Source organism: Oreochromis aureus, linkage group 6 (assembly GCF_013358895.1).
Source record: "Oreochromis aureus strain Israel breed Guangdong linkage group 6, ZZ_aureus, whole genome shotgun sequence".
Lineage (NCBI taxonomy): Eukaryota > Metazoa > Chordata > Actinopteri > Cichliformes > Cichlidae > Oreochromis > Oreochromis aureus.
In genome coordinates this window covers 28,155,494-28,226,820 of record NC_052947.1, presented here as the reverse complement: position 1 = coordinate 28,226,820, position 71,327 = coordinate 28,155,494, and the positions used below count along the sequence as shown (strand labels likewise).

The 71,327-nt window shown below is 38.3% G+C and overlaps 5 protein-coding genes and 1 long non-coding RNA gene across 9 annotated transcripts in view; all 6 read right to left on the bottom strand.

Moving 5' to 3' along the window:
- Positions 1-2,121, bottom strand: part of LOC120440723 (CD209 antigen-like protein A) — a 5,985-nt gene extending 3,864 nt beyond the window's left edge. For 2 of the 3 annotated variants that reach the window (XM_039613880.1, XM_039613882.1), the window contains exons 1-2: positions 2,079-2,121; positions 1,029-1,098 (exon numbers count right to left, since the gene is read on the bottom strand). In XM_039613880.1, the coding sequence (XP_039469814.1) occupies positions 1,029-1,065 (37 nt within the window). In that variant the 5' untranslated portion in view covers positions 1,066-1,098; positions 2,079-2,121. Of the gene's footprint in view, positions 1-1,028; positions 1,099-1,175; positions 1,384-2,078 lie in introns of those variants that run through there. The other variant, XM_039613881.1, reaches the window with a different exon arrangement.
- Positions 2,122-10,811: 8,690 nt separating this feature from the next.
- LOC116328094 (C-type lectin domain family 4 member F-like) lies at positions 10,812-15,160 on the bottom strand. Its single transcript, XM_039613159.1, has 8 exons — positions 14,958-15,160; positions 14,726-14,815; positions 14,428-14,490; positions 13,128-13,190; positions 12,988-13,050; positions 11,672-11,814; positions 11,466-11,566; positions 10,812-11,325 (listed from the first exon to the last, which is right to left on the bottom strand). The coding sequence occupies exons 1-8, from the start codon at positions 15,088-15,090 to the stop codon at positions 11,181-11,183; spliced, it is 801 nt and encodes a 266-aa protein (XP_039469093.1). The 5' UTR covers positions 15,091-15,160; the 3' UTR covers positions 10,812-11,180.
- Positions 15,161-29,740: 14,580 nt separating this feature from the next.
- On the bottom strand, positions 29,741-33,893 carry LOC116334082 (CD209 antigen-like protein E). Its single transcript, XM_031757411.2, has 6 exons — positions 33,741-33,893; positions 32,221-32,310; positions 31,641-31,697; positions 30,639-30,781; positions 30,446-30,546; positions 29,741-30,247 (listed from the first exon to the last, which is right to left on the bottom strand). Exons 1-6 carry the CDS (start codon positions 33,856-33,858, stop codon positions 30,100-30,102), a joined length of 657 nt encoding a protein of 218 aa, XP_031613271.2. The 5' UTR covers positions 33,859-33,893; the 3' UTR covers positions 29,741-30,099.
- Positions 33,894-49,021: 15,128 nt separating this feature from the next.
- LOC116334069 (CD209 antigen-like protein E) lies at positions 49,022-51,913 on the bottom strand. The gene is made up of 6 exons (XM_039614120.1): positions 51,747-51,913; positions 51,230-51,322; positions 51,002-51,148; positions 50,007-50,146; positions 49,776-49,876; positions 49,022-49,490 (listed from the first exon to the last, which is right to left on the bottom strand). The coding sequence occupies exons 1-6, from the start codon at positions 51,832-51,834 to the stop codon at positions 49,337-49,339; spliced, it is 723 nt and encodes a 240-aa protein (XP_039470054.1). The 5' UTR covers positions 51,835-51,913; the 3' UTR covers positions 49,022-49,336.
- Positions 51,914-53,849: 1,936 nt separating this feature from the next.
- On the bottom strand, positions 53,850-57,164 carry LOC120440789. Its single transcript, XR_005613510.1, has 3 exons — positions 56,993-57,164; positions 56,781-56,881; positions 53,850-54,122 (listed from the first exon to the last, which is right to left on the bottom strand). It is a non-coding gene; the product is annotated as an uncharacterized LOC120440789 (long non-coding RNA).
- A 7,351-nt stretch (positions 57,165-64,515) lies between these two features.
- Positions 64,516-70,073, bottom strand: LOC116334077 (CD209 antigen-like). 2 transcript variants are annotated; one of them, XM_031757401.1, is made up of 6 exons: positions 70,006-70,073; positions 66,448-66,555; positions 66,219-66,343; positions 65,393-65,521; positions 65,141-65,241; positions 64,516-64,696 (listed from the first exon to the last, which is right to left on the bottom strand). In XM_031757401.1, exons 1-6 carry the CDS (start codon positions 70,040-70,042, stop codon positions 64,555-64,557), a joined length of 642 nt encoding a protein of 213 aa, XP_031613261.1. In that variant the 5' UTR covers positions 70,043-70,073; the 3' UTR covers positions 64,516-64,554. The 2 variants fall into 2 exon arrangements, with proteins under 2 accessions (XP_031613261.1, XP_039469946.1); XM_039614012.1 differs by lacking the exon at positions 70,006-70,073 and adding an exon at positions 67,818-67,921.
- Positions 70,074-71,327: the final 1,254 nt, after the last annotated feature.

The window sequence follows — 71,327 nt, the reverse complement described above, 5'->3', positions numbered from 1 at the left end:
GAATCCAAACTGGAAGCTGGTTCCATTGAAGAGGGGCCTGAAAACTGAAGGCTCTGCATCACATTCTACTTTTAAATATTCTAGGAACAACAAGTAAGCCTGCAGTCTGAGAGTGAAGTGCTCTAATGGGGTCATATGGCACTTTTATTATTATCTGATTATTTAAGACCTTGTATGTGAGGAGAAGGATTTTGAATTTAGATTCTGGATTAAACAGGGAGCCAGTGAAGGGAAGCCAATATATGAGAAATATGCTCTCTCTTTCTAGTCCCTGTCAGGACTCTTGCTGCAGCATTTAGGATCAACTGAACGTTTTTCAGGAAGTTTTTAGGACATCCTGATAATAATGAATTACAGTAGTCCAGCCTCGAAGTAGTAAATGCATGAACTAGTTTTTCAGTGTCACTCTGAGACCAGATGTTTCTAAATTTAGTGATATTAGTCAAATGGAGGGAAGCAGTCCTACATATTTGTTTAATACCTGCACTGAAGGACAACAATGACTCCAAGGTTCCTCACAGTGTTCCTGGAGGCCAAGGTAATGCCATCCAGAGTAAGTATGTGGTTAGTATGGAAGAGGATTAGGGACACCGGAAAAAAAGTGGGCACAACTTTTTTTTTTCCAGAATTCTGAGATGAAAGTCAGAATTCTGCCCTAATCCTCTTCCGTAGATTAGAGACCATATTTCTGAGATTTCGGGGAGAGTACAAAAACCTCAGTTTTAGCTAAATTTAGAAGAAGAAAGCCCTGATACTGAGTTCTTGAAAAGAAGAAAGTATTAAATACTTTATAACTATTAAATAACATTATTAAATAGTTTTAATAGTAATAGTGGTTGAAAAAATAAACTTTGAATGCAGTTTATTCCCTAATCGTTTGTTTTAATGAAAAAAAAAAATCCTCCACCTGATTCCAAGAATATCTACCAAGGTGGTGTTTTCAATGCAAACTCATACTTAAAGCTAGAATAAAACATATGACATGGACAGACAGCATGAAAATCTTATAAATAAATTGAATTACTTACTTCTGGTCGAAGTATCAGCTCCATTTTCACAATCCATGTCAGATTCGTATTTAAGAACAAACTTATTTTGCTGTGGTATGACAAAGGCATATAGTTAGAAAATGCAGGAACTAATCCATAACTTCCTTATCTACCTTTCTTTCTTACATTTTTCACAACATCCGGAGGTTTAAGTTTCCTGCTTTGCTGTCTTTCTTTCTTAAGTTACGGTTTGTCAGTTGAGTCAGTTTTTGTCATGGTCCCTGCTTCCTCTATGCAAGAGGTGTCAAACTCATTTTAGCTCAGGGGCCACATCGAGGAAAATCTGTTCCGAAGTTTATACTTTACAAAATCATCTTGCGGGCCGGATTAAACCCGTATTTTTAAAAACCCGTTTGTGGGCCTGATTCGGCCCGCGGCCCCTATGCTTGACACCCCTGCTCTATGTTGACCTGCCCTTTCTGTCTCTCCCTCTTTCGCTCTGTCCCCTGTGGATTTGTTTTTACTTTGCTTCTTCGTTTCAGGGCTGGGTCCTCCTCAGTACCTATGTGCCCTCCTGGCGAGGCACACTTGGAAGTTGTTTTGGCATTAACTCACCCGTTTTGCAAGCACTTACTGTGTTGAGGACCCAGAAAGATTAAGTGTGTGCCTGAGTACTGACCTTTGAACCCACTTAAGCTAACATACAGCCAGGCCTCTGATTCCTCTGCTCTGTTACTATCCGATTCCACCATTTCATCAGTCTTGCTTAATGCATCATAATTCATTTGTTTCTGGTTGTAAAACATACATATGACTGTTTGGTGTAATGCTGTATATGGCTGTTAAGTATATATTTTACTGTAGAGCATTAAACATAACCAGATGTTGTATTATGTAATTGTTGTGCATGTTTTTGTCAAAATAAAATCAAAACATTTTCAAGAAATGATTTGTTCATCAAAAAAATAATCGATGAACAAAAAGAGTAGTCAGACATCAGTAGCGGTTTTTGATACGGGCGACACGGGCAGTTGCCCGGGGCGGCATCACGCGCATCGGCAAAGAAAAAAAAAAATTGCTCGTACTCACGCTGCCCCGACGTCAGCCAGCGCATATTGGGAATGGCATGGGCACCGATCAGTTTTCTATCGCCCATTTGCTGGGAGTAAGGGCGTCCTTCGTTTGCGAGGTGCGCCTGCTGCTTGCGGCACAGGGAGGAGAGGGCGGGGCGACGGGGGATTCACTGGCTGGCTGGAGCAGCGTCTAATAACCAACTCGCAAAATAAAACAAAATAAAAACAAACCAACAAACACGAATTTGCACCGATGTTTTTTCGAAATTCTATACACGAAAAGTGAGCGCGAGAGCCCTCAGTGCGCCTGCTGCTGAAGTCAAAGTAAACTTTATTGTCATCTCCGCTACATACAGTCCAGTATATAGAGAGACGAGACGACGAGGCTCCAGTTACAGCAGTGCAAGTAAACAATAAATATAAGAAGAGTAAGAAAATAAACATACACTTTAGTACTAGGGGTAAAGGGATCAATAAAAATTTAAAATTTACAGTTTGATGATTTAAAGTCTCACATACAACCCGTCAAAAGGGGAGGGGGCCCTGCTGCTTCCAAATAGAGCACATTTCATTTATAATGTTGTAAATCCAAGCTCATTATGTATTCATGATTTGAATCCTGGGTTGTGTGAAATCTCAGAAATAAACCCTAGACAAAGTGAATCTGTGAACTAAGGTGTAGGTCTATTAGGTCATGTTGTGGTGATCCTCGGGTTGAGGGATTTGTGTTCATACTGGAGTGCAAAATTAAAACCAATGGAAGATGGACAAGAAAAGTTCAAAGCCATCAGGTCCTCAGTTTAGAAAAAATAGAAAAGAAGAGGAGGAGAAACGAGCAAAGGATACAGGTAAGCAGATGTGTCATAATGGCAGGTCATCCTGAAACAATCAGAATCAGAATACTTTATTAATCCCTAAGGAAATAATGTGGATTACAGTTGCTCCAAGAAGAAATGGTAAAAATAGCAACAGTAACAGACTAAACTCCAAACAATACATTATGTTACAGATTTTAATATCAATTAGTCATTGTCAATTGTTGATTTGTCCTGTTCTCATTGTATGACGAATTATGATGGCTGTTTGGTAGCCGTTTGCATACTATGCATACTCTCTCTTTTCATATGTGTGTGTGGACAACAGTTTTATGTTAATGTACAATCCTTAAAATGTTTTCTGTGTGTGTGTGTGTGTGTGTGGTGTCCTGGCCTGTTTCGCCCAGGGCGCCAAACAGGCCAGGACCGCCACTGTCAGACATATTTGAAAACTAATGGCATTTTGTGGCAGCATGAGACAGCTGTAACTGTCACAATCTGCTGTGTAGAATGAAGAGTAGACCGATATATTAAATATTCGTTTATTGGGTGAGAAAATCAGACCATGTCATAACTGCTTTAAGTCATACAGAATAGATATCAGAGCCTTAAACAGGCTGACTTCTGCTAAATGGGGCAAACTGAGCAGAAAGTATACAAACACATAACATCCTTTTAGAATATGATGTAACACTATAGATCAACTTACCTCAGAATATATAAAGCATATAAACAATTACAGCAATATGATGCAACAAACACAGCAGTACTACTAATCCAAAATACTCAAAGCTTCATAGAACTGAAACAAACATTTATTTTTAGCTCCATTCTGCTGCTGATACATACTTTAGGTTTCTGAATATTAAACTTGTTTCTGCCTTTCATAGTGTGTAACTTGAAGGCCCTGAGTACTTTCTCCCACACTGAAAACACTGGAATAATAAAATTATTTGAACATTACCTAATAAGACTGATTCAGGACAGACAATTAGTTATTTTAAACTTTCCTAGCAGTCGTTCACAAACAGGGAACAGTCTGTCTATTCTCTCCATCTGTCGGCTGCTGCTGGCTCTTCCTCCTCCTCTTCCTCACACACTGCTGAGTTTGTCCTGGTGGATCATCAGGGGTGCAAAGCCTCACAGATGATGTGCAGCAGTGGGTCCCTCAGTCTGTCCTCACTCTGGACACTTGCAGTCGTCACACATGGAAATCAAATGTGTGATAAGCTGCAGGATTCAAACACAAGTGTAACTTATAAATACATGTTCATACTTTTAATACACAATCAGAGAGAAAGAAACAGAGAGAGAGTGCAGGACAGACAGACAGACGACAGTCTCAGGTGTACACACTGCTACAAAACAGCACAAGAGAAGGAGGATTTAGTGTTTGTGTTATTACGAGTGCTAAACAAGAAGAGTTCCAGATGGTACAGTGGACACATGTGTGACTCCTGTGATTAAAGCATCTTTCTTTCAGCTTAACGAGTGAACCGTCAGCTCGTTCAAACACACGTTAAAGTCCGTTTGGCTCGACACCACCGAACAGAGGCAGCAATATAACATAGCTAACATTAACAGTGCAGTGAATCCTGCTTGTGCCGTGATATTCAGGACTGCAAACCGAGCAGCATCACTGACTTTCAGCTTGTTGTGTTTGTGGATATATGACTGACTTTAATTATGCATAAAATCATCACATTATTTGTAAGATTAAGGTCGACTATTGAACGGCGTATATTTTAAAGTAAAGGCTTTAAAACCAAGTTAACGCTGAAAGTACAAACATCACTAATGTCACATAACTTTGCCGACATGTGGCCAACAGTAATGTTTTAATGTTCTTCATCATTAAACAATTGCACATAAATAAGTGGCATAATATTCAGTACTCACTTTTGAGAGTTCACTCTTCCGCTGCCCCGCTTCAACCTTCCGTCGTTTTTTTCGGCAAAACTATCCACACCCACCACCGCGCTATGAATTCTGGGATATGTTGGGCCATGAAGGATACACCGACCCATCCTTCAAATTCAGGGAAATGAAGGAGGCATTTGAGGCTGCATTTGGAGCAGCCTTCAAATTGGGACAGCCTTCGTCGCGCCGCTGTGACGTAATCAGCCTTAAAATGCGGCCTTTAAGGCTGCAGACCCTGAATTGGGATACAGCCAATATATACACAAAAGGAAATCAGGTCAGAGAGGCAACACCTGGGGAACACGGCTGAATGTGATCTAACTGACGAGACAGCAGAAGCAAAACTGAACAAGCAGCAGACAGGACAAGAGAATGTCAAAGTAAAGCAGGAAGTCACACACAATGAGAAACAAACTAAGACACACGGGCTTTACACAGGGACTGGAGAGAAACACATGAACAAGACAGACTAAAAAAGTGACACGGAACACAGGGGAGGCATGATAACAGTAACCAAAAGCCAAGATAACAAAACCAAGACCAGAAAGAAAGTACAAATAAGGAGCATAGCAGAATATGATGAGTATAAGAAACAAAACCTAGAACACAAACTTAACAAAATAGTAACAAAGGCCTGAATGACAACAAATACAAAACACAGAACTATAATATAAGGATAATAAACTAGAAAACTCCTAAACATTCCCAAAACTCAAAACGCTGCGTCACAGACCCTGGACCATGACAGTAACTGTAAACAGCCCAGTTTTGGTTGCACTTAAAGAAAAGAATAGAATAGCTTTATGTGGACATGTACAACAAAATTTTGGCAAATCGCATTCACGTTCAAGTTTTGTTGTGAAAGTCCAAAGCCATAAACCAGATTAGCAGCATGTTAAATGGTTAAAGTCTCGGTTGGCTTTATAGTTGAAAATAAAGTAATTTAGCCTGCTCCTTTTCATGCATGCTTGCATGTTATTTCAAGGGAAAGCATGGTTTGTGTGTATGAAAGGACAAAACTGTTGAAACTGTTGAACCAAATGTGAAATAAATAAATAAATGAAATGAAATAAAGAAACATTTTGGGGTTGCCTATGTTAAATATAAACATTGCCATATTTTTTATCTGGTCATTGTGCATATTAGAAATGTTATATATTGTAAGTTAGCTTTTAACAAGCATGTAATAATTACATTTAAATTAGGTGGTCTTTTTTTTAAACACATATCTCTTTAGGCCTGAATTGACGATGGCAATACCACACATTCAGACACAGTAGTAGATGGTGTTTTGAGTACTATATGTGCTAGTCTAATTTGATTATAGGATTCAAGGAGCTTTATTGTCATTCGCATCACATGTTAACATGAGGTGGAAAATTAGGTATACACGGTCCCGGAGCAAAAAGAAACAAAATAATACAGATAATAAAGATACAGAATTTAAAAAAAAAAAAAAAGTAATAAACAATAGTTTTTTTGTTTTGACAAACAGAATAACAAGTAATAAAATAAATACGATAAATAATGCAATAAGTAGAGTACAACAACCTGAGTACCAGTATGGAGTATGGGTATAGAGTGTAGGTATAAATATGGGCATAAATAAATACTTTTAGCAGCAAAGGGCATGATGCCAGCATTGATAAAGTGACAATGTCAGTAAGTGTCAGTAGTGATTAAGGTGCTACAATAGCAGTTCCTGTCCATTTATGTATTGAGGAGTGTCACAGCTTCTGGAATGAAGCTGTTTCTCAGTCTGGTTGTTTTGCATTTAATGCTCCTCAGCCTCCTGCCTGAGGGGAGTGGGACAAAGAGTGTGTGTGCTGGGTGAGTGGGGTCCTTCGTGATACAGGTGGCCCTCTTTCTGCATCTGGAGGTGTATAGGTCCTGTGACGGTTGGGAGGTTGCCTCCGACCACTCTCTGTGCAGCCTTCACCACCCTCTGTAGAGCTTTCCTCTCTGCCACAGTGCAGTTTCCGTGGCACACATTGATGCCAGAACACAGAACACTCTCCACCGCACATCTGTAAAAGGAGATGAGGACTGAGCTCTCAAGTCCCGCACGCCTCAACCTACTCAGGAAGTACAGCCTCTGGTGAGCAGAGATGGGCAGTAACGCATTACTTGTAACGCGTTACTGTAATCCGATTACTTTTTTCAAGTAACGAGTAATGTAAGGGATTACCATTGCAAAAACGGTAATTAGATTACCGTTACTTTCCCGTAGGAACGCTGCGTTACTGCGTTACTAAAACCATGAGTTTTTTGCGAGAATTTCTCATGACAGTGACGTAAGCGAGTGCGACGTTCGTGACAACAGCCTGCAGATCAACAATGGCTAATATATCGAGTGCGGGAGAGAGTATGAGCATGCAGCGTTTAAAGCGTGGAAGTACTGACCTTATTTTGAGTTTGATTCCATAAAAAGTGACAAAAACATTAGTGTCCGTTGTGTGTGGGAAGAAAACTTCTTTTTACAGCGAAAAAACCCCCATAAAGTTCCAAGCAAGCGCCGAGTGCGCTACGACTGTAGTGGGAAATTCACAGAGAAACTCGCGGAGTCTTCAACTGACCGCTGCGGCACACCTACACCAGGGTAAACCTCCGCCTACCCCAGTCCTGCTTTACAGGTGAAAATAGAGCAACTAGTCTTTGACTTTATTTATTTTCTGCTGTGTTTTACTTGCATCTATTTGAAAGAGTGAGTGTAAACACAAAAAAAATATTTTATTTTATGTCCTGGAATGTGCAGAAAATAGGTTTAAATGTTAAACAAATTTCTTCCAGTCAGAGAATGTTGCATATAATTTAATTTTTGCTTGATGCATAAAGTTAAAAGATTAAAACTAATAAAACAAGTTTTAAGAAGAGACTTTTCCATTTGATTACATTTTGTATGATGGATTATGCAGAAAAAGTAGAATTGGGCTGAAAGATCTATCGCTTTATTACCTATTCAGGTTGTAAATTGTGTTTTTAAAAAGTAACTAAGTAATTAATTACTTTTGAAAATAAGTAATCAGTAAAGTAACGGGATTACTTTTTTGGGGAAGTAATCAGTAATTAGTTACTGATTACTTTTTTCAAGTAACTTGACCAACACTGCTGGTGAGCCTTCCTGATCAGGCTGGAAGTGTTGTTTTTCCAGGTGAGGTTGCTATCTAGGTACATACCCAGGTGTGGGGCATTGAGTCATAGGCCTTCTTGTAATCACTCCAGGCAGTGCAAAGTTGGTCAGCCTAGTCTTGCATTCTCGGCTGACTGCTTGGTTTACCAGTAGCTGGTGTTTTGCGCCTCTGGTATTCGTGTCAATAAAGTTGCCTCAAAATTGGCTTGAGCTTGTTTTTCACTCACTGTTTATATCTACAGATTGTTGTATTAATGTGACTGGTAATGCCAGAGGAGGTTTGAAAACTGCAGTTACTAATTCAGCAGAGCATTGGTAACTTTTATGCACCTCAGCACTCAGTGACTCAGTAACTATATAGTCTACCACTTTGTGGCTGAGCTACTGTGGTTAGCAGGAAGTAACGGTAATCAAATGCTAGAACATCACTTATCAAAACTGAAGCACAAACTCTGTGCTTCCAAAAGACACGAGCAAGATAAACGTACTAAAATGACGATGCTAATTCAATGACCTAAATTACGAGGAAAATAAACAAAGGCAAGGAAGATAAATAAATCAATTTACCTTCCCGTCATCATCACAGTGGGTGTTATACCTTGTACTCCAGAACTACTACAGAAGTACTCCAAAGTACTCCAGTAGTTATTGGTTCCAGAACAGCTGATTAGAGTTATTTCAATCAACTCTGAATGTGTCACCCCGAGTTAAGTACCCACATAGCAAAATTGGTATGGCCCGGATCAGGCCCACACAATGTGCTTACACATGGCCCATATACCGCAAAGAATGACGGCCCTTTGGTGGCCCAGACCTGGTTTGCCAGAGGTGGCCCACACATGGGCCAGCACAAGGCCAGTTGCATACACACTGGTGGTCCTGTGCTGGCCCATGTGTGGATTACCTCTGGCAAACCTGATCTGGGCCACCAAAGGGCCGACATTCTTTGCGGTATGTGGGCCATCTCTAAGTGGTGTGCAGCCACGGGCCAGTTGCAGACACACTGCTGGCCCTGTGCTGGCCCAGAACAGTTTCAGCTCTGGCCCCAGATGTCAGCCTAATGTGTACCTTAATCAAGCCATGTAATAACAACATGTTCCAGAACATGCAAAACAAACATGACGAAACTCTGTTCAGACAGTGAATGGACTGATTCTTATATAGCGCTTTTCTACTCTCCCAGATTACTCAAAGTGCTCGATACAACATGCCACATTCACCCAATCACACACTTTCTCTTAACTGAGTGCTTCCTAACTACATTCATACACATTCACACTCTTGACATGTAGACTGGAGAAGCCAGGGATCGAACCACTAACCTTCCGATCAGTAGGTTACTAGGTTACTAGGTTTTGGATAAAGTGTACACTCACAAACCTGTCAAACCTACATTTGAAACGTTGGCTACGATAGCAGTATAGTATTGCAACATGGCATTTGGGTCTTCTAACTAAAATAGGAAAATAGGAACATAAATAGTGCCATCACTGCCAGACCTGGCACACATCTGGTTGACATACACCCTACCATGACACCAATCAGTCAGAAGTGCCAGCTTGATGCCGGACCCAGGGAAGACCTGTTTTCTATGGGCCTGGGCCACATAAACCAAACCACAATCGAGCCAGATATAGCATGCCATCGAATAAACAGTGGCATACGTCTTATCATGCCAGAAGTCAGCCAGCAGTGCCGGCTTGATACCAGATCCGGGCCAGACCTGCTTGCTATGTGGGTACATGCATAATCAGAGAAAGAAAGCCAGTCATCAGTGGAGCACCAATATCACAACTTACTATGGCAACAGCTAAATAAAGACACTTTGACTGATATCATTTAATGACTGACTATGAATTTGTGAACAAATTTAATCATGAAATGTTCAAAACAAAACAGTCTGCAGCTGCTTGTAAAGCATCACTTTAAGACACATTTTTAGAGTACTAAAAAGCCTCATTTTCTCTCATGTATTCACATCATTTTCAAGATCTCCACTGTGATAGACATGCTTACATTATTGTGACTGATTACACTATGAAAAATGATTGATGTGTATTACGTGTCTAAAGCTTTATACAGATAAATTTCATTTAAACAGTGAATGCTACAGTAATATACACTAAATGTTTCCAGTGCAGAGAAACAGGGTGTTTTAAGAAATTTCAGCGTTTGTTGAAATGTAAACTTGTCCGAACTGATTTGCTCTGCTTTTCTCAGCGATGACTGCTCGTCTGCTCTCACTGGTGATAGTGTTCATTTAAAATGCTTATGCAGGTATGTTTTTGTACAGGCTTTGTAGAGTGTGTGTTTTCTGACTGCATAGTGATCACAAAAGAACCCCCAAAAAATCATTAATTATGTTAAATAGATAACCAACAGGGTTAACACTCATTCAAAAACCATGTAATGTCCGATTTGTGCAACATGAGAATATGGCAGAAAATTGTCAAATTAATTTACAGTGAGTTTATGTTTTCTGGCTTCTGCAAGGCTTAAATCAGAGTATTTCCAGCTGCGAGAATGAGTTCATTTGTGAAAACAGTTTTTGACATGGCTACACTGTATAAACATACCTCATAGTATTTTAGTTGGGGGACCAGGGTCCCCTGAATGTCGATCCTGCTTCCACTGAATGTGTACTTGCCAGGTTGGCCTTGCAGTCAAAATCACACCCGCTATCAGCAGTTTTTCTCTATAATCTGTGCACTTGGTATTTAACTGGGCTAAGATTTAGTGGCCTGGAAAGTAGGCCCCAAAGATCTGTTAATTTTTAAAGCCTGATTAACCTGTATGAACACTCGGGTGAGATATAATAATACACAGGTCTTTACTTTTACAGTTTCACAAAGGGCTTAAAAGAGAACATTCACATTTTAGACTTTTTTAATGCAGGATATTTTATTAAAACGATTTAGCAGGAAGAAAGCAAAACTGTAACCCACATAATTTCCTTAGGGATAAATAAAGTATTCTGATTCTGAAAACCCAAATCAAATAAGAATAATCACGTAATAAAAATCACTTGAGTTATACTTCTATCTATCCATATCTAAATATGGGTAGATGTACTCTGTTGCAGGAAGTAATGATTGCTACACAAATGAAGTGGTATGCAGATTGAAGGGAGAACATTTCCTTCAGTTAACATTTGAAAACAAGCAACAGTTTGACAATTTAAATTAAAGTGCTCATAGTATAAAGAAACGAAACCTCAGTGTGAGATTTGTCAAAGTATATAACATATTTTGTTTCACATATGTTTTTCACAGAGCCAAGAGTATTCGTTTTCACACACAGCATCATTCCAGTTGTTTTCATTAGAATAGTAATGATTTATTACTACACAATCTTCATTTCTGCCTTTAAAATTGTTGGGTTCCCCAGAGTACCAGAAGCTGAAAGATAAAGAGGATAAAATCACAACACAAACACATGCAAATTAGAAACAACTTAAAATCACCAATTTCATAATATTTACAATCTTAAAATGTAAATAGAGGAAATATTTCATTTGATTAATTTTTAAAGTGGAAACCTTGCTGTTAATGGAGTCTCATCCACCCATTTCCAAACTCCTTCTGTCTCTCTGTCAGTCAGTCCAATCCACATTACCTTCTGCTGCTGCCTTATGAATTCCTTACACATAAACATGCAGCAATCAACCATTGAAATGATGTCACACACATTTGTTTTACTTAAATGTTTCACTCTGTTATCTAATTATATCATAAATGAACATACCTGTTCTTCTCTGCTGCTGATGATCGCCAAGACTGCGCCTCTTTGCGAACAGTTATCTCTACTGTCTTGCCAGCTTTTCGCGATTGAAGAAATATAATAGAAACTGCCGTTGAAATACAGCCAACCTTGTTGCGCATAGTGAGCTTTCATGAGAAGAAAGAATAAACTGTAGTTACAATATTCTACAAACCTAAATAACACCTGTGAAATAAGTGTAAAATGTTAAAGGATACAACATAGTTTTCATTTGAATCACAGAGTGTTGTTTGGTATTGTGTATATGTAGTGCTGTGAAATGGTATTTCCCCTGTCATGTGTTGTTGTTTGAGCTAGTTATTTGTGGAACCAAAATGCAGAGACACAGAAGGAAGGAGTAAACTCAAAATGGACATTTATTGATGAAAGCCCAAACTACACAAGATCAAAAGCACTAGAAGATACCTGGAGGAGGGAGATAAAGAGCTAGGGTACACACAGATAAGAGAGCTGAGGGATGGTGCCACAATAGACGGAGGGAGACAGACACAATATATATTCCTGATAACAAGGGTGTAAGAGCCAAAGTCAATGTTTATGTTTTGCTTATTTGTTATGGTGGCACAGGTGTATAGCTGTACCTGCATCTCAGCTGATGACATGTGGGTGTGGTCACTGTCTATTTACCTGAGGTCGGTGTTCGCAGCAGGTGTGTTGGGTGAATGGTTTGTGGGCAAACTTTTCTGTTGACCGTCATTTTTCGGTACACCAGTTATTCCATGAGCTATTTGTAAATTGATTGAAAGCGCAAAAGTTTGTTTTTGTTTTGTTCTTAAAATAAATGCGCAAAGTACAAGTACGACTCATTATGGATTATTGGAGGCGTGTCACAGGGACACAACCAACTCAGCCGGCCGCGGCTTTATTTATGGATGAAAGTCGCAACAAAGGGAATAGGTAATACAACTGATATAACGAGTAGGGGAAGTAAACACAACACAACACAACACAACACAACACGTAGAAACAACAGAACCGGGAAAATAAAATGAACCTGACACAGAGGGAAGATAGGAGGGAGACCAGGGAACATAGAAAGATGAAATACAAAAACAGACGTCACTTAGGAGAACAGAAACTAAACAAAACCAAACAGCAATGTCAGCAATGACTAAAACAAGAAAAGAAAATTCTGCATAAGGCAGTACAGTAAGTCTTAAGTAAGGAAACCATAAAGAGCATTTTCACCTATACCCGATAACTGGTTGTGCAACCCTGGTAGCAAGAAAACGATATGATCATGTTATCTTCACTGGTATGAGTTTCATGCTCACACTTACCAAAGTCCTCTAGCTTCCTCTTCAACTCCTCTCTCTCGTTTGTCAGGACATTCACCTGCGAAGCTGCCATAAGATAAGAGAGACGAGCTGTTACATACGTTGCCAGTTTTCTGATTACTAATGGAAACACGTGTATTCACCCATATAATCGAGTTGCCTCTTCTGCTCTTCTAGCTCCTTCTTCATAGAATCCTGCTGCAAAGCTGATATTTTTAGAGAGGTTACCAACACTTGGAACATAAGCAGAGCATGATAAAAAAGTATAATTTTAAACTGAATGTATTGCATAAATGTATGAAATTCTACACTACCAGTCAAAAGTTTGGGCGCACCTTCTCATTTAATGTTTTTTCTTTATTTTCATGAATATTTACATTGTAGTCTCACTGAAGGCATCAAAATTATGAATGAACACATATGGAATTATGTAGTAAACAAAAAGGATTAAATAACTCAAAATGTGTTATATATTTTTGATTTTTCAAAATAGCCACCCTTTGCTTTGATAACTTGCACACTCTTGGCATTCTCTCGATGAGCTTCATGAGGTAGTCACCTGATATGTTTTTCCAGCAGTCTTGAAGGAGTTACCAAAGATGCTGAGCACTTGTTGGCCAGTGTGCTTTCAATTTAGAATATTTAGAATAAATCCTTAACAGTGTCACCAGCAAAGCACCCCCACACCATCACACCTCCTCATCCATGCTTCCTGGTGGGAACCATGCATGTAGAGACCATCCGTTCACCTTTTCTCTGTTGCACAGACACACGACGGGTGGAACCAAAGATCTCATAAAGATCTCTGACTTATCTTCAGTTCTTAAAGTAATAATGGACTGTCGATTCTCTTTACTTAGCTGATTGGTTCTTGCCATAGCATGAATTCTAATAGGCTGTCAGTTGTGTACCAAACTGACTTCTGCACAAGAAAACTGATGGTCACAACCCCATTAAGAAGGCAAGAAATTCCACAAATGAACCCAAACAAGGCACACCTGTGAAGTGAAAACTATTTCAGGTGACTACATCATGAAGCTAATTAAGAAAAGGCCAAGGGTTTGCAGCACTGTCAACAAAGCAAAGGGTGGCTACTTTCAGCAATCTAAAATATAAAACATACATCAAGTTCTTCATCATTTTTTTCTTTGCTACATTATTCCATATATCTTGCTTCATATATTTGATATCTTCAGTATGTATCTACAATGTAGAAAGTAGTAAAAATAAAGACAAACCATTAAATGATAAGGTGTGTCCAAACTTTACTGGTAGTGTATATAGTTCGTGTTTGTTTGCATACTGTAACATTTTATTCATATTTCTGGCAGCTTTATTTAATTAATATGTGGCATTTATAAAACCTGACAAATTATGTGTGCACAATATTTAATAAGCAGTTATTTGTGACTATTAGAGGGCTTTTGTCCCCATGATGTTTACCACAGTTTATCTTCGTCAAACTGTCTTCTTCATTAGTTAGATTTTTACAGGTGACCTCAGTACCTAGTGGAGAGGTTAGCATAATATCAGATTATGACCACCCAACACAACATTTTTCTTTAAAACTATTTTTTTTTAAATAACTGTAACTATAAACTAGTTTAGGGACATCATGCATGATTTATACATAAGTGGTATTAGACCAGTGGTGGTAGACCATTCTGCTGTCTGTTTCCACAATAACAACATTTATTAAGATGAGAAAAAGATCTTTAAATTATAATTAAAGCCATCTTACGCAGAGCCAGACGCAGGGAAACATTGAGAGCAGCCTGTAGGATACATAAGAGACAAAAGCTCCCAGCAACCCATTTATGCAGCTTTCTTCCTGTAAAAGGACCACACACACACACACACACACACACACACACACACACACACACACACACACACACACACACACACACACACACACATTCATTACACAGAGTAAAAAGTGTCAAAAACACTAAAATTTCATTGTGTCTTACCTGGCACAGATGTAGCAACTTCAACACTTTCATCAGTGAACCGGTTCAAGGCAGCACTCCTGGCTGGAGAGCTGAGGTTTCTAATATCCAGAACCATACCAGATTCATCTTCATGGCCCTTCATGTTTAACATAAATTAATGTGACTTTGGATAAGCGTTAGTCCCTGTGCCTTGTTTTTCAAGTTGCTTACACCGGAAAATACTTTCTTCCTCATTTGTCTTGTTTTTTTTTTCAAGAAAATGTCATCGTGCTTTTAACCTCATTGGACAGGAAGGAAGAGACACATACAAAAGTGTCTAGCAAGCAGCAGATTTCCTGTCTTTTTTTTTTTTTCATTTTTATTGTTTGTTTGTTTTTAATCAGTTGTACTTTATCAAAATGAAACTTTACCATCCATGCTCTTTACTTCTGTCATACATTCTATTATCATCATTTCTTTATCTACTGTATTTACTCAAAAGAAAAATATTTGTTTTTTCATGTTTGTCTCTTAAGGCTGTGTTACTGCCTGTCTGGTTAGTTTGATTATAAAGACATTTATTTTAAAACAGTTATGTGAACAGAAGAAACAAAGATATTTCTATATATCTATTTGCATCTTATAATTTGCCTGAATTTTTATAATGGAGACCTTTATTTGGTTAATTATAAACTTTAACCTTAAAAGTTACTCTAGACACTGGTATCCACACAGCAATGGGGGGTTTAAACTGGTTAATACTTCACTACACCAAAAGCACAAAAATTGGCATGCTCTTACAGAATGCAAATTTAAAAAATTGATGAATCATAACACATTCATAGTGTAAGAAACCTCCAGAGCATTATGTTAAGTTTTGTAAGTTTTGTCAAGAGTTAATTTGTCATTCTAAATGTTTGGCTCCTCAGTGTATTCTTCAGAGTTTATTCTTAATATATATATTTCTTAACAAGCTTAAATAAAAAGTTAGTTTGAAGTACAGCTCCCTATCAGAGGTGCCTGAACATTTTAGTTAAGAGTTCCAGTAATTATTTTCCCAAGCATTACCAATAATTTTTGAATTATTCCAGCAAAGGAGGGAAGTAATGAAGTACAAATACTTTTAATACTGTACTTAAGTAGAATTTTTAGTAATCTATTCAACTTTTTACTTTTATTCCCTACATTTGTAAAGAAATATGAGTACTTTTTACTCCCTACATTTTCAAAACAGACTCATATGTGGCATAAAAGGGAAGGAGGAGCCAAACGTATGTGCAAATGTATGTAAGTTACAGTTGCCGTACTTCATCAACTAGCTAGCACTACAGAAGAGGAGCAAGAAAATCAGGTAATTTCAAATGCAACATTTCTATCAGATCAACAAACATTGGTGAACACAAACTGTTTCTGTCTACAGTTTGTTACACAGTGGGTTGCTTGCTAAAAGTACAGCTACTGTATTTCACAGGGAAATAAAAGTTAACTTCACTCAGTGATGGAGAAAGATAAAGACAGTGTAGGAGAGGAAGAGGAAATTAGATTTAACCTCTGCTCATGTTGTGCTCATGTTTTTAAATCAGATAGTGGGTCTGTTCATGGGGCATTTCATGCTGTGAAAGCTGCTGCGAAAACCAACTGAGGTAGGCTAATGTGTTATTTAAGGGTTGCATGAACATACACCGTAGTTCAGGATATTCTAGTTAGCTTGCATTAATGTGATGAATTTAAAATAAAGCATTGTGTTTGAGTGGTGCACAGTGGATGGGGTGATCATGGTCAGAGTTAGCTTACAATTAGTATAGCAGAGATGAATTTGAAGTTAAACTAATGAAGTTAAAATAATGCTAAGATGAATTCACTGAGTTCTCCAAAAGTTGAATCTGTTCATCTGGACGTAGCGTTTTTTGTGGGAGAAAGACACCTAAAGAAAGCTCCAGCCGATCCAGGAGAGAAGGACAACCGCTGCCCAAGCGAAAACCTGTAGTGATCCCATATGTGTCAGGAGTATCGGAACAGTTGAGACGCATTTTTTCTAAACACCGCGTCTCTGTGGCTTTTAAACCCCAAAACACGCTGCGCCAAAAATTGGTCCACCCCAAGGATCGGGTCCCCCGACACAAACAGAGTAACATAGTGTATGCTGTTAAGTGCCAGGAGGATTGCCAGGATTTATACATCGGAGAAACCAAACAACCTCTGGCGAAGCGGATGGCACAACACAGAAGAGCTACCTCGTCAGGCCAGGACTCTGCAGTCTATTTACACCGACAGGCCAGTGGACACTCTTTCAATGATGGAGATGTACACATCCTGGACAGGGAGGAACGCTGGTTTGAGCACGGAGTCAAGGAGGCCATTCAAGGGGCATCAAGGGGTGATCGTGGCTCAAGAGTTGGGAGTTCGCCTTGTAATCGGAAGGTTGCCGGTTCGATCCCCGGCTTGGACAGTCTCGTTCGTTGTGTCCTTGGGCAAGACACTTCACCTGTTGCCTACTGGTGGTGTCCGGCAGCCTTGCCTCTGTCAGTGTGCCCCAGGGTGGCTGTGGCTACAATGTAGCTTGCCATCACCAGTGTGTGAATGGGTGGATGACAGGTTGTGTAAAGCGCTTTGGGGTCCTTAGGGACTAGAAAGCGCTATACAAATACAGGCCATTTACCATTTTACCATTTATGTGAAAAGAGAAAGACCATTTCTGAATCAAGGAGGGGGCCTAAGGGTCCATCTTTCACCATCTTACAATGCTGTGATTGCAGCCATTCCCCAACTCTCTGTGAATGGTACTCATGGCCATTGATCACTGGTCTTTGGTCAGTGGTTGTTGATCAATGGTCATGAGAATTTGCATAATTATGATTAAAGAACTGACTCCCAGCCCATTGTTCCTTCAGTGGGCTGGTTTCAGTCATTATGCAAATGTACTGTTTATAAGATTGTGGAAACCTGCAGTCAGCTGAGACTGAAGAAGTCACTTGGTTGAGTGACGAAACGTTTCTCCCACAAAAAACGCTACGTCCAGATGAACAGATTCAACTTTTGGAGATTTACTTTCCTGGATGATTGAGAATGCATCAAGAAAATTCACTGAGTTCCACCTTCATACTGTGTAGTATAAAGACAGCATAAACAGTAGTCTCAGTCAAACTCACCCTCTACAATGTAGGCAACAGAAAATAGAGCTATGTTTTAATTTTCCTTCTTTTGCTCATTTTCTACTTAATTGATTCAAGCTGAGTGAATTAGCATGCTTACTCTGTGTATATGAATAATATGGGTCTAAAAGATGGTGGAAAAACACATGAAATTTGATTTTTATGCATTCAAGTGTTCAAATATGTTTCATTTTTAAAGGATGGTAAAAATTAATCAATAAACAGTTTAATATCAGATCCAGTTGCTTGAGACATTTGAATTTCTCTCTTAAAGAATTAATTTCTACACGTCTGGGCTGCAGTGCACATAATTGAAAACAGCTTTAGGTATTTCCATATCTGTCCATGCCTTCAATCTAAAATTTAGTCTTTCAGATAATTAATGTCTAAACTTATGCCTTGGACTTCATCACAAAGTCAATGTACTTGCTGTTTCTGAATATTTCAATCACAACTCTTTTCTTTCATAAATTCTATAACTCCAATCTTTAGTTATGCTGGAGATTGCAAAACTTAGGTAATCTTGTAACAGCTACACAAACTGCTACACATATTTGGCTGTATAAACATATGTGGATGTTTCTTCTCCATCCACTCACTGTTATGACTTCTAACTTCTTCCTGTTTAATTATGTAACTATGATAGAATAGAGGACTTGGCACACACAGCATTGTATGATGGATTCTTTGCAAACATTCTCTTTGCAGCAGCTTTTCAGCTGCCTACTCCCGTCACCCGACTAAGATCAGGGAGCCATCCGGCCTGGCCTACCCCTCTCAGGTCCAGAACGTGTTGAATTTCATTTTTAGCCGGGCTTGGACATTCCTCACAGTTTTCTTTAGTTAGGTCCAACAGTCCCCATGGCTTCCTGCCAAACAGTAACTCACAGGGAGAAAATCCTGTGGAAGCCTGGGGTACCTCTCACACTGCAAACAATACAGGGTCTAACCAGCGATCCCAACTGCGTGACGGAACGAGACAGGGAAACAAGCACTGAGATGCAACTTACAAAACTGAGAGAGCGAGGGACACGCTGTAAACATAAACAACCAGACATGACTACACATGGGGCGTGGAACAGAGGGGGGGGGGAAACCTAAAGAATAGATAGGAAAACTAAGGCGACCTAAGAATACAAATATTAAACAGAGGGTTAACTATAGTAACCAACATAAGGAACAGAATCTCAACCTCAGAATAAACCAAAAGTCCACACACAAACGCTGGGTCACAGACTCAGGACCATGACACATCTATTAAACATGTTTTTTGTATGAGATGTTGAAAAGCCATTTATCGTTTCCCAGTCATTCAAACAATGTACAGTTGTCAGCCAAAGATGACGTGATGAAGTGAATTTAGTGTCAGCAGTGATCATGAAAAAAATTTGCCTAATGGCAGATATGACATTATGTGGAAACAGATATGCATACGTCAGGTGGGGTAAAGTTTTGTTCCCCAATTCCAAGTGCCCTTGAGCATGACAACATACTTTAAGGCTTAGATTCATCATTCGTTAGACATTCAGTTTGCTTCCCCTATTTTTACCATTTCCAAATCTGTTAACCACAATACATGAGTATATTTCCTCACCCGTCATTGCTGAAGAAATACACCAACAGAGGACAAACAGTTCAATGATCAGACAGCACTGAAGTGTTTTTCTGTTGATGCCTTCAGAGTGATGATCATGGAGATAATGGAGACTAGAAATGAGCTGCAAAGATGCGGTGGGAAATGCGGGATGGACAATAATAAAGGTAATGACAGAGATTAGCTTTGTTATATATATGTATATATATATATGAATGCAGTAAATGACTTGCATTTTAACAGAATAGACTTCACACATTAAAACATACTAAAAATGATGTTGATTTTTCAGAGAGACGACTCCTTCAGCTGCTTTTCCTCAGCTTTGGTGTGCTGTGCATCATACAAGCCACTCTCAATCTTGCTTTACGCCTCACATGTGAGCATCATTCCTTGTCTATGAAATTCAAAAGAAAGAAAAAATAGGCATCCAACTGTTTGTCAGTCTTTTGCCCAAATATGTTTGAAACCTTAAATGGGGGGTTATGTATACAATTTTCCAAACCGCTAAGGTAATGTCTTTGTAAAACCTCTTGAATTCAAGCTCAAAGTCTACACTTTGTTTAAATATTGTGTGTTTGATTTTTAATCCACAAACTGCCTTCATTTGTTCAGTGCTTGTCTTTCTTTGTTTTAGTCGAGGGGAATGACTCACCCCACACAACAGAATTATGTGGCAACAACCAGTTAAAACCAGTAAATTTTGACCAAAATAGGCCACGTTGTTGTAGCGAACTACAAGAAACAATCATTGCTTTGACCAGAGACAGAAGCATGCTTGAAAAGAGAAATGAAGAGCTCCTTGACATCATAAAGAGTCTTGAGGAGGAGAAGAAGAGGCAGAATGGTGAGAAACTGCGAAACAGTTCTTCCTCTTTTCAGTTCTTGCAAAAAATTTGTGGTATTCTGATCTCACGCTCATCTTTTCTCTCTTAGGTTTCATCTCATAGTATAATTAGAAAAATGGCGCCATGCCTGGAATTAAATCTGCCTGTGGTTTCTTCTTGTTAATTTCCTGTCTCTTGTTTAAGTGCTTGCTCATATGAAACAGTTGGGTTTCTCTCTAAAATGGTTTTGGTATTATTTCAACAAAGTTTATTATTATTATTATTATTATTGTTATTATTATTATTATTATTATTATTATTATTGTTGTTGTTGTTGTAATTATTATCATTATTATTATTATTGTTGTTAGTCCATAAACTGAATCAAGCTAATCGTCCCACATTTTTGTCTTTTGCAGTTAAGGATTGTGATTGTATTACAGTTTGGATATCTGTTTGGGTTTTTTAAAAATTAATTTTTTTAATTTTTATTAATTAATTATTAATTACTCTTTGAAATATTTATGTCCTTATTATTCTGAAAGTGAATTTCTTGTTAAATTGAGTTGTTCATGTCTGTTTTTATTTCATGGTTTTCATTATAATTTCTGCTTTACCAGCCATCATTTCTACCAAAGTGAGCTGTATTTTTCTTTTTTCTTTATGAAGGTTTGTTAAATTTCATACTAGTTTCTTGCACATTTGTCTCCTCATGGTTTTCGGACTTTTGGATTTGTTTCTCATTTGCTTCTTGGACTTTCTTAAGCCCTGAATTTCTACATTAACCTCAAAAAAGGGCTTGCTTTTTGCTAGTAAGTCTGCCATCTGTGTCCTGCTTTTGGGTCCTAACCTTTGCACACCACGCGACCTAACAAACCAATGTTTTCATGCAGTTTAGAACACTGAATATTTTCACATTTTTTTCTAATTTTCCAGCACATTAGACCTTACAGTGTCTTCCTACACCAGCACTAGAAGTCTCTGAAGTCAAAGATATGATAAATAGAATAGAAAATTTATATTTATATAAATGTATCTTTGTAGTACAGTCAATTTCATTGACAAATTGCATTTGTACCTAAAGCTTCTCCAAAGCACATCTCAACACATTATTGTGTAGGCTGTGATTGGTTGTTCGTCACTTTCACAGAGCTGAGCAGTGGAGCATAATGTCAGCAGTCTCCTTATCATTGGAGGAAAGTCATATCTAGATGCTTTTCCCTTTCTACTGGGAAGAAAATGGCAGAAAGCAGAAAGTCTTGTGAGAGTGAAGAAGGTAACCTGGTTTTGATCAACAGTTAACAGAGAACAAGTACAATAGGAACTGTTAAAGAAAGAGTTACATCAACAAATCGTACATTTGTAATGTTGCTAAAACATGAATTCAAGTCATGTATTTCACCAGATCTCAGAAGAAAATACATCTACTTCACTATATTTATTTGACAGCAAATGTTACAAATTCACATTTTGCACATAAACAACAGTCATCAAATGATGTGATGTTGTGTTCTACTGAAACACTTATTGGATTGCTCAGTATGTCAGAAAATTGGCAACTATTTGGATTTGAAAACACAATTTAAACTAATAAATGCTAAAGTTATGAAGTTAATGATGATATTGGGGCATTGCTTTTTAGTAATTTAAGGGTATTTTAAGGGGTTTTAGCACTTTTCTTTATGTAAACACATATCATAAACATAGATATATCGTCTGGATGGAGATTTTTATATCTTTTACTGGATCGTTTTACATGACAGAGATGAGCCCTTTGAAGTGGGTGGATAAAAGTCCAATGACCAAAGTATAAGGCCTTTGAATAACTATCTACTTTTTTCCTCTGAAGGACGATATATTTAAAATATGAAATTAAATATTTTTCAAATACCAGTGCAGTTATCAAGATTACCCAAATGCAAGATGCAAAAATAAGGAAATCAAATTAAAACAAGTCTTTATTTAAGCTGAAACACAAGTTCAAGAAATTAAAACAAAAAAAAGAAATCTCCAAGCCAAACACTCTTGGAGACTGTGAGCACCTCCAGCTTCAACTTTGGTCTGCCGGCTCAGTCAGCCTACTGGCCTTGAGGCCGGTAACATCTCCAACAAATCTGCTCTCTTTTTGCACCACCTGTGCAACCACAGAAACTCCACCTGTCTAACCTAGCTCCTCACCCATAGTCTGCCTCCCCGCCAATCCAAATAAGCCCACTCTAGTTTATACCCTCCTCTGTGACAGAGCACCTGTTACCCCCCAGGTGACAGGTGCTGTGACAAAGACTCCTTACCTGAGAGAGCAGGTCCGCTCATGAAGTTTTGGTCTCATATACATTTTCATAAATTGTATTTGAAAATCCATTTTCCTGTTCCTGTGATGGTGTTATGGTCTCACGGTCTAAATATCTGTATATATGGTCTATAGCCACATCTTTAGTCAGTCCTACTGGGCAGTGGTCCTTCAAGAGCTGCATACCTACTTAAAAATATTTTTCATAAAGTTGACTGACAAGAGGAAGTTAGTGGAATTAATTACCTTTGGTGACCCATTTTATCAGATTGATTTATATTGGCAGTTCATTGAATCAAAGATCCTTTTAATCTAACACCGTCTTTAGTCCGTGAAACAGTTGGCATTAGCATTAGCATTAGCAGCAATTTCCTGCTGATCTACTACTAAATAAATGCAGCAGCTGCACATTAACCAGCTATACACAGAAACTGTTTCTGTGTTAGGTCATATTTGTTGAGTTATTTGTAAATTAGCGTTTCAAATAATTTGCCACTCTGTTTATGTGCGTTCCTCTTCAGCAGAGCTAGCTACATGCCGAGGTACCGTATGTGCACCATAAATGCATCACAGTGGATGAGAAGGATAAAGGGCTGTTTTGACTGTGGGATGTCATTATTTTTAATACTTACCAAATATCTCCAAAGTGTCCTAACTGGATGCAACGCCAGGGAGCAGCTAAAAAATACATAACTAAAATAAAAGTATGATAATTTGAAAGTCATATGGTTAAACCTTCCAGTCAAATTTAATAACTCACTCAAGTGAAGGTACGGGAATTGTTACCGTTCTGGGTCATTTTGACCCAGCATTTTGAGTTTCTTATGTTTCGGTATTGTTTTGTATTATGATTTATGTTCTGATTGTTTAGTTATCCTGTTTTGAATATTATATTCTATGTTTCAGTTTGTTCTGGTTTAGGGTTTTGTTCTCAGGTTTTGTGTTCTTGTGTTTAATGTAGGTTTAGTTCAGTGCCAAGTCTGCATCCTTATGAATTGTTTCTTGTTTCCTGTTTTATTGTGAAGGTTCGTGTCTCATGTGAGTGTGTTCAGTTTTGCTTCCCCTGTCTTGTCTTGTCAATTACTTCCAGCTGTGCTCCCCACCTGTGCGTAATCTCCCTGTGTTCTTCTGTGTGTATTTAAGTCGCGTCTACTTGTGTGCTGGTCACTTGTCTGTCTGTGTATTCTCCATGTGTTTACCCTGCTATCTATCTTCATGTGCCTCCGCTCACCCGTGTTCGTGTTCATGTTTAGTAGTTTAGTTTTTCCCAGTTCAGATTAACTTTAGTTCTGTTTGCCATTTTATTGCCGTTTTATTTTTACAATAAATCTCCTTCGCACCTCCACAAGTGCCTGTGCTTGGATCCTCCTTCATAATACTATTCTATATCCTTCCGGCCCACTTTAACCCATACTGATAATGTTTGTTTGTTTTTTAAATGGAGATTTTATTTCCACATGAACCATCACACATACAGTGCAGTACAACTAACTTTGGCTGATACATTTATATTAAAACAGGAAAGCTGGTATTGACAAAGTAACAACAAGATACAGACAAAAGTGACAAATGGTTGTAACATATGCAATTACAAATTTTCAGAGGTTTATAAAATAAGCTAGTAGCGTGAGAGTAAGTTGTAAAAGTGTTGAAATATTCACAATTTAAGTGTAGAGCTCACCTGTTTTATTTAAACAAGTTGAAAAGCCAGCTAAAAGTTACTGTCCACAAAAGCCTTAAACACTTTGTCCACTGAGATGCAGGCATTTACACACCGTGTAAATTTCTACAAAGGGCACGTGGAACAATAAACTGTTATACATAGAGTGGAAAATGTTAATTTTGACAACTGAAAACTTTTCTAAATTCTTAACACTAAATTCTTAACACTGACCTTCCTGTTGAAGAAATAATAATCTAACATACACATTGTCAGCACACCATAAGTCAATGTGGACAAAAGAAGTTACAATTAAAACATTTGAAGTAAAGCTCCATCAAAGTGGTTTTATTTTCAGTCAAAAATTCAGTTATTCACAGTATTTAGTACACACATGTTTTTGTAATGAAGTTTTTTGGGGTAAAATATAAGATAAGAATATAAACAAAGACTAATTAATTTGAGTCTTTGTTAAGAAAAGTCCCTCTGAAGTCTATATCAACTCAATATCCAGATGAGCATGCTCCCTACTAAAAATCTATGCTTATATGTACAGTGCAGATGCAAACACATGGAAAATGTTATTATGCATTTAGATGCAGAAGTGTGTGCCAATCAAAGGGAAACTTTCAAAACACGTAAGAGTAACTGTGTGTCTCCTGGAAAATCCTCCATGCTCTTGAGACTGTGCTGGGAGACACAGAAAACCTTCTGGCAATGGCATGTGTTGATTGCTGTGGAGCCGCTTTAGGGTCGAAATATTGACTCATGCTACTAATAGTGACACTGACCCTAGCCAAATACAAAACTAGTGAAAAAACAGTTTAAGAAGACGAGGAAGGCAAAAACGTAAAAAATGGTAAATGGCCTGTATTTGTATAGCGCTTTAAAAGCTGTAAAAACCCTTTTGTGTTATTGTAGGGTCTTTACAATATAAAGCACCTTGAATGTTATTGTGATTTGGAGCTATATCAATATTTATTAATTGAACTGAATTATGTAGGTTGACTCATTGCTGCCACTCTCGTGCACTTGTTATTAAATTCAGTAACACCAAAGCAGCTGAAACTGATTAACAACCCCCTTTGCAACTTAACTGACCAGATCAGTATCACAGAAGTTTAACTGAATTGAAGCTATACGCTGATTAAAAAGTGTTCCTTTAATTTTTGGAGCAGTGTATTTACAGGATGGTAGACGGTAATCAGTAAAGACCGTTTAATGTCACATCCAACTAATTAATACATTTTCATTTTCACATAAATTATTTTCTAGAAACAATCAGGGCTGTAGGGCACGTATTTGTCCATGCCTCAATCTGAAATTTAAATTTTATGTATTGTGCTTATTTTCTAAAACTCTCCCTATGACTTCATCACAAAGTCCATTTTACTTGCTGTTTTTGGAGCTTTTGATTACAACTCTTTGTTCTTATGAACAAATCGAATCATCAGTTATTACAAAGGTTATTTAGCGGTTATGATACTACCAAAGTTTTGCAAGTTGCTACACATAATTTGGTACAATGGTATAAGTTACATATGAATGCCATTATTGTTTCTTCTAATAGACTTCTGGGTTTTTTTCCCAGTTAAAATTAGTTTTTTCGTTGTTGAGAGGAGATGAAAGATAGTAATCTTCCAGCTTTCACTGATTATCATTTTTGGCTTTGGCCATGGACTCCAGTCGTGTCTGTAGTTGCTCTATCTGTTGAACCAGATTATTGAAACTGGTCTCATTATAAAGGTTTTCGTATTTTATCTCTAACTGGCATCTTTGATCACTGAGGTTTTGGTATTTTGTTTCTAACTGGAGTCTTTGATTGTCAAGGCTTTCATAACTGGAGCGTAACTTCTTACTTTGGTCACTAAGGGAGTTATATTCACTTTCTAGCTTGTCCTTTATTTTAGAAAGATCGTTGTAACTGTTCTGAAACTGGCCTTTTTCTTCAGTCAGGTTGTTGTAACTGTTCTGTAACAGAGTTTTTTCCATTTTCCAATCAGAGTTGCTCTTGGTATCTGCATTTGACACATAAACAAATAAAGAAAAAATTCAACCAGAGTTATCTCCTTAGGGCATCATCAGCATACCAAAAAAATACTCACATAAGAAAACCATGTAAATGAGTCCAGCCAGGAGGAGAAGACACAACAGACCCAGAAACACTACAGCAGCTCTGCAGGAATTCTTCTTTGCATGTCCAGCTGCTGAAGAAAACCAGAAATGTATTATTTGTTTGCTTCTATATAATAGACAAACCAAATGAATGTACATTTTATCAAAGCTTCACATCACAGAACACATCACATCACTCAGAGTGAGCTGAATTTTGACATGATAATAAAAGCCAGCACAGAATTCATCAGTACACGCAGTGGTTTCATTACCTCAGAGTGCAGGTTTCAGTTTTCTCTTGAGGCTACCTTACTATTTGTATCCAAATACAAATAGAATGCAGTATTATTATTAGCAAGCTATTATACTGTTACCCAAATATAATGTAGGCATTGCTAAATTATTTCATCTCATTCACTTCAATGTGTTTCCCCTAATAAATTTTAGACTAACAATACCCTGATAGTACAAGTTATATTTGGTAGGCCTTCTTGGGTATTTATTTGGTAGTCACATGTTATTCATTTATCTTTTACCTTTTTAATACGAAATTAATTATTACCTAATCTTTACATCGTGAGTTCTGAAAAAAGTTAGACCACATACATGTTTTGCTTTTTTCTTCTTTAATGTGGGACAAAGAACAAAATGATCATCTTTTAAAAAAGTGCATTTTTTTTTTTTAAAGTATGCATACTAAAGTTTATTACCCAGCTAATAATATTTCATATTTATTTGCTCAGATAAGTGGCTGAAGTTGATGGATGGATATTTTAGAATTCATACAAATATTTGCACGCTCAGCAGAAGTTGACATGTACATGAAAAATTTACTGTGACACTAACTCAAACCCAGTCACCAAATCATTGTGTACTTACACTGCATTATTTACATTTATATGCATGACATATCATAGAGTTGCCTAATTTAATACGCTGTATGTATTAGTACACATAGTTTTCTGGGGTTGCCAGTCATAAAAATTAAACTTTTAAGCTGACTTGAATAGTTTCTAAACCTATGTGCTGGATTTAAAAATTATTTGTTCACAGTTTTCTAATCAAGTTGTCACGTCAGTCAACACATGGGTGAAAATTATCACAAAAATTCATAAGCTTCCAGCCAGGTTTTCAAACACACGTTATATTCCTCAACACATGAAAAGTATTTATTACCTGAAGGTGCAGCATCAGTTTGGTTGTGAAGCAACACATTATCATAAACATTTTGTGAATCATTTGTCTCCCACTTCTTCCTGCTCTGTTTTCCTAAAAATCCATCAACATTCGCATAGGTATTATCCATTTCCATTCTAGAGATCTCGATGTCTGAGGTGGAGGTGGCAGTAAAGTTTGTAGAGAGTGCCTGTCTAATACTTGTCTAATAAGGTAACACCTTCTAAAAGAGGTCTAATTATGTATGTGTCTCTGCTCAACAGGAAATTGATGACTGATGCAATTATTTTTATAGGTGACTCTGTTTTTCTGTTTAACCTGTTTGTAGCAGCTACATGACAGTTGCTTCTATTTTAAATATACCATACAATACCGTATTACTTTATTTATTAAGCACTTTTAAAAACACCAACATGGCCTATCAATATCACCAAACATAAAAAACAAACACAGGCCGGAGGGTAACAGATATAGAAACACAAAACAGCAGCAGAAGTTAAATAATAAAGGAGTACATAAAAAGTAACTCAAGATGACAGTGAACTTTTGAACTGGTCGGAAGGCCAGGGCGTAAAAGTGTTTCTTCAAAAGAAATTTAAAAATGGCAAAGGGAGAAGTCTGGTGTGAAATTGTGAAAGCTCTATAACCTCTGAGTTTGTGTTGCATCTTTGGAACAAGAAAAAGCCTCTGGTCTGCTGACCTGAGAGAATGAGATGGGACTTATGTTTCCAGCAGCTGGCACAGATAAAAGGGGCCACAACAAGCCTTTTAAAATAGATTAGTAAACAAACTGGAAGCCAGTGAAGGGAAGCTAAGATTTGAGGTGGCATGATCTTGTTTGCTTGCACCACATAAAAATCAAGCTGCAGCGTTTTGCACCAGCCGTAGGCAAGCAATGCAAATTCTGATTAAAAAAAAAGTGCATGGCAGAGAGGTGATAAGAGCATGCATTAATCTTTGAAGGTTGCATTTGGATTTGGATTTGCAGTTGGTCAGAGGGCCCGGTGGTGCCAGTGTCCGGCAGCCTCGCCTCTGTCAGTGCACCCCAGGGTGGCTGTGGCTACAATGTAGCTTGCCATCACCAGTGTGTGAATGTGTGTGTGAATGGGTGGATGACTGGATGTGTAAAGCGCTTTGGGGTCCTTAGGGACTAGTAAAGCGCTATACAAATACAGGCCATTTACCATTTGAACAGAAGAGGCATGATTATTGGTAAATAAATGTATTGACCTGTCATGGTCCCTGTGTCTCCCAGGCCAGCCCAGTGTGGCCACAAGTGTTTGTTGTTTCTCTCTCTCTCTCTCTCCCCTACCTGTCTGCCTGGGCGGAGCTCTGACTGGGCTCCTGCCCTTGGCCCACGCACCTGCAGCTGATCACGAGTGATTTACAGTGGATCTCTGGCTCTTCTTAAGGCTGGGGCTCTGAGCTATTCGTCGCTGGAATATTGAGTAACCTCGGTAGTAAGCTCCAGAGTGTTAGTTTCTTGTTGCCTTTCGGCGTTGTTACTTCGTGTGATTAATCGCTTGTTTCCTGTGGACAGGAATCCCTTTCCCTTGGTGCCCTGGGTGTGCTTAGTTGCTGGTGTGCGGTGTTTCTGGATTCCCTCGTGTGTGAAGAGCCCCTTTCCTGGATCCCCCTTGCCCTCTCACCTGTATATAGTCGCACCTGGTGTCGTGTATCAATAAAAGGAACTGTATTTTAGCTGCCTCGTCTGCGCTTGAGTCCGTCCACCAGCGTGACATGACCGTTACATACAGTGCTTTGAAAAAACAATTTGTGCCCTTCCTGATTTCTTAGTTCCTTGCATTTTTGTCACATTTAAATGTGAGAGTGTTGGCCTTCTTTGAGACCTTGGCAAAGCGGTTACTCTTTGGAATAACTTGTACTTTTACACGTTTGTTTGAACCAATGATCTTGAAATCTGCAGTTGTTTTATAAATGGATCCAGGAGACTTTCTCAACTTCTATCTTCAACTTCAATCTACAACTCTTAGATCTTCATTGAGTTCTTGTTCTGAGTATTTGTTAGAGTGCTGTCAAAGACGTCCTTTTTATGCAGCAAAGAAAATTCAACATGTAAAAAGAGAAATGGCAGACAATTAAACATACCAACCAGACTTAGTCCTTAGTTATTTTAGTCATTTAAGATGTTGAACTGTGTGATCAAACTTCCTGCACTTGACAACTTGTGTGTGAGAAAAACAGCAAAACATCTCATCAATATCACATATTCATATGCACATATGCAATATCACTGCTGACATATGCAGTCAAAGGATTGTGAGACAGCTTTCAGGCATTTGTACATGAAATGTGATTTTAAGCCCTCAGATGAGGAAGTGTACTTGCACGATGTTACTGGCTTACTTAAGAAGCCAGTTTCTTTTCACAGATCCAGAAGTTTGGATTTTCACATGGTATGTCATTCCAGCTGTTTTCGAAATCATAAAAATTTATTTCAACACAGTTTTCATCTTTTCCTTCAAAACTATTGGGTTCATCAGGCCCCCAGTAACTGAAAAACAAACAAAAAAACAAAACAGAGAATTTAATCCAGGATACATGCAGCTCACTATAATGTGGGCAAGTTAGAAAGTTAGAAAATTCAAATAGCTTCCTTTAATAAACTGCAGTATTCTAATCTGGCACAACAATATGTGAGGGCATTAGTTTTACCACTGATTAAAGCAGAATAAAACAATAATGTATAAACCTTTTGCTCAGTGGAGTCCCATCCACCCAGTTCCATGTCCCTTTCATGGCTGTCTTAGTTAGTCCAATCCACATGAGTTTTTTAAAGTTTCTTGTAAAGTCCTTGCAAATCAAAAGTAAATTAAAATTAAATAATGGAACTAATCACGTATTTATGAGTTTCTTTCCATTATTATTAAGTCACATTCACAAACCTGCTCTTCTTTGGTGTTGATAATTGCCAGGTCTGCACCTCTTTGTAAACAGTCCTCTCTACTGTCTTTCCAGGATTTCGCAACAGAAGAAATATAATAAAAACTTGGGCGGGAATAGACCCATCCTGGTTGAAAATATTGATCTGTTGTTGGAGGAAAAAAACAACATTTAATATTTCAGAGATTAACACATAAATTTACATTAACGGTTTTATTCTAAACTTCAGCTCATGTAAAAATGAGAACATTTTAAATAGTCAGCTTATGTAAAAAAATGTCTTTAAGCCAAATTATCAAACTTCAGAGGCTCTCTTTGATTTATTTATTGATTTATTTATCTTTTTGCTGTGATCAGTATTTTGTCATTTAGAGATGATATTCCTAATAAGGTCAACACAGGGCTTCTGTGGTCACAGTTCAAATGCTCTGAGTCTTCTTAAAAGGGAAAGTGCTTGTTTTTTAAATAAAAGATAAACCGAGAGGCCGCAAGAATGCTGAACATAAGAGGCCTAAGAGGTATTATAGACTGTGAAATGCACAACAACCTAAGCAGAGTCCAAGAATAAGAAGTATAAAGCTGGATGAGCTAAATAGATCTCCTTTAAGTATTGTAAGTCTTGCTTACAGCACTTACACAAGTGTTTGCTAATGAGGAAGGGCATGCAAGGGTAAAAATAGTCAAATACAAAAGGTGAGAAGTAAAATGCTGTAACATGTTAAGTTTAAGTTGGTGTAAATTTTCATTGAACAAACTCCAGATAGTGAATAAAATCATGCCGTCTACCACAGAACAAAATCCTGCTATAACCATTTGAATGTAAATATCATTTACAGCTTGAGAATGTTGCATTAATTTGATTTGCAATAAAAAAAGACTCATTTAATCTAATATATCCTACATGATACCCAGGTATACCAAAGTGTTGATATTATTAACCCTTAGTATATATACATATAGGTGTATGAAAGGCCTCTTTACAAAGTTTTCAAACTCATGCTTACCAGTGAGGTTTTTCAGCTCTTCTGCCTCCTCTGTCTTAATACATGATGTGTTATTGTCTGCAAAAGCAGAAACATGTTGTCAACAGAATGTAAGACAAGCCGTCCCTACAAAAAAACCCCTAAAATTACTTTTTCATCAAACCGATACTGGAAAACATTTTGTGTCACAGTGAAATGTAAGTACCTCATGACTATGGCTTTATTTTGAGTTTTTGGTACTCAAAAACTGAAACATGACTTTAACTGGAAAGTCCCTTTCTTTTTCTAACGCAATCTTTAGGGGTTCTTTGGTTGCATGATGACTTGAAGTTTTTGAATCTAAACTTCCCCAAATCTTTTTCTCTGTCTGAATGTCAAACAACTGTTAATTCTAACAGTACGTATTACTATTCCTTGCCCTCAGTATTAGTGAGCTAAATGAAAACTAGACACAGGATTACAACTGTTCTATCTTGTCATTAATCAATAATGTACACAGTGATAAAACAACAACAACAACAAAAAGCTAAACTAGGGCAGTACTCTGGTCCAATTTCTGATAAAAAAAAAAAGTGTGTAAATGTTTAATTACGCTACTTACAGAAAGCAAGACGCAGGGAGATGTTGACGGCAGCTTGGAGGATACACAGGAGTCCAAAGCTAACAGCAACCAGTCTGAATAGTTTTCTCCCTGCAACACACCCATATAAAACAAAAAGTCCCCTTTAAGTAGCCTCTTTAAAGAAACAGGCCTGCAGAATTTTTGGGCTAACCTTACTCATCATAACCTGTCAAACTCACAAAACTTTAAGATATCTGCATTTTCACGTTTTCATTTAAATATTAGGCGAATATGCAGTATAAACAATGACTGTTTGGATAGTTATTGTAAATGAATTTTCTTTATGTAGACGATGATCCTGGTAAAAGCATTTTAGTTGAAAATTATGGGGATGAGTTACGTAAAAACAATTGTAAAACTTGAAACAGTTACATCAATTTGCGAGCATGGTGGAGTAAGAATGTGTAGTGGTTTTGCAAAGGAAAGAGAGAACAGAATGCAGAAGATGGACACAGCATGGCACTTCTTTCCCTGTAACCCAGGAGCGCCTTCGATGCAAGTTTCTGTATGCTTATGTGTTTGTAGTATTGATGGTCTACATTTTTTTTTCTGTGCAGTGCTGTGAAAATATTTTTTGTTGTTTACTCAATTGCTCTATATATAGCTATACATCCCATACCCTGGTTCACTCTCCACCCCCAGCATTACTGTACATGAGAACTTATGTCTTTGTTTTTTTAAAATACCCATTAAATTAGAATTCACTTCGATGCACAATAGCAGTTAGTTATGTTCATAAATGATAGTTTGGTAGAGAAGGAATTGACTGGTATAAACAGAAATGGAGAACAGATTTCTACATTCTGCTGTCACTCTGCCAAAGTTTATAAACATTTCCTGTTTTTTTTCAAAAATCTTCTAATTTTGGTGGCACTGACTTCTTCATTCATTCAAAAAAAGTTGAGTTCTAGGAATTCGAGGTTTTGGGTCCATCCATTCGCTTCTGCTCGTCCTTTTTCAGGGTGGCGGGGGGCACTGGAGCCTATCCCAGCTGTCTTGGGGCAAGAGGCAGGGTACAGCCTGGACAGACTGCCAGTATGTCGCAGGGTTAACACGTAGACAGAGACAACCATTTGCGCTCACATTCACATCTATCGGCAATTTAGTTTTTCTAATTAACCTATCCCCACTAACTACACGTCTTTGGACTGTGGGAGGAAGCCGGAGTACCCACGCAAACACGGGATGAACATGTAAACTCCACATAGAAAGACCGCAGCCTGATGGTGGAATTGAACTCAGGACCTTCTTGCTGTGAGGCAACAGTAACCACCACGCTGCCCAAATAAATAAATACCGAAGAGAGAAAAGCTCATTATAAGCTCACAAAACTGCAAAATGAATAAAATGACATATTAGATCAGTAAGAGTTTTCACTGCAAAATATGTATACATCAGTAATATGTGTACATCAATTATTGCTTAATTTAAAATGTAGCTTTAAAAATGTGTTTTTCTTGTTGCTATTAAAGAAAAATTCAAAATGATTTATTTCTTACCTGGTGCAGCAGGAGCCCCTTGACTGTGTTTATTAGAGCGACTTCTGGCTGACACATCAGGCAGATTTGCATAATCCATAGTAATCTCTAGTTGCTCTCGATGGGCAGCTCTTGCCATCTTTTAAACAACTGCCTGGAGAGTGTCAATGATGATGTAGAATCCACTTCTTCTTTTATACTTTTCTGTTTGCTTGTTTCCTCTTTCTGTCCTTCACTTTGCTCAGTATTACACAGGTTTTACCCTTCACCCCCTCCAAGCTCAACAAATATCACAACTAAGGCACATTGTCCTTTATCCACTTCCAATGGACCAGTTCCTCTGGGGGAACACCCAGTGTTCCAAAGCCAGTAATTCTATTTGTCTGGCATAGTTAATAGTGATTTGTTGCAAGGGGCAGTTTGCCTGTAGTATAGGTTCTCCCAACAAAAACTAATGCTAAAAGCAGTTCTTTAGAATACTATGGAAAAAGCAACAGTGATAGTGGGTCTGGTAGTCTGGCCTTTCCCGATGGTGATCAGCCAGGGCACATGGGCCAGCCCTGCTCTGCATCCACAACCGGCGGGAGGAACCATAGGAGTTTGTTGCAGTGTGGATGAGGCCGTGGTCAAATTTGGAGGACTCAGTAATTTAATCTATTTTAAATATATTTATAACTAACCTTTATGGATTGTTTATAAATAATTTATGCAGAATTGTACCTCGAGCCTTTACAGTGCAGCTGTTTTCTCTTTTATTTAATCAATTCCTTTGCTTCCTGTAATACCTTGTGAACCTTCTTTTTTTTTAAAGTAACCCATAAATAGGGCTGGACTGGTAATTTGGTGTATATAAATAAAACTGAATTGAATTGTTTTGCAGTTTTTACAGGCTACAAGGCAGCCTGTAGCCTGGAATTATACAGGCTACAGGCTGCCTTGAAGCGCAACTGTGCACTGGCCCTACAAGCACTGATAGCAGCCCATTTTTTAATTTTTATTACGACAATATATTGCCCAATATTGCCCAGACAAATTGGCGGAGAGGTAAGTGACGGAAGTGACGGCGGTAAGGTAAGGACCCATGTTGTAGGTGACGTCAGACGCCGGAGATTTGGCGGAAAAAAACAAAACAAACGAATGGTAGCCTAGAATTTAACAAAGTTTCTTTAATCTTCAGTATTGTCAAATAAACTAACCAACTGTCATATAACTAACAACATCTGCCCTATCATCTCTAACACCCTGGAGAACAACGAGGAGAGTTTAGACGCTCTCCAAGAATACATCGACCGGTGCTTCGAAGATTTAGTAATGAAGAAGGCCCAGAGCATGCCTTCCCCGGCCAAAACTGAGACGCCATCATCTAAAAGATATCACCCGGCAGACTCCCCCGGCACAACATCGCCTGCCGGCAAAGATATCGTCGACATCCTGGAGTCAATCGATAAGCGATTGTCCAGTTTTGATGCGAGGCTGTCCCTGGTGGAGATCTTACACCGGGAATTTCAATCTCTAAAAGAATCCCTGGAGTTCAGCCAGAAGCAGGTGGAAACACTTGCTGCAGAAAACGCCACGCTACGGGACTCGGTCAAATCTCTAACCGAAAATGTGACCCAATTAAACTTAGAAAATAAAAAATAAAAGAGACCGTTATGGATTTACAAGCCCGTAGCATGAGAGATAATCTTGTGTTTTCTGGTATTCCAGAGTCTGCCGGAGAGGACCGGAAACGACCGTGAGAAGCTTCATTAAAATCCACCTGAAGCTGCCGGAGGACACGGTGAAAAACATAGGGTTTGAAAGAGTGCATCGCATCGGGGCTCCGAAGACAGGAAGCGGGAGACCGCGTCCTATTGTGGCCAAATTCGGCCACTTTAAGCAGAAGGAGCAGGTGAAGAGTCGCGGCAGAGAGCTGAAAGGAACGGACTTCAGCGTGAACGACCAGTTCCCCAGAGAGATTCTGGAACGACGCAGGGTCCTGTTCCCAGTCCGACGTAGTTTTATTCAGAAAGGCTCCCGGGCTGTCATCGCCGTGGACCGGCTCTACGTGGACGGACAGCTCTACCGCGACCCGGCATCACTCCATGGCTGTATTGACCGCACACCAGATAAGAATCCGCTGCGCTATTCTCTTCACTCACACTCTCTTGTATTAACTTTTGCTTAACTATGTAATATCAGTTTGCTAATTTAGTATAACGTTACCGTCACTCTCCGCCAATGCTTTAATTGGAATGTTTCCGTTCTTATTTCTTTTTCCCTCTCTCTCTCTCTTGTCGCTCACCTTGCTCTTTGGTTTCCTTGCTTCTCTTTTCTTTCACTATGTCGATCACCTGTTTCCCTATCCATCCACAAAGGACACTGTCTATTTCTACATGCTCACTCTGCACGATCACGCACACACATGCGTTTAAAGGCAACACATTTACAACAGCCACACAGTGCACACAGATATAGGACACACACGCACATTTGCTCATTTTAGTTATTATGCACACACATAGTCAGACCTATGGAGCTTCACGCTGCGCATTTTCTCTCTATTTACAAAAAAAAAAAAAAAAAAAAAAAATGATGTGTTTCCATTTCCTCACCCGTCTAAGCAAGACACACAGCATATGTCATTAGCCACAAACACACAACTATGGGCACGCTAAGGTTTGTCTCATGGAATGTGCATGGAGCTGGCTCTAGGAAAAAAGGTTAAAAATACTTAACCAACTTAAAAACTACAGGCAGACGTTGTTTTATTACAAGAAACCCACATGCCTGTCACAGGTCTGAATAAACTTTATACACCTGAGTTTCCTAATGTGTTCTCAGCCTGTTATAATTCTAGACAAAGAGGAGTAGCAATTCTAATACATAAAAATATTAATTTCACAGTACTCGATACAGTTATAGATCCAGAGGGCAGATTCCTAATAGTCAAACTATCTATACTTAACCAAAAGCTAGGTATTGTAAGTATATATGGTCCGAATGTTGATGACCCTCATTCTTCCACGGTTTTTTTAGTGCACTCTCCGAACACTTAGATTGCACAATTGTTCTTGGGGAGACCTCAACCTGGGACTAAATGAAGAAATGGATAGGCTAAATACAACAGGAACTCAGCGTAATTGGCAGTCCACAAATATAATCAAACAGTATATGAGCGACTTTGGTCTTTGCGATGCATGGCGCTCCCTCCACCCTAACAGTAAGGAATATTCTTTCTTCTCACATGTTCATCACTCCTACTCGTCTGGATTTTTTTTTTTTGGTCAGCAGCTCACTGCTGAGTGACATTTCAGACACTGAGATTCATCCTATAGCTGTCAGCGATCATGCTCCTGTATCTTTAACACTAATGCAGAAGAATAATACCACACCAAGTAAAAACTGGAGATTTAATACATCGCTGCTCAAAGATGAAGAGTTTATCAAATACTTTAAAAAAGAATGGACTTCATATTTAGACTTTAATGACATTCCTGGAACATCAGCATCTGTCCTCTGGGAAGCAGGAAAGCCGTGATGAGAGGTAAAATAATCTCTTTCTCATCACATAAGAAGAAAGAAGAAAACAAAAATATTCAAGAACTGGAAAAAACATCAAATCCTTAGAAAAAAAGCCTATGTATCACACCAAGATCAAGAAATATTAAACAATTTACATAAAACAAAACTAGAATTAAATGAAATTATTAATAAAAAGACTAAATTCTTAGTACAAAGACTTCGCCTGCAAAATTATGAACACGGTAACAAATCTGGACAATTTCTTGCTAACCAGTTAAAAATCAATAAAGAAAAACAACTATATGTGCTGTTAAAGATTTATCTGGGAATACAATATATGATCTTAAAAAATAAACAAAATTTTTAGGGATTTCTATGAAACTTTATATACACCACAAATAAACCCATCTAAAAACGAAATTGATCAGTTTCTGGACAACATAACTCTTCCAAAATTATTAGACACCCAAGCAATGGCACTGGATTCACCACTGATGCCAGGTGAACTCCAGGAAGCCCTGATAAGTATGCCCAATAATAAGGCTCCAGGTCCAGGCGAAGCTTTCCTGCAGAATTCTACAAAGAATTCTGGACGATTCTAACACCAGTTTTTCACAGAATGTTGCAGGAAATCAAAGAAAATGGCAGACTACCACCAAATATGAACTCTGCAAATATCAGTCTCTTACTAAAACCAGGCAAAGACCCTGTATATCCCTCAAGCTATCGTCCAATATCCCTTATAAATGTAGACCTTAAAATAATCTGCAAAGCTCTCTCAAAGAGATTAGAGAAAATAACCCCTCTTAATTCATCCTGACCAAACTGGCTTCATAAAAGGTAGGCACTCATCAACAAATACACGTAGATTACTTAATTTAACAGACTACTCATGCAGCAAAACATTGAAACCATAATATTGTCTCTTGATGCAGAAAAAGCATTTGACAGAGTTAACTGGAAATTTCTATTTGCAACTTTACACAAATTTGGTTTTGGAACCTCTTTCATAAACTGGTTAAAAATATTATATAATTCCCCAACAGCTTGTGTCAGAACAAATGATCAAACATCCTCCAGCTTCTGTCTCCTGAGGGGCACCAGGCAGGGATGCCCACTCTCCCTTCACTGTTTGCAATTTTATTGAGCCACTAGCAGCAGCAATTAGACAGAATTCAGTAATTAAGGGCATAAAATGCAAGAATGTAGAACATAAAATCAGCCTTTATGCAGATGATGTGTTACTTTTTCTCCAAAACTCACAAACCAATATCTCTGGGGTGATTGAATTGATAAATTCTTTTCAAGAGTCTCAGATTATTCAATCAACTGGTCAAAATCTACAGTTCTTCCGATTAATTGCTCCTTCCATAATTCTTCTCCTACACCACTGCAATCTGGAAATATAAAATATTTAGGTATTAATGTCTCTCCTAAGCTTTCAGAATTAACTAAATTAAACCACATCCCGCTTTTAAAGACAGTAGAAAGCGATCTGGCTAGATGGAAATCTTTACCCATATCACTCATGGGAAGGGTTGCCGCTATAAAAATGATGGTCTTGCCAAAATAAACTATTTGTTTTCAATGATCCCAAATAAGCCATCACAAGATTGGTTCAGATCTCTAGACTCATGTATTTCTAAATTCCTTTGGAAAGACAAACCCCCACGTATCAGCTTAAAAACATTACAAAGGACCAAGGATAAAGGAGGATTAGATCTGCCTAACTTTAATCACTATTTTTTAGCCAACAGGCTTCAGTTCATCTCTAGATGGTTTAAACACAGCTTCTTAGATGAGCCCTGGCTAGATGTAGAACAGGCACTATGTAATAATCTAGAAATTTCAGACCTACTATTTATCAGCTCAAACATCAAAAGACATGAATGCTTTAAAAGCATCAACATCAGCTCTTCTCTGACAGCATGGTGGGAGTTTCTAAAAATGACAGCGTCCTCATTAATCCCATGCAAACGTACACCTATCTGGAATAACCCTGACATATTACAAAACAATAATATGATTAATTTTCCAGAATGGAGTTGTAAAGGAATTAAATACTTAGAACATATATTAGAGGAACAGAATTTATTCCATTTGACAGACTAGTTACACAATATGGGATCAACAAGAAAAGATTTTTAGAATATCAACAAATTAAATCCATAGTAAAAAGAGATTTAACCTCAGTCAAGCTGAATTACAAACACCACCAAGTGCGGTACACTTTCTTACTCTTAAATCCCCCAAATTATTATCTAAAATATACAGAACACTTTCTAAAATAGATGAATCAATATCCTTCCTATTGCAAAGTGGGAAGCAGATTTATCAGTAAGCTTAGACCAAAACTTCTGGTCTCAGGTATGCTTAAAACCTTTAAATTGATTAAAAATCCCAGTCTGCAATTAATACAATACAAAATACTACATAGAGTGCACTATACAGGTCATCGGATGTTCAAGATGGGCTTTACATCTTCCAACAACTGCTCACACTGTCAAGGCAATACACCAGACAATTACATCCACGCCCTTTGGTTCTGTCCACGAGTGCAGAAGTTTTGGCGTGAGATATGTGAAGACTTATCAAAGTGTCTGAAATGTAACATTCCAGCCTCCCCTTTAGTGTGCTTGCTGAGCAACTTGGATGAGGTCACTGCAGAAATAAACACAGCCCACATTGTTTTTACAGCCCTATGCATTGCCAAGAAAACGGTCCTCCTTAACTGGAAAAATAAAAATAATCTTAATTCTAATCAATATAAAAACCATCTAATAGATCACATTAGTCTTGATACAGCCTCTGCCACCACATTTGATCAATCCCTTTGGGCTCCTTTGATCGGCTTCATCACCTAGTGGGGTGGGGGGTCATGGTTTGGTCCTGCCTTCGCTATTGTGGTTGATGTGGAGGTTGGGATGGGCTTAGGGCGCCAGGAGAACCCCTAGAGACGTTATCCTGGAGGGGCACAACCCGGGGTTGTGGTCATAACCTGGTGAGTGGCTCTGGTCGCTCTTAGAGGGTGTTCTCCTCGTGGCTGCGTGCAGCGGGGCTGGGGATGATCTGTACTGGCGGACGTGAGGTTACTGGCCTGGTAGCCTGGCTGCCCCTGAGTGGATCCGGGGCAGGCGGGGGCTTGGGGTTGGGGTGCCGTCTCCGTGATGGGGCTCTGGCTGGGCCTTGGGGCTTCGGTCCCTCGTCGGTGTGTCGCCGAGGTTGTGGGCCGGTGGGTGCACGGGGCTCAGCCCTGGCGCAGGGTGCCTCTGGTGCATCGACCTAACTGGGGACTCTTCAACTGGCAGGAGGTTGTTCCATCCTTGCAGAAGTCCACTCTGCAGGTGGGGAGAGACACAGGAGAGGTGGAGAATAAACCTAACCTGGGTGTCTGTTGTCTTGTGTAGTCTGGAGATGATTGAATGTTGGGGTGGGTATAGTTTCCTCTGCGGTGGGGTGGGGTGGGCTTCCCCAGGTCCTGTGGGGCTTAGCGGTGCTGCTGCCGTGGGCCCCGATCGGGATGGGCCTGGGCTCCCTGCCTTGGTGGGTACTAGGGGCGGGGGTGCCTACTGGGGTCAGCCGGGAGCTGGCCCTAAGGAGGGGCATCTTGCCCCTCCCTTCTTTCCTCCCCATCCCGGCTGCCTCCCTCTTCCCGCTCCACCACACCCACCCACACAGGTAGGGCCTTGGGGTGCGGGTGTGTCACCAGGGTGCAGGGAGGCATTCCCCCCTCTGTCCCCTTCTGGCCACCTGTGCCTCAATTTTATTTCACAACTTAGACATCCACATTATTCACACTCTCATAACACACACACACATATATATATATATAGGGCCTTGAGGGTGATCACGTTAACGGCGTCCAGAGGACGGTCTGTGTATTCAACCCTACCTCTGGCGCCGGTGCCCACCTCTCAATTTTAAATCCATGTAGACATTGAGGGTTCTCGGGAGGGGCCGTGCTAACACCTGCTGCTCTCTGGCAGCAGCACCATGCCCTCCCTTGTTTTAAATGCACTTTAGAACAACACGCAGCAACACTACACATGAGCGGGAGGAGGGAGGTATGGGGTCTTCACACACCCCCGTTCTCTACTAGCCATCGGGGCGGGGGGCTGGGAGGAGGTGTTGGCTGTCCGATTGGCATCCCTGCTGCTGCGGAGCCTGGGGCGGTCTGCTTGCCTCCACCCGGGGAAAGGGTCACATCTCTTGGGTCTGGTGCCGTTTCCCCTCTGGGGGCGAGGGTACCTGGACCCAGGGCATAGAGTATGTTTGGGGAGTATGATTGTGTGTACATGTCTATGTATGTCTATCCCTACGTTGGGTGAGTGCTGAGTGTTTGTATATGTGTGCATGAGGGTGGGAAAGCATGTTTATGTCTGTGTGTGCCTGTTTGTCTGTGTCTATATGTCAGGTCGGGTCTTAGACTCCACCTCCCTGGTACTCCCAGGCCCTCCAAGTGTGAGGCTATCTCCCCTCACCACACTCCCCTGCTGGTAACTGATGCCCTCAGGGGTTGGTGCATTGGTGGTTCTTGGTGTCCGGGGCTGGGCGCTCAGGTATGCACCGGCTCACTCCCGGTGGCTACTTGGCGGGGCCCGATGCCTGTCGCTCGGTCAGGCCTCTTCCGGGGCAAAGGGGGCCCTCGGGCCTCCGGCCTCGGGGCCTGCAACTCGGTTCACTCTGGCACAGCTGGCTGCCGGCAGAGCCGGCGGGCACGCCGGTGCAGCCCCCTCTGGCTTCTGCTCCGTGGCTACTGGGTGACCCCCTCGTCTGGGGATCTCCTCAGCCCTTCCCAGGAAGGTGGCACGGATGCCCCTCCGTGTGGTAGTCCTTGGGCTCTCGCACTCTGGGTCCTCTGGATGTCTGGAGCCTGGATCTCCTCCATGCCTGCTTCATGCCCTGGGGATGGGGCTATGGGCCTCCACACCCTCTAGCAGACCGTTACATGGGAAAACCTTTTGTATACAAGCGCGTTGATCCACACAGGTGTGCACACGGGTGTTCACTGTTCGTAGACATAAACTACACCTTTCTTAGCTGCTACTTCAAAGCACATTGTGCGCTGTCTGTCCTGCGTGCTGCACAACAACTTTCAATATTTAGTATTTACTGCTGTTCACACTCAGCTAGATTAACGTGATGGTGTTGTGTTTAGTATGTTGCTTTGTTTTTGTTTGGTTTTTTTTTGCTTGTCTTCTCTTCTTTTCTCTCAACAGGTGATCCAGGAGATTTTTTTTTTTTTTTTCTCTTTGTCTTTGTAAGTGCCCTTTCTCACTGTCCCTTTTCCTTCTGTTTTCTTTTCCTTCCTCTCTTTCTTTCTCCCTTTCCTATCCCCAGTCATGTCTGTCCCATCTGTAACAACTGAAAATAAAATAAATAATAACAACAAAGTTTGATCAAATGGACCAATACGGCAATGCCATGATGATCCATTTGGCAAAATAAATCCATTTGGTATCCTTGTTGGTCTTCAGACAACAATTCTGACGGCTTAAGAACCAAATGGGACAGACAAAAAAAAAAAAAAAAAAAATATATATATATATATATTGCCCAATCAAATCTAAACCAACCTCTGTGTGGCTCATAGCATTTATATTTATATTTTATATTTTTCAGACACGTAACGATATCTTAATTGTAGTGAAATCTGATATTGTGAAAAGCCCAATTCAACATATAATGTGGGATAAATTAAGACCATACAAATATATAAAGGACAGCATTTACTCATTTTGTTAAACATGATAATATTTAGCAAGTCATTTTAATATTAATGTATGTAAGTCTTTTAAAACTAGAAACACTGGGTCATTTATTAAAATGTTTGTTTGCAGTACCATCGATGGCAGTAAAAATGTTGTGGTTAAAAAAGGTTGTGAGGCCGCAGAATAAATAAATAAACAAATGGCAAAGATTTTTCTTCTTAGTCATGCAGCCATGTGGGAAAAGAATAGCAACAATAAAAATGTTTTGAATGGTAATGCTTGAGGTGACAAACCAAAATTTCCAACATTGCATATCTCTTAGTGACCGATGACAAAGCTGAGACTGCGTAATCTTCGATGACAAAGCTGAGACTGCGTAATCTTCCTGATGAAGCAACAGAGTGTGGTAAAAGTTCAGTTTTTCAAATGATTATCTCAGATAATTTACAGAGACATAAACAGCCGGGGATTAAGTTTTAAAAAATGAACAATGAAGGCTAAAAGCATCAGAGAATCAGGGAGAGCTAGACATGAAACAAAACTGACAGTAAAGAAAATGAACCCCCCCCCCCAAAATAAATGAGACACAGGGAGGCACAGACAGAAAAACAAGGAAGATGATTAAGAATACCATGATGAATACTACGATTAATCATGAATCAAATCACAAAACTCAGCTGATCACTAGAACCTGTAATGTGAAACAGCAAAAGACTCATTTTACATTTGAATTTAGTGTCAACATTGGCAGTGAAAGCCAATTACTTAATGGTTGATGTTGCATTATTTGGAAGTGGAAGTGTATATATAACAGACTGATGTAACACACATCATCAACTGTGCAACTCCAACAGTCACACTGGGCTCAGGTGCACATGTCCAAGTTTCCTTGAGCATGACTGTGAAAAAGACTGCAAAGGTATAACGAGGACGGACAAGAAATAGTACATGCAAAAAGGTTTGGAGTTGCAATTATCTAAAGCAGGACATGCTTTAAGGCTTAGATTGAGGATGCAACATTCAGTTTGCATCCTCAATTCTTATGATTTCCAAATCTGTAAACCATAATTCTGATTCCTCATTATTGTTGAAATACACAGACAGAGGACCAATGTTCCCTCTAATTTTTCATGTGCCTGAGTGAACACACAAACTCCCTGAGCGATCTCGTGGACCACTGTGAGCGACATTAGACGTGTGCACTGTGGTCACGCCAGCGTCGAATCCATCCAAGTTACATGTTTATTAAAATAATAAAATTACAGCATTTACATTTCTGTTAGACTACTTTTAATTAACAGCTTTAGCCCACTTACAATAAAAATAATAATAATAATAAAAAAATCTTCTTCATGAGCTGTGTAGTATGTTAACACTATTGGAAGTAAAAATAACTTGAACTCCAATTTTGAAAACACAACTTTCTTTCTTTTTAAAAAACAAAAAAACAAAAAACAAAAAACAAAACTCTGACTTGTATTATGAGTATGAGTCTGTGGTCTGTGAGAGTCCTGTAACTCTCTGTCTGCAAAATACAGTATATAATGACCAATGTTGGGCAATTAATTATATAGTTACTTCTTCAAAAAAGTTACTGAGTTTTGCAAACAAAGTTTTTTGCAGCTCTTTACCTAAAAATGCAGCCAGGGCTGTTTTTTTTAAACAAACATTTCAAAATATTTACAGAACAATCAGGTTTCTGCATCAAATCTGATGCCACTCCAAAAAATAATTTCTGTCCACTAGAGATAAAGGAGAAAAACAGCCTGATACCTGCAGGCGTGACAACAGGAGATGTATCACTCCTGTAACACCTGTAACATTCAGCACTCGCCTCATTGTTCTGACACACACAACAAAACTATTGACTACACTACACACTAACTACACAAGATTTGCGCTAAACGTTGCAAATCTCTCACGTCTCAAACCACCATCGTCACTCCTAAAACTTCCTTCCGTTTCTTAACAACTAAATGCCATGTTTTGATTGGTCGACATGGTACATTTTTCGACCAATGGGAAAGGGTGGAGTGTTTTGGTTTCGTCTCTGCTCACAGGCGGAGAGTGCTTTCAAGCGTTTTCCTTATAAAACGCCTTTTTTACTGTTTCTTCCCGCAGTAGTAAATATAAACAACGATAGTATTCAGGAAGAAAACCAAACATTGCATATTTTTTTTATCATAACTCTGGTTTTATGAGGCCTATCAACACAATTTAAAAACTGGTATAAAGTCCACACTTTTTCCGTCAGTTGTTCCGTCTGTCCTGCTCACATCTCCAAGGTTGTACAAGTTGTCATTAACGTGGCTTCACTCCACATTAGCCACGCCGCTTTGCTAGCTAATTTACATATTTACTTTAATATTTACTTTAATTTCAATTCAGGTTAGAATTTTTTTTATGTGCGCAACGCAGATTTTCTCTGCGCAGAGACCGTGCCAACAGTGCGCAATTGCGCACGTGCGCAGCTTAGAGGGAACATTGCAGAGGGCGTATGGGTCAGTGATCAGATTTCTGTTGATGCTCTCAGAGTGATGCAGGGAACAGATAAAATAGAAGCAGCTGTAAACTGACAACTTTTTTTTCTATCCCACATTTCCTCCTCTCACTGGGCTTTGTTGAGTTCACATTAATCTGGCCAGTGTGATGACATTAAATTGTTAATGGTTAAAAATAATAAAAATGATGTTCTATAACAATCTACAGTGCATTGGCTTCTTTGATAAACCAACAAGAGAAACAAGCATCAGTTTAAAATGATGATTTTTTAAAGAGATGCTGTTTTTACTCAGCTTCGTTGTGCTGTGTCATACAAACCACTCTCAATCTTGCTTCCGCCTCTCGTGTGAGTATTATCCTTTGTTTGTGAATTTCAAAAGTAAGAAGACTTGAAAAATAAATAGATTTGCTTTTTTTCTTTCTTTACTTTAGTGTAAAACAGTAGCAAATCATCCACCCCAGAGTGCAACGTAATGCCGATGGATTGTGAGCCTAACAGGGCAAGTCACTGCGGTGAATTACAAGACAGATTCAAATCTTTTAACAGCAATTTAAAGTCAGTTCGAGACAGAAACACTCACCTCCTAAACAACATAACAAAACTTAAGGATAAGAGGGACAGGCTATTTTATTTTATTTTTTTCTGTTGTTGCCCACAGTTTGATTATGGGAAATTTGGGGGTTTGTCTCTAAACATTGAAGGGTTTTTTATGTAAAAATAGTTCCTTATTATACAAGTGTCCCAGGATTTTTTATGCAATGACGTGCTGGTGCATAATACTAATTGTATTTCAGAATCAATTACTATACAGGTATTTATGTATTTGATTACAGTATTAATTCCGATTTTGCCACTGTGAGGAAAGGGAACAAGAAATAAATGTTTGTCCTTCTTGTTTTTTTTTTAAATTTTTTATATTGTATCAAGTTAATGTATTCGATCAGGCAGTTTAGAAGAGCAAATATTAATTAATTAATTTAAAATGTCTAGCATTTTAGGCCATAGAGTGTCTTTTCTGAAACTGGCACTAGGAGGCACTAGAGTTATTTGCATAGTATGATCCAAGTTTCAGCTTCAGTATAGTCTGATATGCAAGTACAATGTACGGTTTAAACAGCTAAATAGAATACATGATTTATATTCATAGTACAGTAAATGCCACTGACACATTTCTATAATTGCCTAGTCTGTGACTTTTTTTTGTTCTCTCGCAGAGTTGAGCTGTGGTGCGTCTTCTCAGCGCTGTCATTCACAGTGGAGGGAAGTGAACTCTAGATGTTACTTCATCTCTAACTGGAGTGAGTCTTGGGTGAGACGTGGGAGGAGAGCAGGAAGTATTTCAAGAGTGTAGGAGCTGACCTGGTGGGGATTGACAGTGAGAATTGTTAAATTAAAACTTACTTTAACAAGAAGTACATTTGGAATGCAGATAAAAAAAAAATATATCCAAGCACATATATTTAAAGATTTTATCAGGTGTAACTTTGACGGAAATGCAGAAGGACCTCCCCTTGCCTCTGTTTGGTCATATAACCACAGAATGTTTTGGGGGTTATTTTTCTCATAATGCCAGTTTCTACTTCTGCATCTTCATATTTCAGTGGGAAATGTTTTTTACATAACCATATTTATATGACAGCTTAGCTAGTCTACAATTTTTTTTTTAAGTTGTAACGTTAGACTGAAAAGCTTAATTGATTAATCAGTGTGTCAGTTGAGAATTGACAGTTAACCAATACGTTATAACACTGAGAGCTCTGCTGATTAATGGAGAAAATTAGGTGATTTATTCACAGTTAAAAATAATCTCTAATTGTTGCCTGGTGTAAAAGTTATAGTAAAAAATGAAATCCACTGCAATGAAATACAACAAAATTTAGGTCAGTGCATTTGAAATAATAAGTAAATAATATGAAAATATAACATTAAGATTTTTTTTGTGTGACTGATACAGACATGCATTTACTTGAATAATATTTTCAGTGCAAGACTTATACTTGCTGTCCAATATCTCATCAGAGGGACATATATTGTCTGGATGGAGATTTTTATCTCTTGGTCTGGATTGGTCTACATGGCAGAGATGGGCCCTTCAGCTGGTCGGATGGATCAGCACTAAACCTGAGGTCTTTCAATAACTATATCAGTATGTTGATGCATGCTCAATTATCCAGGTAAGGAAACCAAAAAAGTTGATTCTGTTCATCTGGACATAGTGTTTAGACCTTCAGATGAACAGAATCAACTTTTTGGAAACATATCTATACAGAGGAATATTTCATGTAACTATAGGTTATATGCTTATATTGCTTATTTTGAAATAAAACATGTATTTAGATGAATATTCAATATCAGACAAATTCAAAAAAGGAGGAGTAACTTACTTTATGTCACGGTACTGTGTCTACGACCTAGTGTTTTGTGTGTTTTAGTTTTATTCTTCCTTTATTGTTATTTTCTCAAGGTTTCCTGTTTTATTTTGAAAGAGTCTGGTGTGTTTTTTGTCATGGTGTTTAGTTTCACTTTTCCAGTGTTGTCATTATGTTTATTTCAGTCAGCTGCTTCCCCATGTGTTCCCACTTCCCTGATCAACTCCTTTGTGTATTTAAGTCCTCTGTCTTCCTTTGGTTGTTTGTCAGGTCGTCTGTTATACATGCTATAGTTGTCACAGTTTTTTTTCATAGCTTCATGTTTGCTACTGCCTTCAGCCACAATAAAGGCTCGTTTTTTTGTAGAAATCTGCAGTTCCTCTTTCACCATCTGCTTTTGGGTCCTGTTCTGAAACACACCGGTGTCACCCACCATGACACGTTAATTCAAATTCAGCATGAACTCAGCTCGATGTACAATGTTTACAGAACTATTACTACAAGGGTCATTCTTGTCATAAAAGCTCGAGAGAATAGCATTATATCTAAATAGATGAAACAAAGACAAATACATACATGGAAGCATGGGAAAAATAAAATAACAAAAAATAAATTTGTTATATTGCAACAAGACTAAACTTGCATTAAATACTTTTAGGCGATACAGTATGATACATGATGACATGACATGTCACATGGCCTGCGTCTTCCTGCTTCAAGTCAAGTGCTTCATGCTGAACTCTGTAGTACTTTTTTTTTTTTTTTATGGGTTTAAATAAATATTGGACAGATGTGGAGAGCACAGTAAGTGCAGCGAAGGTCTGAATGTTGATTGAACATGAAAGAAACAGGGTATCATCTCTGTGACAATAGTAAGAGATTTTATATTTTTGAAAAATAACATTAAGACATTTGGAGCTCCCCCCCCCCAAAAAAAACCACAAGAAGCCACAGAAAACAAAGAACATGAAGAGAAATTAGGGCTGCAATATTCAGGAAACCTGAAGAAGGGACAAAGGGAAGTCACCAGTGTGTGAATGTGTGCGTGAATGGGTGAATGACTGGATATGTAAAGCGCTTTGGGGTCCTTAGGGACTAGTAAAGCGCTATATAAATACAGGCCATTTACCATTTAAAGGCCATAAAGAGTGAAAAACAGAGGGAATTAAAAACTTCATGAGAAATAAATTCAAAACAAGAAATGAAACCCAAAACTACAGCAACACTAAAACAGTATTTAAATTGAACCCAGGAAACAGACTGAACCAAAAAATGTCTTGTATTGTGATTAATAGAAAATTACAAATGACCAGAAAAAGTTCATCCTCGAAACAATTAACCCACTAACTACTAATATAAGGTGCTGAAATGCTGAAAAAACCCCAGTGTTTCACTGAAAAATATGATGAAAGTACATCACACTTTACATTTACACAGTAGCCAGTCATCTCCAACTATCAATCGATCAGGCTAAGTCACTAAAAGGTTCATTGTAATGATTAAAAAAACGTTCATGCTTCAATTTTTCCATTATGACACAGTTTCACAAATCCAGTGATTAGTTTTTAAGCAAGATTTGTCGTTCCATGTGAGTAACAAATCATTGTTGTAATTTAGTAACTCGGCACAATCCTCTTCAATATGTTCGTCTCCTCCATTGTCAGGCTGTGGATGGTACCAGTAGCTGTGACCGGAAAAAATTGATAAAAGGACAGTGTTCTAGTGAAATATATTTTGCATTAATAATAATGGGAAATAAAGTTAATAGTGTATGAAGTTTAAGCCTAGAGTGAAATATTTTAACTGTCGGCAAACTGGATATACTGGATTTTGCATTCACCTTCATGATCTCCAGAGTAGGACAAAATAAATCCAGTGTTATCACTGGGTCAGAATTATCCAATACTACACTAAAATCTAATTATATTAACATTAGCTGCAAATTTACTTTGCATTAGTATTTCAATACCTTTTGGCCAAAGTTGTCCCATCCACCCATGTCCAGACATTTTCCTCATCTTGGTCAGTCAGGCCAAGCCAAACTCTTTTGCCTAGGCTCATAATGAATTTCTGCCCAAAACAAAAGCAAAAGAATCATAATCCTGAAGCAGTATGTTTGACTCATGCATTGTCGTTCCAAGCCCAACATTTTTGTGCTTTTACCACTAATAAATGCCAGGTATTTATTATTATCTCTCACCTGTTCCTCGTCACTGTTGATTATCACCAAGTCAGAATTTCTCCTCTGGCAGTCCTTTCTGCTCTCTTCCCAGGTCTTCACTTCACTTGATATGTAGTAACAGCTGGGACCAAAACTCACCCAAAGAGGACATTTGTCCTCTTTGTCAGCAGCACATAAAAACAGAGCAAGGTTATAACTTACAGTAAGTGCAACAGAACTAATTTGCTTCCATCATAAAACTGAAGGTTGGAGAGGCCCAGTGGGCATTCCAGTAGGATACTGTGCTATTAAGAGAAAGAAACAGTGATTGAAACTGGGGTTCAGGTTAAGTTACTTGGTTTCTAAAAAATTAAGAGATTTAAGAAGTGAAGAAAGGTAATTTAAACATGTCATGATTGTTGATGCCAGACAGTATTTCAGACACCGCTGATCAACTGGGTTTTTCCCACAAAGTGATCTCTTGTGTTCAAAGAGATTGTTCCAACAGAAACTGGTGATGTCAGAGGGCAAACAGGAAGGAAATGACCAAAACCACAATGTTAGTTTTAACTCATGGATTCAAAGGTGAATTGTGACTGACTTTTAGAGGGAACTACTTTATCTCACTAAAAATGATAAGTGCAAGTTGTCTTTTAAGCAACACTAATAAAACAAATCTGGAACAAATGTCATTGTGCAGGTTTGAACATGCTCTACACAATTCAGAGAACCTTGATAAACTCTTAAGAGTTTATGGTAGTGAGATTTTTGTCACTGCAATAGTTTTTTGATCTACAATTGTCATATTTTGCATTAAGACCATTGGTGATACATTAATGTTAAGATGGTTTTTTGTAGGCTAGAGGAAAAAAGTGTCAAAGGTCACCTTTTAGACTTACAACATTTACAACAGCTGCAAACGTTACATGCATGCAAACACTGTAGCCCTTCTGCTGATGGCTAAACGTAGATATGTACAGATCACTTTGAGTGATGACATTAACCCAACAAGAACAAAGAAATATATAACTTACTCGGAAGCTTATTTGTCCTTGTGATCTCAAGTTTTTGTTGTAGCTGCTCTCGCACTTTAGCCAGATCATTGTAACTGTCTTTTAACTGGTTAAGTTTGTCTTCCAGCTCTTTGTAACTGGTTTGTTCCTGGTCCAACTCAGATTTGCCTGTTTTATACATAAGCATCAAGAACTGTTAAATTGTATCACTTTCTAAGTATTTTAGCAGCATGTTGTATAAGTACTTACACAGGAAAACCAGAGTTAAGAGTCCAGCAAGGAGGAAAAGACAGAGGAGACCCAGAAACACTGCAGTATATCTACAGGAAATCTTCTTCACACCTGAAGCACCGGAAGATAGAAGTTATTTGTCATCTCTTTTGGTCCTCAGTGTGAAATCAAATCAAATCACCCAACTTACTCACTACTGACTGAATATTTTGTTGCTCTCAGGATGGTAGTCAAAGACATAACGTCCAACAGGAGAGCCAGGACAGCACCCCATGAGGCGTTAATGATCAGTGCCCCAGATTTGCTTCCATTTTATTACAGTTTATTAAGAAAGTGAGCATGATTGTAAACTTTTTTTCAGGTTATTTTGAGGTTTATATTAAAATGTAAAGTATAGAATACTAAGGTCAGATACAAAAGAAGGATACAGTGCTGTAACTCAGCGCCATGTGTTTGCCTTTTAAAAAAAAGTTGTTTTAGAAGATGTACTTATTTCTGTGTGGAAAAAAGCAGGTAATCGTGCAGGTTTCCTTACCTGAGCGAGGAGGTCCAGTCATGTATGACTGTGAAGTTTGGATTTCGGATACATTTGAATAGACAGTATTTGAAGCTTTAACATTCATTTTCCTCTTTCTGTGATGATCTGATGGTCTTACTTCAGTCAACTCTTCACTCAGTCCTGTTTTGTTGGGCCTTGAGGTGCCTGCTGTGTTTATTGTCTTCTGTTCTGAGCTATGTACCTAATTCAACACTGCTTTTCGTACAGATGATAAACATCAGAAAACCACATGCTGCTGGTGTGAATTGTTTTAAGTGACTATATTTATCACATCACTTTGTATTGGCAGCAACATGAATGTGGTTCTCACTTTGTTCAGAGCTAAAAAAAAATCCAAAGTCATTGAAATCTTACACCATCTCTAGTCAGTCCCACAGCTGGCACTAGAATACACTAGAAAACAATGTCTACTCTGCATTTTGTGGCTTCGCGGCACACCGTGTATTATTTTAGGTGCTTTTCTCATATAGTGAAACAGAGGGAAAAAACAAGTAACGTTCCCACAGTAGGTGAGCATCTTATTGTTCATAGAAAGATATTGATCTGTAAAATCATCTACCACAGGATGCAACAATTTCCTGCTGACCTATTTCTGAATGTCCAGAATTCATTTACAGGTGAGCACTTAAAACATCAACAACAACACAGTGTGGTATGAATGTATATCTCGAATACATGTAAAACAATAAAATACAGATTACGCCCTCCTGAAATTGACAGAGCTTCTTGGCCTGCTGCGTCTCCCAAGTCAAACTGGTCCTGGTTAAGGGGTCTGACCAAGATAAAACCCCTATGAAAGAAACTAAATCATGGTATCAGTCTATCCTGCCAGGGCCCCACTCTGGAGCCTGGACACAGCCTGTAAACACAACATGGGCCCCCCCTCCTGTAGTTCCACATCCTGCAGGGGAGTCTGTAAGGTTAAGTGCATTGTGAGTTGGACAGCAGCCATGAATGAAGGACCCCAGCGATCTGATCTCTGGTTGTTTATTTACTGTGGGAGGTATAAGAAACATCAATAACCACCACATTTCTACACATACACTTGCACTGCAACTGTCCATAGCTGTCTGTAGTCAGCAATGCTCTTCAGGTCCACAAATATGCAAGCATGATGAGGACACCACAAATACTTCCACAAGTGTCTCCACTGTGTAAAACAAAATCAAGAGAGAGAACAAGACAACCCACCCAAAAAATAGACATTTTGTTCAGATCTATAATGTACAATGCTCTATACAAAAAACTAATTAGTGAATTAAGAATCCTTTATTATTGCAGGCTCTTTACCTTACACTGTAAAGATACTATTTCTACTGTTTCTCTTAACCTTGATTTCGGTTGCAGCAGTAAGTAAGTTGTATTTATAGAATTTTAAGACCTGCTTAGGACCACCTACTCTTTTACTATGTCCTTTTTATGTGATGCTTAATTTAAATATTTAAACTTTGGTGGAGTTAACTGAATATCTTTTGAGCCAATCCAGTAGCACCACCATGTGGCCGTTTAAAGAGACTTCTGTAGTTTAAAAATAAAGCATGTGTACATGCATGATTCCCAAAAGGTTGATTCAGTTCATCTGGACATAGCAAACGTTACATGCATAATTGTATAGAGTATAAAGTGACTGCCATTCCTGCCCAAGCACCTCAGATTTGTTTTTATAAATCTAAATTATTCACAGGGCAGCCACAAAGTGTAGCTCTAGTCTCTAGAAAAGCACACCGTGACTCTCCCACATAGCATTTGAAACCAACATTAGAAGTCAGTTGTGAACTGTGCAAGGATCTTATATAAAGCTGAGTCTAAGTTACATGAACAGTGTGTCTTTATTTAAGTTAATCAGATTAACACACCTGAATACTCCAGACCAGCTAACTGCTAAAACCTCTGCTAATATAAAGGTGCTCACAATTACTGATGATCAGTTAATCCAATGCATTTGATCACCTGTACCTGACTGCTACTGTGGAAGTATGCATACTTCCCAAATATATGTGGGATATACTATATACAGATATACAGAATACAGAGATTGTTTATTTAGCATATATCACACACTGTCATGTACAAGGAAGTGATGATAAGGACTTTTGATGCAAAGCTTATACTGTAGATAACAGTGAGCTGACAGGATCAGTCATATACATTTCATGAACTTCTTTTCTGTTTTCCATCACTGTGTGATGAGTTTGGATACTGATTTATGTAACCAGTTTCTTCTCGCAGATCCAGACTCTCTCAAGGTCACATGATTCATCATTCTAGGCATTTTGGAAATGAAAGTTCTTTATTTCTGCACAGTCCTCATCTCTTTGTGGAAAACCATTTGGCTCATACGCAGCCCAGTAGCTGAAATACAAACAAAATAGCCTACAACAGTTAAAAAAATGCAAACAACACACTTTCGCTTTAAGGTTAGGCTTAAAACTTTCCTTTTTGATAAAACATTGTTAGGGCTGAATCAGGTGACCCCATTTCCTTAGTTGCATTACTCTTAGGCTGCTGGGGGGATTTCAGTGATTCACCGAGTGTTTCTTCTTCACACATCTCTTTTCACTCCCAGTGGGTTTTTACACCACTCTGTATTTAATCACTAGTTATTGTTAATCTCCGACTCTCTTCCACAATGTGTCTTTTGTACTGTCACTCTGCTCTCTTCTCTTTCCCCTCATCCCCAACCGCTCCCATGAACAGCTCCTCTCTGAGCCTGGTTCTGTAGGATGTCACTTCCTGGTAAAAGGGAGTTTTTCTTTCCCATTGCGCCATCTGCTAGCCGATATGGTAACTGTTGGGTGTCTTTTTAATATTTTAGGATCTTTACTTTACAGTATAAAGCACTTGAGGTGACTGTTGTGAAATGGCAGTATATGAAATGAACTGCAAAGAAAAACCATGGCACAGAGTGCAATATTCAGCCTGATGTCAAATTAAATTTCAACTAAGTAACAAAAAAAAAATTAAAATTTTGTAAACAAAGAGTTGTAATGGCCCTGCGACAGACTGGCGACCTGTCCAGGGTGTACCCCGCCTCTCGCCCTATGACAGCTGGGATAGGCTCCAGCGCCCCCCGCGACCCTGAAAAGGATAAGCGGAAGCGAATGGATGGATGGAAGAGTTGTAATTTTTAATGATATCTATCCAAAAAATATTCAGACACTAAATATTATGTTGCTGTAAGACTGTAATATTTTTCCTGTTTGTCAAATCATTTTGTGAAATGTCTTCTAAAACGTTAAGCCATCATGTTGTATCCATATTTTGAAAACTGTACACAAACAGCACACTTTTCAACTCGGACAAAAAACAACAACAACAAAAAAATACATATTACTCAGTGCCCAAGGTTTTGTGCTTTTCTGAATCTTATTTTGTGTATGAGTTATGTTTGGGTTCTTCCTAGCAAAGCTAAGTTAATCTTGTTCCTCTGTTTTTCAGCTGTTATTTATTTCCCCTCTTGTTTCCACTTCCCTTGTTACCTCTTGCATATCTTGCCTCATCTTTCCTTCATATTGTCTGTGCAGTTGTGTATTCCTATGTTTTCTGAGCTCATCTTATTACAGAATTTTGGATTTGAACTTTGTACGTTTGGACTTAATAACATTAAATACTTGCATTGGCTTTAACTTCTGCCTCCTACATCCTGTTCTTCGGTCCTCATAAATTAATGTTTATGCCATACAGATGTTTGTGACAATTTATTTAACAACACTTAAGCCGAAATACTGAACCAGTATGTGAAAGATTAAGCACACCGCATGACTCAGAATCTTGTTTAACTACATTTAGCAGCAATACCTTAAAGTGACTGTTTTTCTGTATGACATTGTTGCAAAAGAATTTTGGTCCACTCTTTTTTACAATGCAAAGTTCAATTTGTTGAACTGCAAACCTAAGCCATGCTGGCATGTTCCTTTTAGAGTGAAGAGAAGAGAGAAGACATTAAGATCTTTTTGTAATTCCTCTGAACATTGTACGGCCCAACCCTAGGTTGTCACGGCTGGGGCAGCAGTCGTGTTGTGGAGTGAAAGGACCCAAGATGCAGACGGCAGTGGAGATGCAGGTGGAGATTTATTTACAGTGAAAAGCCCAAGGTGAGGGCAGAACTGAACATGAACCTAAACTGGGAAAACTAACACAAACAGAGGACACGATGCGAGGAACAGAGAGACACGGGGATATACCTAAATGATGCGGAGAAATGCAGACAAACGCAGACAAGCCGACAACGAGCACAGACCGACACCCACTAAATATACACACACCAGGTAATCGGGTAATCACACACAGGAGGGGAGAACAGCTGATCCTAATACACACGACGACCTGAGGATACAAGCTGAACACGATAACAGACACAGACCTTCAGAACAGAAAAGGAAATCCAGAACACGAGCCTTCAAAGTAAAACAGGAAACATACAGACTGTTTTACAATACGAGGACATGACAGAGCACCGAGGACAGACACAGGTAGGGCTGATAAAACACTGAGCTCCAGATTCAACCCTAAACTACTACAAAATCAGAATAAACACAAGGCACAAAATGAACTTCAAGGAAACACAAAACGCTGGGTCAAAATGACCCAGGATCATGACATAGGTAGAATTTGCTGGGGCATCCAAAAGGTTGTATTTAAATAATTTTAACCTCCTAAGACTTGAACTCTTTCATTGCATGCATTTTTAATTTCTCTTTATTGTTTGAATTTATAGTGTTCGATACACAATTGAGTAATGTAAAAAAAACCCTCTTTATTTGGTGTCTGAACACAGCAGCATTTTTCCTTAGTACAAAAACAAAATGAGAAACAACAATTGTGCCCCTTTGAGCAATATGGCTCATTTGAAAGCCATTTGAAAGAACAAAATTTATCTAGCCAACCCAAAATGTGATGTCCCCATATGTGGACGCCAGGTCCTAGTAGGTTAAAACTGGATAAGCTTGACTTGACTTGACATATCATTTGGTGCTGCACAACAAGAAAAAAGTAAAGTAATGTACAAACCTTGTAATAAGCAGAGGCCCATCCATCCATTTCCAGATCCCCTCTTGCTCACTGTCAGTCAATCCTGTCCACATCAGCTTTTGAAAATTTCTTGTGAATTCCTTGTTGAGAGAAAGAAATATATATCCATTAGCATAACATATTTATAACACACATATAGACAGAAAACTAATTTAGAAAAACACTTGTTCTCCTTTGCTGTTGATAATCACCAGATCTGCACCTCTCTGGAGACAGTCATTTCTACTTTATTGCCAGGATTTCTTGTTTGAAGAAATGTAATATAAACTACCATTGAAGTACATCCATTCTCCCAGACAACCTGTTAAAGGAAAGAAAAAAAAACAGGAATGTCTGCAGGTTGAGTGAAATGAGTTTATCTCTGCAGAGAACTCATCACTGTTAGGAGGCCTGATGCCGCTTTTGTCATTTCTAGCAGCTGTCAGTAGTGCAGCTTCTGCATTTGGTTGTGTGATATTTTTTTAACAACAAAATAGAGAAATGAAAACCAGCTGACACATCATGAATTAGCTCAGCCTGAGCGAAGAAGTCAGCTGAATTAAGTGATTAAAGGCAGTCTTTACTGAAATATTACAGTATTATATCAGCTCTTTCGTAGTGGATTTAACTGTGTGATTATACTGTATATATTAAACATGGTGAACCAACACATGTGCTGCTTTGGATACAAAATTTCTATTATTTCAAAACTTCAAACTTTTGTTGAGTCACATTTAACTCCAAGATCATCTCTATTTTTGGTCATGTCTTCAAGTCTCTTTTGGAGCTGGCCTCTGTCTTCCACCACATTGTTGTAGCTTTTCTGTAGCTGGTCTCGTTCCATTTTCAGAATACTGTGCCTGGTCTGTAACTGGTGTTGTTCAGTTGTTACGCTGCTGTAACTGGTCTGCAACTCATTCCACTTTCTGGTCAGGTTTTTGTAACGGTTTTATGACATCATCATCTCCACCGTCTGCTGAGATTTGCCTTGGGTGACTGTGTTGAGCACGTGAAATGAAAATAAGAAAAAGATGTTAAAGAACTACACATCACCTGTTGAAGATTATATTAACTGCTGTACTCACAAAGAAAAAACAGAGTTATGAGTCCAATCAAGAGAAGAAGACACAGCAGGCCCAGAAGAATCACAGCAGCTCTGCAGGAACTCTTCGTCATGAAGTACCTAGACAAGTAAAGATTTGAAGTGAAAAAAAACAAACAAAAAAACAGTGCCATCTCTCCATGCTTATTCTAACAATATGTGGTTATTTTTATGTTTTGCATGCACAACACAAATCAGAAATATTCCCAAATACTGCCTTCCTGCCAAAAACACAGTCAAACTGCTCTGCTGTTATGGAGTGGGTTACCATGTGATAGGTATGAGTCTCTCACCCACAACTCGTCATTCTTGAACGCTTGTAAACAACCCTTTCATATCAAGAAGACTGCAGTGCTTTTGTCATTTAGACAAATAATAAATTATGTTTTCCTTATTTCCCTAATTGTTTTAAAAATCTATATCATAGTTTTAATTTATGACCCATTACCTATTACTATGATCAAATAACTGCTGTATTTTTTTTTTTTTTTGCTTTTTAAAATCACATTTCTTTTTTCAAGCTCTTATTGTTACTTTGAAGATGCATTTCTCAAATTTCTAGCTGTATCTGTAGAATGATGAAACTAACCCAAAAACTCATAATTTGTCAAAATGAAGATTTAATTTTTTTGTACAGAATAATCCATTGCAAGCAAAAAGACTTTAATTTCCTAAAACTCTGTTACTTGCATTCAATTTTCTACACTGCTTTTTTAGGACAACTGACCACCTTTGAAGTCAGGTAAGTTCTCTTAGTTCTAGTTCTCCTAGTTCTCAAAACCAGAACAGACTGTAGTAAAACACATTTACAGTAACGCAGAAATATTTGTCTGAGACGGTTCATCCATGTCTAATAATTATTTTAACTCTGATGCAGTGAAACTTTACAAAGATCCTTTTTGGAAGATCTTTAAGGAGCCACTAAAATTCTGAGGAATTTAGGTCCCCTTTTAGCTTTCTGTGAATAATTGCTATGTTGTTTAGATAAATGTCATCCATGATGTTATTCTGTGCTGTGGTTCAGTCACAACCTGAGCAGCAACTTGAGGTTAACAAAGTTTTGAGAGTGCCTGTGACGTTGTAAGTTCTAGTTTTGAACTGTGTGAGAAAGTGTGATTCTCTTTAACAGGAAATGAAGGGCTGGTGGGATGAAATAATAATAGGTCACTTTTTTTGTTTTGCGCCCACAAGTTGCAGCTGCACCAAAACTGTGTGTGTGTGTGCACAAGCGAGAGAGAGAGAGAGAGAGAGGGGTATATGTAGAGGTACACAGTTATATGTCAATGAACAGCTGTCTGACTTTGTTCACCTTTTTGAAGACAGTCTTGTCTGTTTTCTTTCCAGAATTTGCCGTATGAAGAAATATCTGTTACATATCTTTTGTACGTCTTTTCAAACAAAAAGAGTGCTGAACAGAAGAGCTCTGAGCTACCTGTCTGAAGAATGTGAGAATACAATAAATACAAAATGTACTTTCCACACAGCAATAACAAAACCTAAACACAAATTTAGATCACCAAGTTGTATGAGAGTATTTCCTCATTCTTGCTGAATAAATGCACCGATAGAGGAAAGACGCATTTAAATGTTGAGACAATTCTGAAGCATTTGAACGACTTGAATGCAGGTTACATCTGTGGAAAGCTGGTAGCCTGAAATTTGACTCTGGCTCCCTGTTAAACCCAGAATTGAAATTAAAATCCCTCTCTTCACATTCAAATAATCATTCCCTACCTTATCTTAAAAGCCTCACAGACCATAGACCAATCAAAAATCATATCACCTCAATAGAGCACTTCAATTTCAGGCCGCGGGCTTACTACCTAGAGTGTTTGAGTAGAATGTGATGCACAGCTTCTGGCTTTCAGGCCCTGTCACGCTATACAAATGACATGACAGGCCCCTCTTCTGTGGAACCAGCTCCCAGTTAAGATTCGGAAGACAGACACCCTCTATTTTTAAGTTAAGGCTTAAAAATAGAGGGTGTCTGTCTGTAAAACTTTTTTTTTTTTTCAAAGTTGACCCATAACCCTCCCTTACTTATATTGTAATGGGAAGTTACTTACACTGCTAGAGGTTTCCCGTGTTTCTTGTTCACTCAACTTTTTCCTGTTGTGTGTGTTAAGTATAAGTACTTACCATTGCATTCTAAATACAGTGGAAAAGATCATTTTAAAAATGCCATTTAGTGCTTTGGAGTGTACACTACTACTGACTGACATGAAAAACTACTGACATGTTTACAGTAATAATAGCACTTATCTGCAAATTACAACCACATAAAACCACAGTTCTTAAAACTGTTCCTAACGTGTTACAATGATAATGTATAACAATGAGAAACTATTGTCCTATCTCTTCAGTGGACAGGGAGCCAGAGGCTTCAGCCTTCAAGGTCCTCTTCTGTGGAACCAGTTTCCAGTTTGGATTCAGGAGACAGACATCCTCTCTATTTTTAAGATTAGGCTTTAAACCAATTATATTAGTTCGCAGATGTTGGCAGCTATCAGCTATTTTGAAACAAAAAAAGAGACACTTTTTATTTATAACAAGAACTCCATAACACCAAATGAACTGTACAACAGAAAATGCAAATGCTATTTATGGTCACCTCACAACAATGATAAGAAAATACAGAGATACACATGTTAATGTGATCTCTGGTCTCCCACTTAGAGAAACAGGTCTCCGAGTGTCCAGCATTCAGACGGCTACCTGAGGACACTCTTCGTGTGAGAGAAAATCTGCTCACACAGATATGCAGAGCCAAATACTGACAATAAGGCCTCTGCAATGTTCTGAAGACAGTTAAACTTGTCAGGCAGTGATGTCCAGCAGGTGAAAATGCAAGTTCCATGAACACGCACAGCTATGGATTCCAGCTGCGTTCGTAGTTCTGCAAACTTTGACCCCCACAGACTCGAGCTTTTCAGTTCAGTCGGCTGCATTTCGATGTCCTCTGTGTCCAGCCAGTTAATGCGAGGCAAATCCAGCTGCTCATTAAAGCTTTTTGATTTGATTAGAAAAGAAAACATTGGTCCATACACCTGAAAGTCCCGAAATGCAATGTGAATTCTGTCTCGAGTCTATGGATGTATCCATGTATTTCCGCGGTGCTGATGCTGCGCTGAGCGGAAAGCTCCTGAAGCATTTGAAGTGTTGGAATGTGGAAATTTCAACATCGCTTGAAAAAACTGCAAGCTAGCAACGTCCCTCTCACTGGTAGGCTACATTATTTTTAGCCAATTACAAGTTGAATCTGGTATTTGGGGTTGTTAGCTAAGATATGGTCATTAAGAACTGGCACAACTATGCAAGCTAATTTGCGATGTGCACCACTGGCCTGGCCATTTATTTTTTAATGCACCAAATAACTGCATGTTGTGCCCAGGGCTGGACTGGGACAAAAAATTGTCCCGGGCATTTTGACTAGAGACCGGCCCACCAGGTATTAAAGGAAAAAAGCCATAAAGCCTTTGAATGAAAACAAACGCTTTTGTGACAGTGATGTACACTGTCTTGTTGGTATATGTATGATTTATATGCATTTTACGTCAGATAAAAACTTTGGTTGTAAGATTCCGATAATTATTTATTAAAAGCTAGACATTTTAAATGAAAATAAGAAAGAAAAGTATTTCTTTGTGCCCCCCTTTCCCTGTTAATGCCCTACCTGGTCCCCTGGCAAAACTTTGCTAGATCCGCCCCTTCACAGTTACCAGCTGTCAGCTACTTAGAAAAGGATCCTGGTGTTATTTGTCTCTCAGAAACAGTTCATAACTTCCCTTCAACTCATTCATGTCACCTAAAAGGTAAACCTGTTTCTCCATCACCTGTTCAGCTCTGATGATTCAGTAAGGACATCTCCTGGTTTCATCTTCACGTTTCCCTCTCACCAGATATCCAAACCGACACCATGACCAGCAGCTTTTACAGCTGTGGCTCCAGCAAACATCAGCTGATAGTAATAAGTAATATTAAATAAATTGTAACAACAGCTGATCAAGCTTAAAGGTGCTGCTGTTGTTTAGCGCGACATCCGTTGGTTTCCTCTTTCTGGCGCAAAGTGGGCGACAAACAAACAAGAGAGACGGGACTTGCGTCAGAAAAGCTGATCAGCTGATCATTGATCAGTTTCATGATTGAAGTAGCAACAGGAAAAGGAGGGGGAGAGAAGAAGAGGCAGCTGACAGGTAAAGACACAGAATAACTCCAGCTTTGCGTCTTTTTCCATTCTAGCTGAAGTACGGGACAAACTGTGTTCCTTTTCACCTCAATACGAAACGCATGATATTTTCTCTGAATACGGGACGATTCCGTTTTTTACGGGATGGTTGGCAACTCTACTAACTAACCTTATGAATAAAATAAAGTTCACTGTCAGTAACATCATAGCACCCACCCAGCTGTATAAAAACTCCGTCATGCTAGCTAGTACGCAGTACGAGTTATTGTAACTGACAGTAAAGTCAGCACAACGAAAATAAACTCCACCTAAACTCGGTTTATATCTGACCCAGATAGACTGCAGGTCATAGCTTCTTACCTGAAGTTCAGTTCACCTGACACTCGGACCGGCGGCCGCCTTGGGTCTCTCCTTCTGCCTCCACTTTCCCTCATCCACCTGCTGGCCTCTGTGCAAGCTCCGCCATAGCCATCACCAAATAACTGAGTTATTTTTACACATCGGCCAGCATCTGGCCAATCCACCACCTTTCATTGTTTATACCGTTAAAAAACAAACAAAAAAACAAAAACAAAAAAACAAACAGAAAAAAACCCCCATTGGCCCATAAAAACCCCAAATCACCATCGGGCATACCAGTCCCACTATGGTCGTGCCATGTGGCCGATCCCTGCTTTAAACTTTCCCTTTTGATAAAGCATGTAGTTAAGGCTGGATCAGTCGACCCTAAATCATCCATTACCTACACTGCAATAGGCCTGGTTGTAATGACAGGCCTATTGTCATGGAGAATAGAAGAAACAAACTGTTTCTTCCTCAGTCACCTTTTTCACTCACTATGTTTATACACTATTCCTCATTTGTGTATTTCTCCTGTTTTCCTTTCTGTATCTCACCCCTAACCGGCAGGTGTTTGCCCCTCACTGAGCCTGGTTCTGCTAAAGGCTTCTTCTTGTTTTTTTTGTATTGTAGGGTCTGTACCTTACAATATACAGTACCTTGAGGTAACTGTTGTATAATTTGGTGCCAAATAAATAAAATATAATTGAACAAAATTGATATCCAACAGAAAAATATTTTTTTAATGTTCCACAGAAAACAGGATGAATAATTCATTATGTTTAATATAGTTTCAATGCTGCTGATAACTCAGGTGCAAGATTATCTAAATTTCTGTCAGAATATTAGACCTGATACTGCTGGATACACAGAAACTCACTCAGGAACGAGGTCACACAGAGCTCTGATTTGCACTCGCTGCTAGGGAAGCAGTTGTCTCCAACCCACTTCAACTCACTTCAACTTGCTTCCCCCTGCAGGCTGCTTTTATTGTTTACATACATGAATACTCATAAAGCTTGTTGCTGTGTTAACTAAGACAAAGTACTATATATGGTTACAAAGTGTGTTGTGCTTCCTTCATTGAGTCCAGTTTGTTCTTCTCAAGGCTGCTTTTTCCCTTTATGAAGGTCATGCACACACATCATGCTTGTATAAGAAGCAGTTAAAAGGTATCAAGCTTTTTAAATGACAATGCAAAGCAAACTTATATAACTCCAACAACTACAGTGTGATAAGCTTAAAGTCTTGCAGAGAAATATTTATTTCTGGTCTCAAAAGTAGCACGTAGTTATTTGATCTACTTGGAAAGAGAAAAAAGGAGTATGCTCTAACTGGATGTGGCGGACTGATACTTATTCCGCCGTGACTGAAAGTGTAGCTGTCAGGTGACATTTGAGAAGATTGTTGGCACTTTTTACAGGTTAGCAGAGGGCCTGCTAGAGAAAAGAAAAGAATTTCATTATTGTAACTCTAACTGAAAGTAAAAGTGGGTTTAGTGGGACGTTGCACTAGCCAGAAAGTTTGCAAAGAATAAAAAAAAATACAAGAGCTCAAAGTGGCAAAAATGTCTGAAAAAACAAACAAATCACAGTATTAAAAGTTTCCATTGGCACGCTCGGATTTCTTCAAAGAGTGTTGGTCTTTTCTCAATAAATGAGAGCGACACTGAGCAAAGAGCAAAAAGAACAAAATGTACAGAGAACTTATTTTTAGAGAATCTTTTTTATAGGATGAGTATTTTTGAGTAGGGCATTTCTTTTAATCAAATACAGCAAACAATGTCCATTCAAGTGACAAAACATTTTGAAAGCAAAGAAAAAAGCTTTTGTTTGTACTTGTTTCTATGTAAGTTTCCGCAGTTTCATTTCAGGAGTGCATCTTGTGTTTTCTGCATTATTTCCCATATGGAAAAGAAATAGTAAAAACTTATATGATTTACTCATGAAAGTGGCCACTTTCTCATTACTTTCATATATTGTTTTAGTAAGTATCCAAAACATACAAGTTTCATTATTTAATTTTTCAGATCTTATCTGTTTTCACTCTTGTATGCTTTTCATACAAGTTTCACACAAGACAGATACAAACATTTTTAAGATTTATATATATCTTTTCCATATGGGTTGATGGACTTGGATTTTAATTTATGGAGAATATCTCTTCTCACATATCCAGAAGTGTAAAATTGAACACGGTGCATCATTCCAGCTGTTTTCTGAGTTGTAAGTATCTATATGTCCACAATTTTCCTTTTTGTCACCATTTGGTTCACCACGATTCCAGTAGCTGAAATACAGATAAAATTATAAGAGTTGAATTCAAATTCAGTCATTTATTTTCATTCATGGTAATACAAGAAAACCTTATCAGGAAGAGACAGATTTCATTTTTAACTTTAACCTCCTAGGACCTGGTGTCCACATATGTGGACATTTTGGGCTGTCTAGACCACCGTACTACATTTTGCTCTACAAGGGACTGATATCCACTTACGAGGACATTATACTGCCACTTTTCTATCAAAATTTAAAACGAATGCCCTCTTATGTGGATCTAATTTTTCTCAGAGACTAGATCAGGTAAAAAGATCATTCTTTGTTTTTACATTCATCAGGTCCAAATCAGCCCAAATAGCAAAGAGAAATTAAAAATGAGTGCCATGAGAGAGTTTGGGTCTTAGGAGGTCAAATGTATGCAAACCAAAGACATGTATTTTCTTTGCATTTAAACCTTGTGTTCATTGGAGTCCCATCCACCCATTTCCATGTCCCCTCTGTCTCTGAGTCAGTCAGTCCAATCCACAGACGCTTCTTGAACGTGTTCACAAAGTTCTTTTTTAGAAAGAGAGAAAGTAACTGTAAGCATACTGAGCTTAAAGTGATATATCAATATATCTTTTATCTTACTGAACTTTCATTTCATGTTAATTCTTAATTTAATATTTATTCCAAACACACCTGTAGTACATGTATACACACCCACCTGTTCTTCCTGGCTGCTGATAATCACCAGGTCGGCACCTCTTTGAACACAGTCTTGTCTGCTTTCTTGCCAGGATTTCTTCTCTGAAGACGTGAAATAGAAACTACCGCTAACATTCACCCAGTTACACTGAAAATTTAATTACAAAGAAATAAAAAGGATGTTAACAATTTTGGCTTACATTGTAACCCCATTACCCCAGTGATGAGCTTTTCAAAGCCATTGCTTTAGAGTTAGTGACACAATTTCAAAATGCTTCGGTGCTGAAAACAATAAAATAAAATTCTGAAATAGTTGCACAATTTGTCATAACTTTAATTTTTACATTTGTTTTCATGTTCTTAAAAAATGTGCACTTAAATACTGGCTTACATTTATATATATATATACACACATAATGATTTCAATTTTAATTTGTATCAGCAGATGTGAATGAAAAAGAGAGATTTAGAATTTTTCAACAAAAAAAACATGGCATTGAGGGGAAATAGCTTATTACCGTCATCACTGTGGCTACAATCTTCAGGCTGCTTTCATTTCTTACATACCAAGCCCTAAGCATAAACCACACTGTTTGTGGTATTCATCTCTGTATTTGGCTGTCTGTTTTTTAATAGCAATTCGAAATTAAAAAAAAGAGTGATGACAAACTGAATGAGATCAGTTTGAGACAGGAAGTCACCCGAACAGCATCAGAAGGTTGTTGTGCTAAATCCCTCAGGTTTCGTTTGTTATAACTTACAAACAATAGGTTTATTATTGCACTATCAATATAAAGGTAGACACAAGAACAGATTTTATTTTACTCAAATAAAGAAATAATTACCATGAAACTTTGTCTGAAGATCATCTCTTTCTCTTTGGTCAATTCTTCAACTCTTTTCTGTAACTGGTCACGTTCTGTTTTCAGGTTGCCCACCTCCTCTTCCATTTGAAATTTGTCTTTGATGACTGTGTTGGGCATGTGAACATTAAATGAACAAGCTGTATTAATAAACACCTGAGCAGTACCCTTTTAGGACATGATCAGCATACTAACTAGCTGCTGTACTCACAAAGAAACGCCAGAATTATGAGTCCAGTGAGGAGAAGAAGACACAGCACACCCAGAAGACTCACAGCAGCTCTGTAGGAACTTTTCTTCACAAATTTAGTACCTGGAGCTAGAAATCAGTATTTTTCAACATGTGTATAAACATAAAACACATTGACAACCTCATATTTGTCAACTGCAGCTGTGACACTAGCAACTACTCTTTCAAGGTAGTTCAAGGTAAAAAAATAAAACCATCTTCCCTTCAATATACAACAGTCATTTATCTTTGTAAAAGCATTTTGGTACAGTAGACATTTACTGTCACAGTAAAGAAAAATAATTAGCATATTTAACACGACCCACTCCGAGAGCACAAGCCTCCACCAAGTCAGCCAGCTCTCTGAGCAGTATGTACTTTTGAAGGAATAAAAATGTATTTTTTAATTCACTGTATTTTATCTTTTGTTTTTCAGTATAATGAAAAAAGTATAATGAAAAACTTTAAAGATTAAAAAAAAATCAGCTAAAAGTAACAAGGACATGTTAAAAGTAACATGTTTAACTTCATTTAGGGCGGTAGCTATTGACTATGTACGAATTGGATAAGAAAAACCTTTTCTACCCTTTTTAAACCCATTTTTTAAATAATCGAGTTATTTGACTTACTCATAAATTGTTGCAATTGTGTCTAACACAAACGTTGTATGGGAGGAGGTAATGGATAACAAGTATGGATTTGTAAACACCTGGACATGAATAACTTGATCTTATACGGTGTTAGAAAGGTTACTTTTAAAATGTATTCCACTACAGATTACAGAATACATGCCCCAAAATGTATTTTGTAACGTATTCCGTTACGTTACTCAATGAGTAACGTATTCTGAATACTTTGGATTACTTAATATATTATCATGCTTTTTACAACTATTGCTGTGTGATTTATTTCTTTTACTGAGGGTTATTTGCCATACCAACACCAACTAGATTTTTAAATCTTAATATAAAATGAGTAACAGTAGGTGGAGATTAGGCAAGGGTGCACTTTTTGCAGGGATCATGTATAGAAAACTATTCCGCGCGTATATAAAACAGGTCCGCGGCGCCGAACCGTAAAGGGACCTCTGGCTAATACGTCGGGTTCCATGTCGGGCTCGTAGCCGAAAACTTTACTTTGTTGTCTGGGTCAACTTTGCTAGTGAGAAACAGAGAGAGGCGTTGAAAGGCTGCTCCAACGGTACTTATTGTTTCGGAGGAAAACACGAACACAGTGTACAGTCGAGTCGTAATGGTAAAATGGTAAATGGCCTGTATTTGTATAGCGCTTTACTTAGTCTCTAAGGACCCCAAAGCGCTTTGCACTACATTAATTAATAAGTAATAGCTTACTTGCAACTGGCTTGTCAGGCACACTTTTTGGCTTATTATTATATTTACATGCTTCCATCCCCCGCTTCTGCTCGGTGACAGCTCGTACTTTTCCACTCTCCTTTTTCTCCCTCCCTCGCTCACAGACACATAACGGGTACGGGTATTTTCTCCCTGCAGCACGGACTACACACACACACACACACACACACACACACACACACACACACACACACACACACACATATATATATATATATATATATATATATATATATATATATATATATATATATATATATATATGTGTGTGTGTATGTATATATATATATTATAAGTGTATATATATATATATAGGTATATAGTTTGAAACAAAGGCGGATGTGAATATAAGTGAGATCAGCAATCAAATGTGGCGTGATATTTTGATACAAACAAAGGCAGCAGAATTTTGAACACAGCAGTAAAAGTAAAAGACATTTTATGAAAGTTTGACCTTATTTCACCTTGAAAACAGGTCAGAGGTCCAAAACAATGTGATATTTAGAAACCTCATGTCCGCTTTCTGAAATTGTTTTATGAACAAATTTCAGCATTAATACCATGGCATATTATAGTTTCAGTCACAGACTGAAACTAGGTCTTTGCACTGTCCAGTGCACCAGCTTAAAGTCTGGGATTCCACTTTTTGAGTGCACCGCTTTTGGTCATGGTGGTCCCGTTCTAAAGTTTGTCTGAGGAAATTATGTGCGCAATTTGTTAGTGCTGCAGGTGGTGGTTCATCTGTTGCTATGCTCAAACAGTAAGAAGCAACCAAACTCCTGCGTAAAAAGAACCTGATCGCTATTCACTGTTAATTCACAAATGAGAAGATTCTATAAAATGCATTGCAGAGTCGTTTTCACATATGTCCATATTTAAACTCAAAAGATTTGCTGCTGAACTAAATGAATAGGGCTGCCTCTTTCCTTTTAGGGGCTTTGAAAATGTGGATCATAGAGAGGCGATGTGCCTCAGATGGTCCTCTGCAGGAAAAATTCCTTATCAAAGCAAACTGTTTAATAAGACTGATGTTGAGGAATCTCCTGTTGTTGAATATTTAATTAATTTCTTTTAAATTAATAATATTTTATGCTGTTAAAATTTTTCGTAGTAAGTATTGTAGCTGGCCAAAATCAATTTGGTTGTATTTTTTAACAGAGCTTAAATTAGTTTTTAGTCCTGAAAATTCCCTGTGGCTGTCTCCTGTACATGATTTTTCGGGGATAAAAAGTGCAGGCAAAAGTAAAAGCACCCAGTTTCAACCTACCCCACCAGTACTTCAAAGAGCTGTAACTGTGGCACTTTTTACAGTATGAAGGTAAAAGTTTTGCATGGCTTTACTTAGTATGTTCATGTATGAGCTGTTTGGAAAATACATCTTCAAAGCTGAAAGGGAAACATGTGGAACCAACTTAGACAATCTCATGGAGCTCAGCCATGTGTATGTTATGTATTGGCTTTCCTCTCCTGAGAATTTAAAACCCATGCAGATAAAAAAAAAAAGAAGAAGAAAAGAAAAGAGTTCTATTTCACAGACTAAAAATACTGAACTAGGATACTAAAAGCAGAATTTTCTTGTAATATCTTTTGCAGTGGCTGCTTTTTCAATTTTGCGTTTTTCTCTTCAACCTTAAGACTTATTATTCATTCAAAACCAAGGGGTGTAGTAAACATCACATTTTAAATGCCTAAAACCATTAGTGATAAAAATGGAACTTATGCCAAATAAAATAAACTAAAATCTAAAACTATATTCATAAGAGTAAAACCAAACTATCCTTAAGAAATAAATATAAAACATAAAACTTCATATTTTTATGTATTTACTAAACAAATATAATTTTTCAATGATTTGTTATTTTTGTCGATTTTGTCAAGTGAAACGGTTTAAGTCAGCCTTGGTGCATATGTTTGAGACTGGTTGCCTGAGTCTACCTGTTTTACATAACTTAGTATTCTTAATTCTAGTATGGGTCAGTTTGTGAGGTTTAATTTAAGAACATTAAAACACTGTAACAACAGACACTAAATAAAAACTAATGAAGTATAAACATTAAACCAACATTACTAAACTGTTGTTAAAAAGAAGTTAAAAATGAATAAATAAAGTGAAATGACCAAACTCAGCTTTCTGAGCTTTGCACTATTTTCAGCACTTGGTGATTACCTGGTGCTTCTTTTGGTCTCATTCTGCGCATTTCCATGATGTTCAGATCCACCGCTTGTTCAGCTGGGTCTTTGGTTTCTGAAGAAAAGATCTAAGAGTGTCTCTGAAGTTGCAAACTGTAGTTCTGAACTGTGTGAAACTGATACACGTGATTCTCTATTTAACAGGAAACTGAGGTCTGGTGGTGTGAAAATGTTATGCTGCTTGTGCTCACATGGCATGTAATAAATCCTGACAGTGCAGGGACTATGATGCCATTTAAATTGTAATTATTATTGAGAAATTTCATAAATTATTTAATAATGTATTTGTTTGATTCATTTTGGCACTCATGGCCCCCTGTAAAGACTTTGCTGGGGTTATGCCTGCATTCGTCTTTGCTTTTGAATGTGCAGACTACACTCACTGCAGCCCTTAATCTAACTTAAACCAATTTAAATTTACTGAGAAGAAATAGCAGAAGAGCAATCCAACAACAAAATCTAACTGATTCATTGTTGGCTTTGGTCTCTTTAGAAGGTCAGGTTATACTTTGACAGTCAGTAGTTCAAATGCTATATCTCTTCTTTATTCAGTCCATAACCTCTAGTTATTCTGTAAATCTGTTATAGTGAGAGATAAAATTAATGCTTGCTGCAGCAAATGCTGCATTTAAACGATTAGCTTAAGTAAAAAGTTTAAACGATTCAACAATAATTTAGCTTTATTGAGACAATAAATTTGATACAAAAACAACAACAACAAAAACAAAAACAAATAATCTGCTTCATATTTCACAGAAGCACGGGCAGCATTTACAATTTTTCTTCCAGTTCTCTTTGGCCCAATTCTCACAGCAAAAATGTTCCAAAAAGTCAATCCCAGCTCTAGATCGCTCACTTTCCCGAATACTGTCAAGCATTGTATTAGTGTTTTCAATCAAATTACTTCAAACTTCTTTCAGATATGTATGAAAGATCAAATACAATAACAGTCTGCGGTTTACTTGAAAATTAAATATATACTTTTAGTTTTGTGTCACAGCTGCTCTTCCAAATCTCTCTTTCAAGCACATCCCAATGATAATCAACTGGACTGTGGAGGCTGCTGGAGAACAGCTTTTTTCAGTGTTCTGTTGTCTAATTTCGATGAGTGCGAAATGTAGCCTCAGTTTCCTGTTCTTATCTGACAGGTGTGGCCCTCAGCATGATTTACTGTTACTCCAGGCCAATTGGTTCAAGGTGAGATGTATGTTGTGCTTTCAGAGATGCTCTTCTGCACAGCTTATTTGTAATGAGTGGTTATTTGAGTTGCTGTTGCTTTCCTATCAGCTCAGAGTATTC

Coding starts and splice junctions, on each gene's coding strand:
- LOC116334077 (XM_039614012.1), bottom strand. CDS start 67,875: ATGGAAGCATGTAAATATAATAATAAGCCAAAAAGTGTGCCTGACAAG. Junction 65,522..66,218: donor TCTTCAGACAAAGTTTCATG/GTAATTATTTCT, acceptor TTAAATTTTCAG/TGTAACTGGGTGAATGTTAG. Junction 64,697..65,140: donor GGGACTCCAATGAACACAAG/GTTTAAATGCAA, acceptor TCTGTATTTCAG/CTACTGGAATCGTGGTGAAC.
- LOC116334082 (XM_031757411.2), bottom strand. CDS start 33,858: ATGGCAAGAGCTGCCCATCGAGAGCAACTAGAGATTACTATGGATTAT. Junction 32,311..33,740: donor AGGGGCTCCTGCTGCACCAG/GTAAGAAATAAA, acceptor GGTGTGTTGCAG/GGAGAAAACTATTCAGACTG. Junction 30,248..30,445: donor GGGACTCCACTGAGCAAAAG/GTTTATACATTA, acceptor TTTGTTTTTCAG/TTACTGGGGGCCTGATGAAC.
- LOC116334069 (XM_039614120.1), bottom strand. CDS start 51,834: ATGAATGTTAAAGCTTCAAATACTGTCTATTCAAATGTATCCGAAATC. Junction 51,149..51,229: donor CTTAACTCTGGTTTTCCTGT/GTAAGTACTTAT, acceptor TGTATAAAACAG/GCAAATCTGAGTTGGACCAG. Junction 49,491..49,775: donor GGGACAACTTTGGCCAAAAG/GTATTGAAATAC, acceptor TTCCGGTCACAG/CTACTGGTACCATCCACAGC.
- LOC116328094 (XM_039613159.1), bottom strand. CDS start 15,090: ATGTTAAACATGAAGGGCCATGAAGATGAATCTGGTATGGTTCTGGAT. Junction 14,491..14,725: donor TTCCCTGCGTCTGGCTCTGC/GTAAGATGGCTT, acceptor CCTCTCCACTAG/GTACTGAGGTCACCTGTAAA. Junction 13,051..13,127: donor GAGGCAACTCGATTATATGG/GTGAATACACGT, acceptor ATCTTATGGCAG/CTTCGCAGGTGAATGTCCTG.